General features: G+C 37.7%; 2 protein-coding genes across 3 annotated transcripts; both read left to right on the top strand.

Moving 5' to 3' along the window:
* The first annotated feature begins 4,824 nt into the window (after positions 1-4,824).
* LOC100426388 (caspase-1-like) lies at positions 4,825-44,980 on the top strand. The gene is made up of 12 exons (XM_077964930.1): positions 4,825-7,988; positions 8,146-8,274; positions 8,883-9,041; positions 10,677-10,886; positions 20,444-20,624; positions 21,793-21,855; positions 24,394-24,567; positions 24,996-25,230; positions 27,202-27,311; positions 27,782-27,914; positions 29,118-31,414; positions 42,196-44,980. The coding sequence occupies exons 7-10, from the start codon at positions 24,511-24,513 to the stop codon at positions 27,878-27,880; spliced, it is 501 nt and encodes a 166-aa protein (XP_077821056.1). The 5' UTR covers positions 4,825-7,988; positions 8,146-8,274; positions 8,883-9,041; positions 10,677-10,886; positions 20,444-20,624; positions 21,793-21,855; positions 24,394-24,510; the 3' UTR covers positions 27,881-27,914; positions 29,118-31,414; positions 42,196-44,980.
* A 639-nt stretch (positions 44,981-45,619) lies between these two features.
* CARD16 (caspase recruitment domain family member 16) lies at positions 45,620-50,447 on the top strand. 2 transcript variants are annotated; one of them, XM_015115571.3, is made up of 4 exons: positions 45,620-45,658; positions 46,289-46,555; positions 47,410-47,472; positions 49,240-50,447. In XM_015115571.3, exons 1-3 carry the CDS (start codon positions 45,652-45,654, stop codon positions 47,427-47,429), a joined length of 294 nt encoding a protein of 97 aa, XP_014971057.3. In that variant the 5' UTR covers positions 45,620-45,651; the 3' UTR covers positions 47,430-47,472; positions 49,240-50,447. The 2 variants fall into 2 exon arrangements, with proteins under 2 accessions (XP_014971057.3, XP_014971055.3); XM_015115569.3 differs by lacking the exon at positions 47,410-47,472.
* The last annotated feature ends 1,294 nt before the right edge of the window (positions 50,448-51,741 follow it).

Here is a 51,741-nt window from a genome sequence, read left to right as displayed (position 1 = left end):
CTTTTCTGTACTATCGTGAATGTTTTACTACAACCTAAGACTACATCTGTGATCAATCTTTGCTTCGAGAATATCAAAAAGCAGAAGTGAATTGTCACCCTCAGTAAAAATTAACTATTAAAGCAATCTTAAGCACTTGAAGGAAAGCATTCCAGGGAGTAAGGGGATTCCTTCAGAACACTCTCCAATCAAAGGGTAAGATTACAGGGAGATGTAGAGGGGAGGTGGCATCATGATTCCTCAGCACAGTTTAAACTGTTGCAGGTGCCAGTACTTTTTGTTTTTGCCATTTATTTTGCTGTATTTGTTGCAGTTTTTCTGGTTTAAGATTTTACATCACAAATGGTCCACAGACTTTCTCTTTTTAGGTCCGATTTTCATTTGAACTTCCAGAGGGTAGGGCACAGATGCTCATCACTGAGTGACATTGACAAGTTGTTTCTATCTCTTCCTAGGATATTAAAAGAAGTAGGTTGTATGAATGTCTGTGGGCAAATGTCTGTATGTTTGTTTTTGGGATTTGGCAAAGTTGGAGAGGAGTACTGAAGCTCCATTCTGGTCAAGGTGTCTAGTTCTAAATGTGTTACTCTTCATCCAAAATTTCAAAATCTGAAATCCTCCGATATCTACATTCTTTCCTATTACCTCCCACTTTTTTTAATCAAAAAAAGGCAAGGAAAAGTCCCCAGTAATTGCTAGTTTAAATGTCTTCATTCCATTAAACTGTAAGAGTATCTCCTATTGATATTGATTTTTAAAATATAGTTCCGACTTTTATTTTGCATCAAGGGATACATGTGCAGGTTTGTGAACTAGGTATATTGCATGATACTGTGGATTTATTGACAATTGTTCCTCTCATCCAAGTTGTGAGCATAGTACACAATAGTCAGTTTTTCAACCCTTGACCCTCTACCTCCGTCCTCCCTCTTATTGACCCAGTGTCCATTGTGCCCAGTTGTATGTCTGTGTGTGCCCAATGTGATTATTCTGTTTCTGTGCCCATTAACATTCCCCAAATTCCCCCACACCACACTATGCTTCCCAGCCTCTGGAAATAATTCTTCAACTCTCTGTTTTGTTGAGTTCAAATACTTGAAACTGTAGCTCCCACAAATAAGTTTGATTTGCATTTCTCTAATAATAATGTTGTGCACCTTTTCATATACCTGTTTGGCATTTGTATGTACTCTTTTCAGAAATATCTATTCAGATCTTTTGTCCATTTTTAAATCAGATGATTAAAATTTTCTCCTACAGAATTGTTTGAGCTCCTTATGTATTCTGGTTTGTAATCCCTTGTCAGATGGATAGTTTGCAATTTTTTTTGCTCATTCTGTGGGTTTTTCCTTTACTTTGTTGATTGTTTCCTTTGCTGTGCAGGTTTTTAACTTGATGTAATCCCATTTGTCCATTTTTGCTTTGGTTGGTCATGCTTCTGGAGTGTTGCTCAAAAAAATTTTTGCCCAGTCCAAGAGAGTTTCTCCAATTTTTTGTAAGAGTTCCATAGCTTGAGGTCTTTGATTTAAGTCTTTGATTCATTTTGTTATGATTTTTGTATATGACAAGGAGGTAGGGGGTCTAGGTTCATTCTTTTGCATATGAATATCCAGTTTATTTTCAGTACCATTTATTAAAGAGTCCGTCCTCTTATCAATGTATTTGTGTTCTTAGCACCATTGTCAAAAATGAGTTCACTGTAGATGTATGGATTTATCTCTGGGTTTTGTAATCTGTTCCATTGATTTATGTGTCTGTTTTTATACCAGTACTATGCCATTTTGATAACTACAGCTCTGCAGTGTAATTTAAAGTCAGGTAATGTGATTCTTACAGTTTTGTTCTTTTTCCTCCGGGTACCTTTGGCTATTTTAGATCTTTTGTGTTTCTATATACATTTTGGGATTTCTTTTTATTTTATTATTTCTGTGAAGAATGCCAATGGTATCTTTATAAGGACTGCATTGAATCTATCGATTGCTTTATGTAGTAGAGACATGTTAACAATATTGACTCTTCCAATACATAAACAATTTAAACAACTTTTGCATCCTCTTTAATGTCTTACATTAATGTTTTATAGTTTTCATTGCAAGGGTCTTCTATTTCTTTGGTTGATGTAATTCCTTGGTATTTAATTTTACTTCTAGCTATTGTATATGGAATTATTTTCTTGATTTCTTTTTCAGATTGCTTACCATTGGCATATAGAAATGCTACTAAATTTTGTACATTAATTTTTGTATCTTGCAATGTGTCTGAATTAGTGTATCAGGTTTAAGAGTTTTTTATGGAGTCTTTAGGATTTTTCATATATAAAATCACATAATCTGCAAGCAAGTATAATTTGACTTCTTCCTTTTCAATCTGGATGCAGTTTATTTCTTTATCTTGTCTAATTGCTCTGCCTAGGACTTCCAACAGTATGTCGGACAACAGTGTTGAAAGTGGACATCCTGATCTTAGAGGTGAGGCTTTTAGTTTTTCCCCACTAAGTATAATACTAGCTGTAGATCTGTAGTATATGACTTTTATTATGTTGAAGTATGTTCTTTCTGTACCTGTTTTTTTTTTGAGAATTTTCATGATGAAGGTATTTTGAATTTTATTAAATGCTTTTTCAGCATCAATTGAAATGATTTTATGCTTTTTGTCCTTTCTTCTGTTGATACAATGTATCACATTAATTGATTTACATATGTTGAACAATTCTTGCATCCCTTGGATAAATCTTTCTTGGTCATGATGAATGATCTTTTTAATGTGTTGTTGAATTTGGCCTGCTAGTATTTTGTTATGGATATTTGCATCAATATTCACCAATCATACTGGCCAATATTTTCTTTTTCTTTTTCTTTTCTTTTCTTTTTTTTTTTTTGATGTGCCTTTGTCTGGTTTTGGTATCAGAGTAACGCTGTCCTTATAGAATGAATTTGGAATTATTTCTTCCTCCTCTGTTAGTCTGAGGTTTTTGTTTTGTTTTGTTTTGTTTTTTTCCTCAAATTATTTTAAGTTCTAGTGTACTTGTGTAGGATGTGCAGGTTTGTTACCTAGGTAAATGTTTGGCATGGTGGTTTGCTGCACAGATTAACTAATTATCTAGGTATTAAGCCCAGCATCCATTAGCTATTCTCCTGATTCCCTCCCTTCCCCTGACACCTTCACAGGCCCCAGTGTGTGTCGTTCTCCTCGTTGTGTAAATGTGTTCTCATTGTTCAGCTCCCACTTCAAGTGAGAACATGAGGTGCTTGTTTTTCTGTTCCTGCATTAGTTTGCTGAGGATAATGGGTTCCACCTCCATCCATGTTCCTGTGAAGGACATGATTTCATTTCTTTTTATGGCTGCATAGTATTCCAGCATGATATTCCATGATGTAGCTGCACAGTATCCAATGATGTATATGTACCACCTTTACTTATTCCTATCTATCACTGATGGGCATTTAGATTGATTCCACATCTTTGCTATTGTGAATAGTGCTGCAATGAAGATATGCTACCATGTATCTTTGTAATAGAGTGATTTATGTTCTTTGGGTATGAAAATCTCCAACCTACTTCCCACAGTGCTGAACTAATTCAGGTTTCCACCAATATTGTATAGGCATTGCTTTCTCTTCACAGTGTTGTCAGCATCTGTTATTTTTTGACTTTTATTTTCACAAAAAAAAATAAAAGGAGAAAACATTTCTCAATTTATTCTGTGGGACTGGTGTTACCTTGATATCAGAACTTCGCAATAGCAAAGCCATGGAATCAACCCAAATGCCCATCAACGATAGATTGGATAAGAAAATGTGGTACATATACAGCATCTAATACTATGCAATCATAAAAAAAGGATGAGATCATATCCTCTGCAGATACATGAATTACCTGGTAGCAATTATCCTCAGAAAACTGGCACAGAAACAGAAAACCTAAGACTACATGTCCTCACTTTTATGTGGGAGCTGAACAATGAGAACACATGAACACATGGAGGAGAACAACACACACTGGGACCTGACACGGGGATTTGAAGGGAGGGAGAGCATTAGGAAAAATATCTAATGCATGCTTGGCTTAATAGCTAGGTGATAGTTTGATCTGTTCAGCAAACTACCATGGCACACGTTTGCCTAAGTAACAAACCTCCCCATGCTGCACATTAATCCCAGAAATTAAAAAAAATATATATCTAATAAATTCACACATAAAAATTATCAAAAATTCTAAAAAAATTGAATCCAACAATGTATAAAAATTATTATACATAATAACCAATGATATACTTTTGACGTTTTATTAATAGCCATACTGATTGGTGTGACATGGTGTTTTATGGTGCTTTTGGTTCATTTTTCTCTGATGATTAGTGATGTTGAACATTTTTCCATATATTTTTTACTACTTATATGTCTTCTTTTGATAAATGTCTGTTCATGTCTTTCTCCTACTTTTTAATAGGGTTATTTATTTTTCCTGCTGAGTTGTTTTAGTTACTTATGGGTTCTGGATATTGGACCTTTGTTGGATACATCATTTGTAAATATATTCTCTTTTTCTGTCTTAGCACCATTTAATGAATAGGGAGTCCATTCCCTGTTGCTTATTTTTGTACACATTGTCAAAGAACAGATGACATACAGCTTTATTTCTAAGTTTTTTCATTTTGTCTATTGGTCTATGTGTCTGTTTTTGGACCAATATCACACTGTTTTTGTTGCTATCGCCTTATAGTACAGATTGAAGTCAGGTAACATGATGCCTCCAGCTTTGTTTTTGTTGCTTAGGGAGGTTTTGATTATTCAGGCTCGTCACTGGTTCCATATGAATTTTAGAATTGTTTTTATTTTTCATTCTGTGATCATTTGATAGGAATAACACTGAATCTGTGGATTGCCTTAGGCAGTATGGCCATTTTAATGGTATTGATTCGTTTACTCTGTGAGCATGGAATGTTTTCCCATTTGTTTGTGTCATGTGTGATTTCAGTGTTTTGTAGTTCTCCTTGTAGAGACCTTTTAGATATATTCCTGGGTATTTTCTTTTTATTTTTTGGCTATTTCAATTGAAATGAGTTCTTGATTTGGCTCTCAGCTTCAGCGGTTTTGGTGTACAGAAGTGATACTGAATTTTGTCCATTGGATGACAGTTTAACTTCTTATTTTCCTATTTGAATGTTTTTTATTTCCTTCCGTTTTCTGATCACTCTGGCTAGGAATTCCAGGATTATGTGGAATAGTTGTGTTGAGAGAGGGCATCCTTGTCTTGTGCTGGTTTTCAAAGGGAATGCTTTTGGATGTTTGGCTATGACTTTGTCATAGATGACTCTTATTATTTTGGGGTCTGTTCCTTTTGTTACTTAATTTGTTGAGGGTTTTTATCATAAAAGGATGTTGGATTCTATCAACAGCTTTTCTGTGTCTGCTTTTTTGTTTTAAATCCTGCTTACTTGGTGAATCACATTTATTGACTTGTGTATGTTGAATCAATCTTGCATTATGGGAATGAAGGGCACTGGATTGTGGTGAATTAACTTTTTGATACACTGCTGTATTCGGTTTGCTAGTATCTTGTTGAACAAAATCAAAAACTTTTTGAGTGTTGACATGATATTCAAAGGAAGTGCTTATTGAAGTATTTCAGATTTTAGGATTTGGGATTAGGAATGCTCAACTAGTAATTATAATATAGATATTCCAAAATTCAGAGAAGTCTGAAATCCAAAACATTTTGTGTCCCCAGCATTTTGGAAAAGAGATTCTCTACCCATAGTGTAATAAACAGGGGATACTGAAAGAACACCTTCCTTCTGGTCAGTGCAGAGTATATTGCTCTTCTTTCAAAGTTCTTTGCTTAAACCACTCCTTTTGAGGGTCGGTTCATGTTGATTTCTGAGGTGGTAATAAGATCACAAATGCTCACTTATCGGTGTTTCTTGCTCATTTCAGCAGGGGAATATCTAGATACAGCATGGGCTTTTTCCTTTTTAGAATGTGTATAGCCCCATTGGTGGTATGACACTATAACTTGCATATCTTTTAGTGGAACTTTTTAAAATGTTTGCTTTGTTTCTTTCCCCAGGGGAGCCAAGAATTATCTCTTTATGCTCCTGCTTTTTGAGTCATGTCTGTTCAAAAACATACAGTTCCATAAGCATTCCACTAAGTCTGATATAAAAATGAAAATGTCCTATGTTTTTTACCACACTGGGAAAAAAACAAAAGATGAAACTTAGAGGAGGTAATGGATTTAGAGTCTTTAGACTTGATTCATAAGACCTGAACTGACTAATAGCACCAATTTTTTCCTTCAGAATACCATTTTCAAGGCTTTCTGCTTTAGGAATACAGATATAAATTATAGTAACTACATAACTTTGAAGAATTTAGAACACAGCCAGAGAGGTGGGAAGAAGGAAGACAGTTACGATGATGAGAGCATTATTTGAAAAGGGACATTTGTTCCAAATCCCAGAGTTTATTATTGGCAAATCCATGAAGAGAATCTTCATATTTCTCAACTTTGCTAAGTGTGTTGAGAAATACAAAGTAAATTTTGATTAAACCCTAGATCCCTAATATTTCACAGTCTCCTAACAGTCAACAAATACAAAAGTAATAGCAGATAGAGTATAAGACTCTGAAGAAGCACTACAGTGCATTGAATGCAAAATTATGCACCTGCATTGTGCAGGAGAAAATAGTTTGGGTTTAAATCAGTCACTCAGTGATGTGAAGATTTTGAAGAACTGGAAGAAATACAAATTCAGTTGCAATCATGAGACTTTTCTAATCCTAAACTCAATAAAAGTGAAGGTGAATTTCTGACCTCTTGAAATCCTTCAGCATTGCTCATCATACTGCCATTTTATTACTTATTATTTTTTAAGTTCTGGAATACATGTGCAGGATGTGCAGGTTTGTTACATAAGTAAACATGTGCCATGGTGGTTTGCTGCACAGATCAACCATTACCTATTTACTAAGCCAGGCATTCATTAGCTCTTTTCCCTAATGCTCTCCCCCATCCCCCATCCTCTTTTCTGACCCTGGTGTTTGTTGTTCCCTTCCCTGTGTCCATGTGCTCTCATTGTTCAGCTCCCACTTGCAAGTGAGAACATGCAGTGTTTGGTTTACTCTTCCTGCACTAGTCTGCTGAGGATAATGGCTTCCAGCTTCATCCTTGTCCCTTCAAAGGACATGATCTCATCCTTTTGTATGACTGCATGGTATTACATGGTATATATGTACCACATTTTCTCTATCCAGCCTATCATTGATGGACATTTGAGTTGATTTCATGTTTTTGCTATTGTGAATAGTTCTGCAGTTAGCATATGCATGCATGTAATGTATCTTTATACTAGAATGATTTATATTTCTCTGGGTATATACCCAGTAATGGTATTTCTGTGTCAAATGGTATTCCTGGTTTTAATCTTTGAAGAATCACCTTCCATAAGGGTTGAACTAATTTACATTCCCAGCAACAGTGTCTCCTGAATACAACATATTGAAGGGTCCTGTCTTTTTATCCAGCTTGCCATATTCTGTGTCTTTAATTGGAGCATTTAACCCATTTGCTTTTAAGGGTAATATTGGTATGTGTGAATTTGATCCTGTCATCATGATGTTGGCTGGTTAATTTTGCAGACTTGTTAATGTAGTTGCTTTATAGTGTCATTGGCCTGTGCATTTTAGTGGGTTTTTGTAGTGGCTACAAAACTTTTGTAGTGGTAACAGATATTCCTTTGCATGCCTAGTATGTCCTTCAGGACATCTTGCAAGGCAAGCCTGGTGGTGACAAAATCCCTCAGCATTTGCTTGTCTGAAAAGAATTTTATTCCTCCTTCACGTATGAAGCTTAGTTTGGCCAGATATGAAATTCTGGGTTGGAAATTATTTTCCTTATGAATGTTGACTATTGGTCCCCTGTCTTTTCTGGCTTGTAGGGTTTCTGCTGAGATATCCACTTTTAGTCTGATGGGTTTCCCTTTGAAGGTAACATGGCCTCTCTCTCTGGCTGCCCTTGACATTTTTTCCTTCATTTCAGTGTTGGAGAATCTGATGATTTTGTGTGTTGGGATTGATCTTCTGTGGAGTATCTTACTGGGGTTGTCTGAATTTCATGAATTTGAATGTTGGTCTGTCTTGCTAGGTTGGGGATGTTCTCCTGGATGATATCCTGAAGTATGTTTTTCAACTTGGTTCCAAACTCCCTATCTCTTTCTGGTACTTCAATCAGTCGGAAGTTTGCTCTTTTTACATAGTCCCATAGTTCTGGAAGGTATTGTTCATTGTTTTGTTTTTGTTTTTGTTTTTTTTTTTTTAATTTTTTTTCCTCTAATCTCATCTGCCTGCCTTATTTCAGCAAAATAGTGTTCAGCTCTGATATTCTTTCTTCTGTCTAGTTGATTCGACTATTGATGCTTGTGTTTGCAACATAAAGCTCTCATGCTGTGTTTCTCAGCTCCATTAGGTCGTATGTATTCCTCTCTAAACTGGTTATTCTAAGTAGCAGTTCCTGTAATCTTTTATCATAGTTCTTAGCTTCTTTGCATTGGGTGAGAACATAATCCTTTAGCTCAGCAAAGTTTGTCATTACCCACTTTCTGATACCTACTTCTGTCATTTCATCCATCTCAGCTTCAGCCCTATTCTGTGCCCTTGCTGGAGAGTGTTGAAATCATTTGGGGAGAAAAGGCATTCCAGCTTTTGCAATTTTCAGCAGTTTTGCATTGCTTTTTCATGATCGTTGGAGATTAATCTACCATTAATCTTTAAAGCTGTTGACCTTCATATGGGATTTTTGTAGGGTCTTTTTTGTTGCTGTTGTTATTATTGTTGCTTTCTGTTTTTTGTTTTTCTTGTAACAGTCAGGCCTCTCTTCTGCAGGTCTGCTGCAGTTTGCTGGGGGTCCACTCCAGACACTGTTCACTTGGGTATAACCAATGGAGGCTGCAGAACAGCAAAGATTTCTGCCTGCTCCTTCCTCTGGAAGCTTCGTCCCAGAGGGGTACTGACCTGATGCCAGTTGGAACTCTCCTGCATGAGGTATCTGGCGACCCCTGTTGAAAGGTCTCACCCACTCAGCAGGAAAGAGATCAGGAACCCACTTAAGGAAGCAGTCTGGCTATCCCTTAGCAGAGCTGGAGCACTGTGCTGGGGAATCCCCCTTGTTTGGATCTCTGGGACTCTTCAAAGCCAGCAAGCTAAAAAGATTAAGTTGGCTGAACCTGAGACCACAGCCACCCCTCCCCACAGGTACTCTGTCCCAGGGAAATGAGAACTCTGTCTGTAAACTCCTGGCTGGGGTTGCTGGAATTCCTGCAAGGATGCCTTGCTTGGTGAGGAGGGATGTATCTGGTCCCACCTAAAGAAGCGGTCTGGCCATGATGTGCCACAGTAACTGTGATGGGCTGCGCAGAGTGCTGCCTAGTCCAATCTGCGCAGCCTCCCTAGCACTGGTAGGGGAAAACCGCTGACTAGAGCTGCAGTAACGGCAGTCGCCCCTGCCATAGGAAACTGGATCATCTTTGGCCTACTGCAGGCTGCTATGCTGGCTAGTGGGGATTCTCATCCAGTAGATCTAAGCTTGCAGGCTTCTGTGAGTGGACCCGCAGAGCAAGGCCATTTTGCTCCCTGGCTTCAGCCCCCTTTCTATGAGAGTGGACAGGACTCCTGCCTCACTAGAGTTCTGGGAGCTGCTGGACTATGTAAAAACTCCTGCAGCTCAGTCAGTGCCTTCCCAAACAGCCGCCGACTAGAACAGCAGCCGTGAGTCTGCCCAGTTTTGTGTTGAGACCTAGGGTCCTGATGATGTACACTCATGAGGGGATATCCTGAGCCCTGGATTGCAAAAATCCTGGAAAACATAGTACCCTGGTTGGGTAGCACAGTCCCTCACTGCTTTCCTTGTCTAAAGGAAGGAGGTCCCTTTGTCCCATGTAGCTCCTGGGTGAACTGCCGCCCCACTCTGCTTTTCCTTGCTTTCCTTGGGTTGCACCAACTGCCTAGATAGTCCCAGTGAGAGAACTTGGGTACCTCAGTTTGAAATGCAAAAATCTCTCGCCTTGTGTGTTTCTCTCTGTGGGAGCTGCAGACCGGAGCTGTTTCTACTTGGCCATCCCTTGCCTTTTTCTTTCTTCTTTTACTAATGTTCTTCTGGGCATATCTCTGTTGTATGATCACACATTAATTCTACTACAGCCTGAGACTCCTTCTACAATCAGCTTTCATTCAGGGAATGTCAAAAACCAAAGGTGAACTTTTACCCTCAGTAAAAATTAAATGTTATGGCCATCTTAGGTAGTAAAAGGAAAGCATGCCGGGGAGTAGACCACAGGGTTCTTTCACCACTATCTCCAATAAAAGGTTAAGACCACAGGGAGACAGAGAGGGGAAGACATCGTGACGATTCATCAACACAGTTTAAGCAGGAAATATGAACTATTTGGTTAATTCTTATGAGGAAATGAACAGAGACTTGTTATATTAAACTCCTTCAGTCATTTTGGTTTTATGTGATCAGAGAAAGAAAAGATGAGAGATCAGGAAGAGAAGAGACAGATGGATAGGAGAAGTAGGGAGGCCACAGGAAACAAGGAAAGGAAGCAGACTGAGGTGTCAACCCACAGGACAGTGTTTTATCATTTTCTTTTTGTTTTTTTTTTTTTTTTCTTCCCACAGGAAGAAACTAAATTCTAGTACTTGGATGCCAATTTGCTGAGGACATGGCACTTCCTGATAATCAGCCTGGAATTCCGAGCAGCAGTTTCACAACCTGTAATTACACGTTTCTGCCCTTTGCAATAAGGAAATACACAGTTTCCTTTCATTTTCAAGTCTGAGGCTCTTTTGGACGCTGTAGGAAAGAACATAGGCTGTTACCTATGGCAGGTGATTCCTTTTCTGACTAGGAACTTGGGAGTAGAATCTTAGAAAACACTTGATTTATTGATGTGTAATAAACGCAAGAAAGGAGGTGAGCTGATAGCACGCATGCTGAATTCTTTTCTTACTGGTTTTGTGTAGTTTGAATCACAGTACATGGTGTTAGAGATACTGAAGGAGATCACATGTTTTCCAGATGTCGTCGAGCCAGAAATATGTTAATTCTTTCTTTCAGCTTGTGGTAATCAAAGGGAGAGTAAAGAAAGCCTGAGTAAGTTATTTGTGTGAGACAAGTCTAGAAGTTGCAAAATGCACTCTGAAATCTTTCTCTTGATTCCAAATTAACTGCCCAGATCAGAAACACTCCTCCCAGAATCAGACCTGAAAGCCTCTAAATTGTTAACCTCTTTGCCATCTCTTATTGTGAATTACATTCTTGGTCTGTTTAAAGTGATACATTTTTTACCCTTTCTCTGGTCCTGATACTGACTACTTTAATGTAATAATTCACAGGGAACGATCACATTTGTTTTGTTGTTGTTGTTGTTGGTGGTGTTGTTTTTAAGCAGTCTTGCTCTCTCTAGAACTTAACTCTCCAATCCATTCTGCATACAAATTTCAGGTTTCCTGCCTTATACATTGATGCTGAAAAAGGCTTAGTGATAGAGTTGTGAGTTACTTAGGCATGTAGTATTCCAGCAGGTAATATCGCTTCTTTGGATTCATTCTCCTCATAGGGAAAGGGAGAAATTGGACTAGATCAGTGGATCCTAAACCTTATAACATACTACAGTAATCTGTAGTCATATAAAAATGTCTGATGACTACCCCCTTCCTCACCCTCAATGACTCAATCTTAAATACCCTGCAGACATTTATTGCCATTTGAAAATCTGCAGATAATTTTTATGAAACTGACCTGGCATAGGTTTGTCTGCAGATTAGTGTTGTTAGGAAAGTTGATCATTTAGTTAACTCTCTCTGCTTATCTGCTAGTGATCTATTAACGTAATTAATTTTGCTCAGGAACAGACACTGGCTCCCTATTGCCTTTCTTAAAAAAAAATCTGAACTTTCAGACAAGTTTTTCTACCTTCTGAAACATGTGTATTCATTTTCTCCATTAATTCCTGTAAAGCATGATTTCACCTTCATAACAAAATTACTGCATTTACTTCATTCATATTTCCTTGTTGTTGAGTTTCTTTATTCCTTTGGTTCTCCCTATAGACTAATTCTATCTGGGGTATATGTCTCACCTCACAACATTTAACTTAATCTCTGGAATCAAGGGATCATTAGATAATAGATGAGAAAAATTGAAAGTCACTAGTCAAAAACAAGTCATGGTCTGATAATTATAAACAACCAAGTGTAGTCACCTATTGTTACCTTAAACTCCTGAGGAATTGTATCCTATAATGTGTTTAATCATTACATCACTTTACCTGGAACCAAAACTGTGGTCCTGGTGAGTTTTTTCCTCTAATTCATTCCTTCCATTTTATTATCACTGCAGCTTTCATTCAGTAATTACTATAACAAAAATAATCTATAATAACAGTTTCTTCGAAAACTGCTTACCATATGATAGTTATTTCATGCATTCTCTCTGGTTTAATATTTAAAACCAATCAATACAGTTGTGCTATTATTGCCATATTATAATTGAAGGGGATACTTAGAGAATGCCATCAAAATATGCTTTAGGTCACAAGTCTGTTGAGAGGAGTGATCTCAGCTTGGCATGACTCTCAAACTCCGCCATTACTCTACCTATCTGCAAACATCTTCAAATACTTGCCCTGTCTCTGATCACTCCCACTTCAGTCCTGGCTTCACATTTCTATTCATTCTAAAGCCCAGCTCTCCCAGTTTTGTGGTTATATCAGACATCCTCAAGCCTTTGTGCTTCTTCCCACACTGCTCTCTGCCAGGACACCAGTCCCCAGCTGTCCAAGGGACAAATTCCTACTAGTCCTTCCGATTTCAGTGCCATGCCCTCTTCTCTGGACAGCTATCTTCCACATGAGACACACTTTACTTATGCTTTTATTGAGCATCTGCTCATTATTTACATTCTCATAAAATGTTCCATTTTACTTATTTGCATATTTATCCACTTGACTTCAAGCTTTAAAGTGTACGAACATGGTTCCAAAATGGTACCCCTAATACTAGCATAGTAAGTTTTAAGAATTGATGATCTTTAAATAATCGTGAATGGGGCCGGGCGCTGTGGCTCATGCCTGTAATTCCAGCACTTTGGAAGGGCGAAGTGGGTGGATCACCTGAGGTCAGTCATTCAAGACTAGCCTGGCTAACAAGGTGAAACTGTCTCTACTAAAAATACAAAAAAATTAGCTGGGCATGGTGGCTCATGCCTGTAATCCCAGCTACTCGAGAAGCTGAGGCAGGAGAATTGCTTGAAACCAGAGGCGCAGGTTGCAGTGAGCCGAGATTGTGCCATTGCACCACAGCCTGGGCAACAAGAGTGAAACTCTGACTCGAAAAAAAAAAAAAAAATATATATATATATATATATATTCCTGAATATGTAGGAGAATGAACATGCTTTCCTTCTGCTTGAAACTTCCAATGTGCACGTATCATCTGTTTAATGAAATCAGACTGACCTGGTTTACTGTTAAGAATTTGTAAGTGCCTGATGGGTTCACCTTGCCCACTGCTTAGACAGAGCTGATTTATCAAGACAGGGGAATTGCAATGGCGAAAGAGTAATACACTCACTGACGGCTGTGTGAGTGATCAGAGTTTTATTATTACTTAAATCAGTCTCCCCAAGAATTCAGAAATCAGAATGTTTAAAGATAATTTGGCAGGTAAGGGCTTGGGAAGTAGGGAGTGTTGATTACTCAGGTGGGAGATGGAATCATAGGATGTCAAAGTGAGGTTTTCTTGCTGTCTTCTCTTCCTGGGTGCGATGGCAGCCTTGTTGGGTTAGATTACTCCTCTGGGTGGTGTCAGCTGATCCATTGAGTGCAGTGTTTGAAAAATATCTTAAGAGCTAATCTTAGGGTTCACAATAGTGATATTATCCCCAGGAGCATGTTGGGGAGGTTCAGACTCTAGGAGCCGGAGGTTGCATGACCCTTAAATTGTAATTTTTAATCTTGTAGCTAATTTGTTAGTCCTGCAAATGCAGACTGGAATCCAGGCAAGGAGGGGCTCTTTTCGGGAAAGAGCTGTTATCTATTTTGTTTCCGAGTCAAACCATAAACTGAATTCCTTTCCAGTTAGTATGGCCTATGCCCAGGAATGAACAAAGACAGCTTAAGGGTTAGAAACAAGATGGAGTTGGTTAGGTCTGATTTATTTCACTGTCATAAATTCCTCAGTTGCAATATTGTAAAGGTGGTTTCAATCCCTTCCTTTGGGTTTTATAACAACTTAATCTTAAGATGTAGGCTATGAAGATGGGAAAAGGCTGTCAATTGCGTTGGGTTCTACCTGCTGACAGGGGACGTAGTGGAAATTGGAGTGAACCCCAAGGTGAAAAGACTGGAACAGCTTTGCAACTGTCTGAGTATACTCATGCAGGCCTGGCTGGGCTTCCAAAGCTTGCAATGCAAAAACATTAGTAGTCTCCTCTGTAGGTTTATTACAGTATTTACATGAACAGCCTCCTGTAAGGTAGATAACAAATCGTAGGATGAGGAATACAATTCTCAGTTTTAAAAGGAAAGATTTGAAAGCACTAGTTTGGGGACTTCTAATCCACAAATAATTTAGGATTTATTCCAAACTGTAGGGGGAAAAAAAAACCTCAAGGACAGCTAACAATAGATGTATTATTGGTTTTCTTTCAAAGCATAATTTTTCTCCTTCCAGAACTATTTTTATTAAGAACAAATTATGACAGAAATAATTTGTTTACAAAAATAAGTTTAGTCTTATTGTACTTGACCTGATTATTTGCACAAAGTGCAACAAGAATAATTATTTTTCAGTTAGGCTGTTTTTTGTTTAAATTGGCTTTGATGGAACTCTGTTTCATGAGGAATCTCAGATAAGACTTTTCAAGAGCCAAGCCCAGCTATGCATTTGTACCCTCAAATACCTATGAGTTGGGTAAATTCCTCTCCTCTCAAGGTCCCAAGATAACTTGGAGCTCCTGAACCTGTTAGGAAGTGATATTCTTCACTTACCAAAGGTCAAGAAACTTATACAAGGACTCTGCGTAGACAAGGTATGAGGCCATTTTCCCCAAGGGACTTTTACTGGTTGTATGAGTCAACTTCGATTCTCTAAAGGAAGCATGCCATTCCAGTCAAATTCTTGGTAAAATAACCAATTTCTCCAATTGTGTCCTGTTACAAAAGAAAACAGATTCTTATTGCACTTATGCAATTGACTATTCTGCCATAAATTGTGAATACTTACAAATAGTTCTCAAATTCTGGAGAAATCAGGTAAAGAGAAACAAATATGCTTCAACATTTTTTCACAGGAGCATATTTTACTCACTTGTTAAAAGTTGCAAATAGTTCTAAAGAAATAAGTTATCTTAATTCTGAAAACAAAAGGATTAGCGATGTTTAACACATATGCTCTCCCTGAGAGTCCTAGAAGTTTCATTTTTTCCTCTATCCCAATAACACAATTTTTAAAGTTATCTGATACCTGCTTTCAGAGTCCTATATCTGATTATAAACTGCTTTTTGAAAAGGACCAAAGCAAGACAAAATATCTGTGGATGACAAAAGCCTATAGACACTATTAAAGTTACAATTGACTAGGAATTTGGCTTACTTCTGTGGCATCCAACAATTTTTACATAACAATGATAATTACTGTAATGTACACTAAATAATATCAGAGTTACAAAAATTTACATAAATACACAGACAGAAAACTCTGGACTTGTAAGATTTTTAATTTGCCAGCTTTAAATTGAATTACTGGCTTCAGGGTGGAGCCCTTGGAGGAACAGGGTCATGAAAGCATGCATTTTTTTTTTCTGAGCTAAATAAGCAACCACAGCAGATGAGAAAGACAGATCTCTGAAATTAAGGGTGCCATTTTATACTGGATCTTGGATCCCCCAAAAGGAGGAAAATGTTACCAGATAAGACAGTGTGGTGCTTCTAGCCTGCATTTTGTTGCAAGGCAACCTAAAGCCAATCAGCCCACTTTGAAAGCAGCCCAAGCCCCATGGGAGTCTCACCTCTCAGTCAGGGGTGGGGATTTTCCATATCTTCCAGGTGACCAAGTGCATGTTTCTCTAATCCAAGTGTTTAAAGAGTCAAGTATCCCTCCAAAAATACTCTTAGCCATCCATTGAATATATTTCCTACCTAGTTATTACATACCAAAGCTCTCTCATAATACAAAGTAATTTCTGATACCCCCAAAATTCAAACTGTCAGACAACACAATGCAAAACAGAACAGAGCCTTTGATTTTTGAGAGGGATCTATTTACTTTTAATTTCTGGGGTTTCTGGAAGAAAACAGAGAGGCTTTTTGTTTGTTTGTTTTTTGTTGTTTTTTTTTTTTTCCCAAAACTAGGTCTATGGTACCTCCTCTGTTTTTCCCAACGAATCCCAGGCTACAGAAGTTATTTTAGGGCCTTTCATGTGTGCATTAAAAGTGGCAAGACAAAAAATAGAGAAAAATTATTCAGTTGACTAAGAAGAAAAAACTCCCCCCTCAGATAAGTAGTGATTGTGTTTCTATCACTATACATTAGTTTTTTTCTAATTTAGAACTTTATATAATTGAAATCCCAGGGTATGTGTTCCCTCCTATATGGCTTCATTCACTCATAATGAATGCAGAAGTTTTTTCATCCATGTTATTACATATCTTAGTAATATTTCCCTTTTATGAATGAACAGCATTTCAGTGTATGTGTATAGCACAAATTGTTTACTTATGTTCCTGAATTGGTTATTGAGTTGTTTCCAGTTTTTGACATCTTCATTTTTGAAGGAACAGTGGGCCCTTGCAATCTAGTGGCTCAATGTTATAGCTTCCCAGGACATGAGACTCAAGGCTCACGGTTCTACATCCCCAGATATATGGTCTAATCATGGTTTCTGTGCCCTGGATGCCGCTTTGGCATGCTTCAACTCAGTGGTTCTTGGCTTTATCCAGGGGAGAAAACTTTGTATGAAATCCCTAAAGTTAACAGAGAAAATAAATGAATCAGTAAATAAATTTAAAAGCAAATGAATGGAAGAGAAGGAATGCACAAGCAATTTCTGCTTTCTTCCATGCTGCAAATCCTCCCAGTGGCAAGGAGCACAAGATTGTGCTACAAACGGATTAGGTCATTGCCAAAGTAAAGATAAAAACTTTGATAGATTTTCTCATCCCAGAAAGCTTTGTCATGCCCTTTGTCCTCAATCTCCTGCCACTTCCTCCTAAGTAGTGATTAAATTTTTATCACTATACGTTAGTTATTTCTAACCTAAATTTTATTTAGTTGGAATCACAGTATATGTGCTCCTTTGTGTATGGTTTCTTTCACTCATCATGAAATCATAATCTTTTCATCCATGTCATTGCATATATCACTATTTTTTTATTTTATGACTGAATAGCATTTCAGTGTATGTGTATAGCACAAATTGTTTCCTTTGCTCCTGAATTAGATATCGAGTTATTGTCAGTTTATGACATCTTCATTTTTGAGGAAACAGTGGGCCCTTGCAATCTAGTGGCTCCATATTTAGCTTCCCAGGACAAAAGACTCAAGGCTCACAGTTCTGCATCCACAGATATATGGTCTAGTCATGGTTTCTGTGCCCTAGATGCCACTGTAGATACTTTAACTCAGTGGTTCATGGCTCTGGCTGGGGCAGAAATCATTGTGTGAAATCCTTAAGTTAATAGAGAAAATAAAAGAATCAGTAAACATTTAAAAGTAAATGAACGTAAGAGAAGTGATGCACAGGTAATTTCTGCTTTATTCCATAATACAAATCCTCCCAGTGGCAAGGAGCACAAGATTTTGCTGCAATCGGACTAGGTCATTGACAAAATAAAGATAAAAAGAAATCATGAGAAACCACTTAGATTAAAAGCCACATCATTGTCCTCCTACACAGTGCATTCTACTCTAACCAAACACACTTAACTCTTCACTAAAGAACAGGAAGTAAAACTGGTGACCCACATGTCAAAAGATGGACGTTTTTGTAACTCTGGGTCCTTATTCTCCAAAGATAAAAAGGTAATATCACAAGAAAATTTTTGTTAGAGAAATTGATAAATGTAAAGTACCATCTGCAGTTTTCTATTAGTCCATCTTGCATCAAAGAGGTTCCTAAAATAAATTGGCCACATAGAGCTTATTTCTGGAATAATCAATTGAACATGTGCTTGCAAAGAACAGAGACCTCTTCTGGCCTTCCCTGGCTTCTCTCTATATAGTTTTCATGAGTCCTAAAATATTTTGTCTCCTACTTTTCTAATTAATTTCTTATTTTTCTCATCACTTGCCATATATGTCATTCTGAATGTTCCAGTTACATACTACATACCAGGCTTCATGTTTGTCTTCTCTTCTTGTATGTGAGAGCAAGGGGAAATGACCATGATATGTTTTGACTGAACCCCTGGCTCCTGGAACCATATCGTCCATATACATTTGTTAAGTAAATGACTAGATGCACTGCTTGAGAAGTCTAACAAAAGAAAAACTTAGCTGGATAACCTGCAAATCATTATTCTTGATTTTTTTCTAATGTAAAATATTTGTATTAATTATAGTAATATCACTCATTATCTGCTTACCATTTGCCAGGCAATGTTCCATGCATTTTTTACATTTTCTCTCACTTAATGTTCAAACTGTAAAGGTATGTACTATTAATAAAATCATTTTACAGACAGAAGAACCAATGCATAGGGAAGTTCAATTTCTTGCCCACAAAATGAAGTTTAAAATGCTAAGATCAACATTCTGAGCGCAGAGCCTATGTTCTTGGTCTCTATGATGCAATGTCGCTCAAAAGAAAGCCATTCAGGATCGGTGGGTGGCTCACAACTGTAATCCCAGCACTTTGGGAGGCCAAGGTGGGTGGATCGCTTGAGTCCATGATATCAAAACTAGCCTAGGAAACATAGGGAGACCCTGTCTTTACAAAGATACAAGTATTATCCTGCCATGGTGTCACATGCCTGTGTTCCCAGCTACTTGAGAGGCAGAGCTAAGAGGATCATCTGAGCCTGCAGAGGTGGAGGCTGCTATGAGCCATGCTAGTGCCACTGCACTCCAGCCTGGGCCACAAAATAAAACTCTGTATCAGGAAAAAAAAAGAAAAGAAAAAAAAGAAAAACAAACAGCAGCAACAACAACAAACTCTGAAAAGAAAGGACATTAAGTAACAAAAGCTTTAATTTTTGTGAAAAATGTGTTCATTTCTAAAAGCAAAATTGCTTCACAGGGACATACGTTTCCCATGACTTTCCCCAGACTGTGAAATGGGCCCAGAGAGCAGTGGTTCAAATTCTCTAAAGGTTGTGTTACTTTTCTCCATCAAGTTTTCTAAAGAATGAGAAACTCTTCACTGTGTGAGTTTAATTGTACACATACTTTGTCATTCTTGTCTTATTCTCCAAGCCCCATTCCCCTCCTATCCTGACCTGTTCCAAGGGTTGGTGAAGAAAATTTCCCAAAGATACATTCTCTGATTCTTTCTCTGGGGAAACAATAAAAATAAAAATAAAAAATAAAAAAGGACATGCATATGCATGTGCAGTGATTGTTTCGCAATATGATTACATGCCTTGCCAAAAGGGTATAAAAGGAAGGTAAAAAAGGTGAAACATGCTTTTAGTTTTAGTCCACACAAGAAAAGTAGGAGAGAAAAGTCATGGCCGGTGAGTCTTTTACTGTTCCAAGAACAGATCCCTGGGAAGAAAGAGTTGTGGAAGGCACTAGCTCTTCTGGAAGCCGTAAATAGTATCTGTGGAAGTTTACATGAGCAGAAGTGAGGGAGAGGGAGGAGTGGGAGAAGAGAAGGAACTAGCAGATTCTTGCAGCATTTAGAAAGGAAAGGCAACCCCAGAAAGGAACTGAGACTTTAGGGGTAGCCTGCTGTCATTTCGCAATCTTAATTAAACTCTTACTTACATGTTGAAAGTCTGACAGAGGGTACAGAATTGGCACAGGAGGAGTACTAGCAGCAGTGGTTCCTAAATGAAATGGGCTATATCTGTTTCACTACTTTATTATTCTCAGTTAAATAAACACAGGCAAAGAGGATGATCTCTGCTTTCCAGGGACTAATGTGGAAATGGTAAGCTCAGTCTTCAGGCCACTCCATGCACATGTATGGGACTATTGAGGGAAACAAGTAGGACAGCGATACAGTAAGAAGAGGGATTACCCAATTGTGAGGAGGAGGACATTTCACTGATGAAATCTAAATGAAGTCACTTTCCATTGATGACCTGAGAGGACTATGAGGCTGTTTTCATGATGTGAGAAATCCTTGTGCTCCAAACAAAGTCCCAACGGAAAAGAGAGAGCTGTTTATCCATTCACTGGGTAAAGGTACAATGAATGGCTTACTGGATGAATTATTACAGACAAGAGTGCTGAACCAGGAAGAGGTGGAGGAAGTACAACATGAAAATGCTACAGTTACAGCTCAGGCCCGAGCTTTGCTTGATACCGTTATTCAGAAAGGGACTCTGGCATGCCAAATTCGCATCACATATATTTGTGAAGAAAACAGGTACCTGGCATGGACGCTAGTACTCTCAGCAGGTAAGGATCAGTGACTGACACGCAAGTTCACCTAGGGGCTATCATTATACCTACCTTGTGATGTCTTTACTAATGATGTAAAGTTGCAAAAACTTTCCTATCTCTGCCTTTGGGCCATATTTCTGTAGCAGGGGCCCTATTGCATGTCCCTTGACTCTGCTTCGTTTCTGTTCCTTTGTCCTCAGTGGCCCTCTTCTGTTTAAAGTTGATTTCCTGTTCTGAGTACGTGGTAGCTAATTTCTTGAAGGTCATAAGAACTATCTAAAAAACTTCACACTATATTTTCCACTGTTCCTGGTGAGGCACAATATTAGATTGATTTAGTGTTTTTGAGTCCAGGGTATCCCTGGCACTTATGTAGTTGTGTGACATGAAGCTTTAAGGTCTATAATTAAATACATTTTATAAATTCTCTCCAAAATATTGCCATCCACGAAAAATAAATTATATTTCAGAGATGGCGATACACTCAGAGAATACAATGAATGATTTTAGAAAAGTAAGGATTTCAAGTTGACTCTTTCCTCCAGTTGCCTCCTTGTATTTTCTTTGGAGTGAGATCACCCACTTGCCTGTTACCAGGCTGCAGATCATGCTGTGAGGCCTGGACTGCCTCTTCCTGCAGCCCCCTTAGGGCCTGATGCAGTGCACAGGAAATGAGCTGGCCCATTCTTGTGATCCCTTGGACCTACCACATGGTGAGGATGAGAGTTCTGGTGGACTCCTAGTCACTGGTTTCTGTGACACTTCCTAAAGCCATTTCAGAGGCAGATGTTCTTTGAAAGCAAATGCCTTTTTTTCTAACAGTTAGGGGAGGCTTATACCTGTCTAAGCAGACATGGGAGAAGTTTATGTTTTCATCTATGTGTATTAAATATCACATTTTTCTGGCAATGTCTCTTTCATTTCATACCCCCCAGCACTCTCGATCTCCTGACCTCGTGATCCACCCGCCTCGGCCTCCCAAAGTGCTGGGATTACAGGCGTGAGCCACCGCGCCCAGCCCTTCCCCCCAGCACTCTCTAAATTAAAGAACATCTTGAACATTATTTAATGTCGTTCAGTCAGAGTTCTGGGATGAATCTTTAGTGGGGAGTGTTGTAAGCATTAGGGTAAAGTTTTCCAGAGATGATAAGTGACTATTTCAGTGTCCTTCTTCTTTTTCTAGGTCCGACATCTGGAAATCACCTTACTACACAAGACTCTCAAGCAGTACTGCCTTCCTTCCTAGGTAATGCTGTTTTTAAAGAAAGAACATTATCTGAACACTATCTTCCTTGACATTAATGTTGTAGGATGATCCACAGTTAAAGGGGCTATGGAGAATTCCCATAGCTTGATCATGTAAGTTTCTTTTTGTAATCTATTCTACTTTTGTAGAAACTGTCCCCACAGCTTCACTATGTTTACATTAAAAATTCTGAATCTCTATCTCAAATCTTGAACACCAAATAAGTACCATGCTTCATTATTTAAGCCTCCTGAAATATTCCTTCACATCTCTTAGAGAACCGTTATCTAAACAATATCAGAGCTGAACATGCCATTCTTCCCCACCCTGCTTCTCCTCCAGTTTTGTGTAACTCAGTTGTTGGTGTCACCGTCTCTAGTTGTTCAAAGCAGGAAATTGAAACTCATCTTGGTCCCTTTCATGTCAAGCACCTCCAATACTCAAGCCATGGCCAAGTGTTATGCATTCTTCTCCCAAATTTGGAACCGTGTCTCTGTTTCTACTTCTATTTCATTAAAAAACCCCTATTCATCAAGGGCCCTCTTAAAATTAAAAAAAAATGTATTTTTAAAAGCAATTTGGAAGCTAAGAATGCAAAATTTTTAAATCAAGTTCAGGTATTACTCTATTGAATGTATTAAGGTTGATTAACTCATGAATGTTTTCCTAAATATTTTACAGCATGGGATACTCACTATATAACCAAATACTGTATTTTCACTAAGAAAAATTGCCTCAAAAATAACCCATATATTTCTACTTAGTTTTTTGATATTGTTTTCATTCTTGTTTATGAAGAAACAAAACATTCCTTGTATGAAATTATTATTTTATAGTTTTCTCTAATATATCCATTCTAATTATTTCTTGCCCATGTCACCACACTTCATTCTGCCTTTATTTATCTGATTGTATAACAGTTTCTCAAGCTTGTTTTCAAAATTAAATATTATTTTCTTGAGTTAATGTTTTCTGAAAAACACTACAAATCTAGAAAACTTATTTCTATCTTGAAACAAAGATTACACTAATTTCTTTAACAAGTGCATCACATTGTTGGATGGTGTTGAAACTGTGATGAAATAAAAACCTCAAGGATTTTTCCATATAAACTCTGTGAAAACATTTCCTACTATGTCTGGGCAATGAATGTTTAGTGCTATGAATTCATCTAGTGTGCACCTTGATTTTAGCATTTATCATTCTAGTTGGAATATTTAATAATCTCCTCCTTCCATACGTATGCATAGTAGGAAGAGATCCTGTAGGACAGAACAAATGTTCATTAAAAAATATTCCTAGTGCTTACTACCATGTCTATTAAGTAAATAAATAAAAAGATAATCATAACCCTTAAAATTTTTTGGTAGATTTAATTAAGACCTCCTCTCATTAAATTTTATTCTATGGTTCAAATCTTTTGAAATAAATTTATATTCTAACTATTTTATCTCACACATTTGATTGTTTTCTGAGCATTTTTTCATGCATGGCCTTGAAAAGCTTCCTTTCTAAATTTTTATCTAAAATACTTGTGAAAATACTGATCCTGAAATATGAAAGGAGAGCCCTGTTTTGCACACCTGGAAATATCTGGCTGGAAAGTATTCCATTAGCAGTGAAATTACTCAGTGGTGAAAGATCAGGATTGTCTTCCTAAGAATGCATTTCCACTTTTGTGACTTCATCCTTAGGTGAGGCTGTAAGAAACACAAAGCGAAACAAAGAGGGATGCCAATGTTCATGATGTTCTGTGACTCTTGCAGCTCCTCAGGCAGTGCCAGTGTGGGGCAACCCTGCTATGCCTACATCCTCAGGCTCAGGAAGAAGCGTCAAGCTTTGCTCCCTAGACAAAGCTAAAAGGATATGGAAAGAAAAGTCAACAGAGGTGGCATGCTCAGAACACAAGGATAGAGTGGGGTGAAAGATATACTTGAGGCAATTATGAAATGCAGTGGTTATTAGAGCTGTTATCAATGGAGAATCATACTTCTGCTTTCCTTACATTAAAAAAAAAAAATTCCTGTATCTTAGAATCCCAGGTTTATAGAAAGAGTTTCAAATCGGATCCAATTCCTGCATAATAACATCAACAATGGTAACTATTGAATGGTCACTAAGAGTGGGCAGTGTTCTAAGCATTTGGACATGATAATATATAATGTGTAACCTTAAAATAATCCATCTTAGAGATCTAGAAGCTGAGACATGGGGTTGTTAAATATTTTGCCCAAAGAAAAACAATCAGAAATTGGACAACCAGTTTTATAATTCAGTCATTCTTGCTTTAGAGCTTGTGCATTTTTCAAAATCCCACCTATCAAGAACAATGAAGTCAGTAGCTCACCTGCCATCTGGGCCTTTGCAGTTTCTATGCTTACTCGAAGTTGCACTCAATTCCGTTCCGCATTTTCAATGTATAGTCGATGGGATTTCGTATCCTGATAGGTCTAAGAAAGGGAAAACGGTCATAAACTTACCAGGTGAATATTAAATTACAGAGAATAAGGCTACTCATTCAAACTGCATTTCCTACAGATATGTCCAATAATGGACAAGTGAAGTCGCACACGTCTTGCTCTCATTATCTGCAATGAAGAGTTTGACAGTCTTTCTAAAAGAACAGGAGCTGAGGTTGACATCATCGGCATAACGATGCTGCTGCAAAATCTGGGGTACAAGGTGGATGTGAAAAGAAATCTCACTGCTTCGGTAAGGTCTATTATACCATAGAGACAATGGTCACGCCCTTTGTGTAACTAAACAATATTAGAAAGCTTGGTTGTAGGACCAAGGGATATAATCTTTTGATTATCTAAAATATAAACTTCCCATAGGAGGGTGCTGTATGCTACATGTTCTCTTGAAACATCAGAGTCATTCAGCACGAGCCTGGTTTAACTTAGTGGTGAATTATTTTTTTAACTCAGTAATGCCATGTTCTCTCTACAAGATAACTCTGAATGACTTCCTATGGCACCTACCTTCACCTTTCTCAAAATTAAGACTAAAAGTTTTTTGGCACCCCATTGTTTGTCATGGAATTCCTTAACAAATCCTTAAGTATTCATTTATTGACTTTCCAAGGCGCCATGAGAATTAATCACATAGTCCAAAATCAGCCGTATGGCCTCTTTCAGGAAATGACTACAGAGCTGGCGGCATTTGCTCGCCGCCAAGAGCACAAGACCTCTGACAGCACCTTCCTGGTGTTCATGTCTCATGGTTTTCAGGAAGGCATTTGGGGGAATAAATACTCTGAGCAAGTCCCAGATGTATTACAACTCAATGCAATCTTTAAAATGTTGAATACCAGGAACTGCCCAAGTTTGAAGGACAAACCGAAGGTGATCATCATCCAGGCCTGCCGTGGTGGTGAGTGCTGATGTCTTTGAGAACACCAGATATTCGAATACTGTCCTCATCTGTATGCATCCAGGAATTTTCAGTTTATGTCTGTTTTTTAGTGTCAAAGAACACATATTGTCAGCACTCATCTTGTGGCTTCTGTGAATTGTTTGATGGGTTGGTAGATATTTGTTTCATTTTCAATCCTGAGACTTTGATGCTTGCTTGTTTTTAAAATTTGTTTGAGGGTTAGAAGAAATAAGAATTGTAGAAAAGATTGTTACTTGGATGTATGTGTCTGTGTGCATGTGAATTAATGATAGAGCAGATACATTGACAAATATGATTGAACAGGGCTAAGAGGAGAACATTTTCTTCTCAGCCATTGGTAGTAGTAACAAACCAAATTTGTCTTTTCAGAGAACCATGGTGTGGTGTTGGTAAAGATTCAGTATGAGCCTCCAAAAATATATCTTCACCAAGATATATTTTGAGGATGATGCTATTAAGAAAGCTCAGATAGAGAAGGATTTTATTGCTTTCTGCTCTTCAACATCAGGTAACAGGTTTCTTCTAGACGTAATATCTTGGTGGGGGTTACCGATACAAAAACTAACAACCACCCACTAGAGGCTAGATAGCTGTTCGAAACTTTAGATAAAATTTTTGAACACAAACTATAGCTTTGTTCCAAGTTATACACACAATTTCCTTTATCCACAGAGAGCAAGTAAGCATATCTTTTTATTAAGTTGGTAATTCATGAGCTCCTCTATGTTGCAAAATATTTTAGAAATGTGAGCAATAACAGAGAATTAAATGGAAGTCGATCTGTGCTGTAATACATTAGAATCTGACTCTGCATAGAAAAGGTCCACCATGTTGAGACCATTCAATGGACCAATTGGGCCAGACATCAAGTATTCATAGGCGAAGGGTAGGAGCAGGGTTCAGAAAGTAGAACAGCAAACAAGGTACTTTGGGCCCCTAAATTAAAGTGGGTTTTACCTAGAAGCATGAAGTATATAAAACAGAATATATATGCATTATTTTAAGGTATGCTTTGCAGTAAGAATCTTGATCTTATTGATTGATCTAGTCATTTACTACTTTGTAAACTACCTCCACTAGTTCCTCCCTGGACTTTCCTTGAATTGCTCACTAATACATATGAACATAAATATAATTTTTCTATGGATTAAATAAATTGATATATGTGAAATATTGCACATGACACAGAATGAAGTACACATTAAGAACTGGTATTATTTAAAATGTTTTTATTTTATAACTTAATTCTGTTACTTTTCTTAACAAAGTTTAAATAAAAATCACTTGAATGCTTTCAGCCATCTTGAATGGCAGTTTTCTGAGAGCACTCACATTCTCTTGGTCGCCTCTGGCCCAAAGGCCCTGCATCTGCTCAAGTAGTTAAATTTTCTAAAATATTTTGTACACTGAGATATCTTCTATCAGAAGAAGCTTGGTTCTATATTGTTTTGAACATGTCCTGATGCAGACCTCAATAATACTTTTTCAATGATCAAAAACAATGAGACACACACAAAAAACATACATTTCCAGCCTGAGTACATATAGTAGAATTTCACATTAGACTTAACTGTTCTTTAATATTCTTTGGTCCCAGCATTCCACATGACATTCACAGTTCTCTATATAGCTCTGTATATAGCTCTTCTCCAAATCCCAATTCCTTTCCTTTACCCCATTCTGCATTTTTCTAACTCTCTAGTAAGTTTACAACTGTTTGAACTCAGGGACTATGCCACGTTAATACCTGCACCATATACTGTACTATAGAGAATCAGTAAAAATATACTCACTGCACCTCAAAAGCATTCACTAAAAATTACAATGAAGTGTATGGAAAATAGATGAATTCCACAACATGCCTCACCTGGAGCAGAAGCACTAGGGTTTCTTCTCTTTCTTCAGGCAAGATCTAGTCTTGAGATTTGAAATGTGCTTTATCAACAGATAGTGTTTCTTGGAGACATCCCACAAAGGGCTCTGTTTTTATTATGAGACTCATTGAACATTTGCAAGAATATGCCTGTTCCTGTGATGTGGAAGAAATTTTCTGCAAGGTAGGGCTCTAGCGGATGCTATTTTCACTCTACTTCCCTGAATGCTTGGCTATTGCAATTGGAAGCACAGAAAGCAGGTCCAGACATGTTTATCTTCCAATAATATCCTTATTTCCAAAACAGTTTTACAGTTCTTTGCAGAGCGAACAAGCTGGGAGCCAGATCCAATCTGTTAAGACTCATAGCATCAATAAAACAAAGATTTAGTTTCACCTTCCTCCTGCCCTGCAGAGACAAATGAGTGGACTCTAATTTGCCTGTGTCCCTCATGGCTATTAGATCCAACCACAGATTTAAAAAGTCCCAAGGAGGGTCATTCAATGCTTAGATAAGCACATGGCTATACTTGTTGCAGATACAAGTACTTTTAGTTTTCGTCACTTATTTTGCTATATATGTTGCAGTCTTTTTGGCATGAGTCATCAAACTTTTCAGAAAAACAGGTCTCCAGATTTTCCTTTCTCTTTTAGGTTCAACTTTCATTTGAGCAGCCAGATGATAAAGCACAGATGCCCAGCACTGAAAGAGTGACTTCGACAAGACGTTTCTACTTCTTCCCAGGACATTAAAATAAGGAAGCTGTATGCATGTCTGTGTGCAGGTATGTTGGGAGTGTGGGAAGATTGAGGAAAGTGTACTGAAAGTCCATTTTAGTCAGGAACTCTGGGTCTACAGGTGTAGAATTTTTAATACAAATATTTGAAATTTGAAATCCTCTAAAATCCAAAACTGTGTGAGCGCCCATATGATATTCAAAGGAAATGCTATAGAATCATTTCAGATTTTAGGTTTTTGGATTAAGGATGCTAAACCAGTTAGTATAATGCAGATATTCCAAATATACAAAAATATCTGTAATTTGAAATACTTCTGGTAGCATGCATTTTGGATAAGGGATCATCAATTCATGATATAATATACAGAAAATACTGAAGTAATGCCTTTCTTCTTGTCAGTGTAGAGCATGTTGCTCTTCTCCCAAAGTTTTTCTTTTAGACCCTTGAGGGTCAGCTGATACTGACCTAGAAGTGGGCATAAGTCTATGAAGGCTGACTTTTAGATGTTTCTCGTCTTCACCTCAGCAGGGTAATGTTTTAAAATAGCATGTGGCCTTTCCTTTTAAAATTTTGTATGTTCCCATTGGTGGTATAACTTTATAACTTACATTTCTTTTTTTTTTTTTTTTTTTTTTTTTTTTTTTTTTTTTTTGAGATGGAGTCTGTCTCTGTCTGCCCAGGATGGAGTGCAGTGGCCGGATCTCAGCTCACTGTAAGCTCCGCCTCCCGGGTTTACGCCATTCTCCTGCCTCAGCCTCCCGAGTAGCTGGGACTACAGGCGCCCGCCACCTCGCCCAGCTAGTTTTTTGTATTTTTTTAGTAGAGACGGGGTTTCACCGTGTTAGCCGGGATAGTCTCGATCTCCTGACCTCGTGATCCGCCCGTCTCGGCCTCCCAAAGTGCTGGGATTACAGGCTTGAGCCATCGCGCCCGGCCTATAACTTACATTTCTTTTAGCAAAATTCTCTTTCATGTTTTTCTTTTTCCTGGAGGAAACCAAGAGTTTCTTCATTCTGTAATGGATTTTGGAATTATGTCTTTTTCATAATAATCTTTTTCAACATTTTAATAAATCTGGTATAAAAATAAAAATGCGTCATCAGTTTTCTTCCACACTGGAGAAATGAGGTTGGAAATCAGAGGGAATGTTGAATTTAGAATGTTAGACTTCACTTATGAGACCTGAACTGGCGATTGGCACCATTTTTTCATTCAAAAAACCATTTTCTGTGCTTTCTGCTTTACGGGTGCAGATACAAATTACCATAGATACCCGACTTCAAAAAAGTTAGAGCTCATCAGGAGAGATGGGGAGAAGACAGACAGTTACGACAGCGACTGTGCAGTTTAATAAGGAACTTTTCTCAAATCCCACAGTTTACTACTGCATATTTCTACCCTTTGTTAAGGAACAGAACCTGCATATTTCTACCCTTTGTTAAGGTATTTAAGAGAGAGAAAGTAAATTTTGAATTGACTCTAGACCCTCAGTAGTTCACGGACTCCTTGAAAAGGTAAGACGGCCATCAAAAATAAAAGCACTTGGCAGATGGTGCATGACACCCTGAAGAAACTCTAGGATGCATGGTGTGCACAGTGAAATCCCTGCATGGTGCAGAGAAAACGAGTTTGGGGTGAAATCATTCACTCAGGGATGTTAAGATTTAGGGAGGATTGGAAGAACTACCGTTTCACTTGCAAATATGAGCCTTTTCTAATCTCTAACCTATTAAATCAAAGTGAATATTTGACCTTTTAAAAACCATCATAGTTGAACAAATTACAGTTTCTTTTTCTTTTTTTTTTTTTTTTTGCCTTTTATTAACTGTTGGTCTGGGCATGTGTTTTCTGTGTTCTCATGCATCTTCTACTATAACCTGAGACTACATCTGTGATCAATCTTTGCTCAGAGAATATCAACAAGCAGAAGTGAATTGTCAACCTCAGTAGAAATTAACTGTTAAGGCTCTCTTAGGCAGTGGAAGGAAAGCATCCCTGGGAGTAAAGAGATTCCTTCAGAAAGATCTCCAATCAAAGGGTAAGATGACAGGGAGATGTGGAGGGGAAGACACCATCTTAATTCCTCAGCATAGTTTAAACAGAAAATACATTTATTGAATAGATGATCATTTCCTCATTTCTTTTTTGTTGTTGTTTCTGGCTTTGTTAAATATCAGTTGGTTACAGGTATGTTATATTCTTTTGGAGTTCTCTATTCTGTTCCATTGGTCTATGTTTCTGTTTTTTGTACCACTACCATGCTGTGGGGTTACTGTAGACTTGAGTAGCTTGAAGTCCAGGAATGTGGTGACTGCATCTTTGTGAAAAGCAGTTTGGAGATTTACCAAAGAACTAAAAACAGAACTACCATGTGATCAAGCAATCTCATTACTGGCTAAATTCCCAAAGAAAAATGTACTGTACTATCAATAAGACACATGCTTTCAGATGTTTGTTATAGCACTATCCACCACAGCAAAATCATAGAATCAACCCAGGTACCCATCAGTAGTGGATTGGATAAAAAAAAATTGAATTGTGTTACATATCTGCCAAGTACATAGACATATAAATGCAAATCTTGTTCTTTGCAGCAACATGGATGCAACTGGAGCCCTAAGCATTACCCTAAGCAAAACCAATTTTCACACTACTTGCAGGCCAACTGTCTTATACACAGAAGCTGAAAAAGCCTAAGAGTTGGAGTCCTGAGCTACTTAGACATTTAGTATTCCAGCAGGGCATATTGCTGCTTTGGCTTCATTCTTCTCATTGGAAAAAGAAAAAGTTGGAATAGACAGAAACACAGAAACAGAAAACCAAGTACCACATGATCTGACCTATAAGTGGTAGCAAAATAGTAGGCATACATGGACATAAAGATGGAAATAATAGACACAGGGAGCTACTAGAGGAAGGAGTGAAGGAGGAGTGCAAGAGCTGAAAAACTACATACTGGGTGCTATTCTCACTACCTAGGTGAAGAGTTAAATCATACCCCAAACCTCAGCATCACATAATATACTCTTTTAACACACCGGCATGTGTATCCCTGAATCTAAAAAAAACAATGGAAATGAAAAAAACAAACAATGAAATATAAACTATTTGGTTAATTCTTATGGGAAAATGCAAGGAGCCTAGTTAAATTTTACTCATTCAGGACATGTGTTTTAGAAAAGCTGAGATAGAAAAGCCAACTGATCAGGAGAAGAAAAGGATGAATAGAAGAAGGTTTGGGGGCCATGAAAAGAGAAAAGAAAAGGGGAAACCAGGCTGAGGTGTCAACCCACTGAAAGATGTTTTGTCATTTGCACTTTTTTCCCCCAAGGGAAGAAACTAGAATTCAGGACTAGAAAAGCCAATTTGCTGACTACAGGACACTTCCAGCCAATGAACCTGGAAGTTCTGAGCAGCAGCTTTACAATCCGTAATTACATGCCCCCTCTCTGCCCAACAATAAGGAAATACCTCGTGACTTCTATTTCTGGGTCTGAGGCACTTTCCGGTGCTGTGCGGAGAGACAGAGGCTGTTAACTACGGCTGGTGAGTCAGAGATCTTTTTCTGACTAGAAGCTGGGGAGTTAAGTCTTAGAAAGCCCTTGATTTATTGCGTGTGTGACAGGCAGACATACCAAAAGGGAAGTGAGCCAATAAGGTGTATGTTGAATCTTTGTCTTCTTGGTTGTGCACAGTTGGAATCACTGGACCTTGTGTAGAGACACTGAAGGAGAGTATGTTCTCTAGATGTTTTCAAGTCAGAAAAAAGTTAATTCCTTTCTTTCAGCTTCCAGTAATCAAAGAGAGAGTAAAGAAAGAGTAAGTTATTTGTGTGAGAAAACTCCAGAAGTTTCTAAATGCACTCTGAAATCTTCTCTGCTTCCTCTTGATTTCAAATTCTGCTTCCTGGTTACATCAGGCATCCTCAAGCCTTTGTGCTCCAGATCACAAACCTTCTTCCCAGAATCAGATCTGATAGCCTTTGTGTTCTCAAGGTGTTGCTGTCTCTTGTCTGGAATTATATTTTTGGTGTGATTAAAGTGATTCCATTTATTCCCACCTTTCTATGTAGCCCTGGTACAAACAACTCTAATTTCTTGTTTTGTTATCATAGATTTTTTAACTGGCCTCCCACACTCCAAAACTCAGCCCTCAAAACCAATTTTCACACTACTTGCAGGCCAACTGTCTTATACACAGAAGCTGAAAAAGCCTAAGAGTTGGAGTCCTGAGCTACTTAGACATTTGGTATTCCAGCAGGGCATACTGCTTCTTTGGCTTCATTCTCCTCATTGGAAAAAGAAAAAGTTGGAATAGATCTGTGGTTTTCAAACCTCATAACATATGGGAATAATCCATAGACATATAAAGAAATCAGGTGACTACCCTTTTCTGACCCTGAATAGCTCAATCTTGAATAGACTATAGAAATTTATTAACTTTTAAAGATGTGCAGATAACTCTTATGAAACTAGTTTGGCATTGGTTTTTCTGCAGGTTAACATTATCAGGAAAGTTGATCAGTTAACTCTCACTTCTCACATGCTAGGGATCTATTAATGTAATTTTTTTTACTCAGGAACATTCAATGGCTCCCTATTGCCTTTTTAAAAATATATAAACTTTCAGATAGGTGTTTCTATCTTTCAAAATATACTTACATTTTTCCAGTAATCCTTCTAAGGCATAATTTCAGGTTCCTAAGAAAAAAAGCAAATGTTTACTATATTTACTTCGCCCATATTTTTTTCCTTATTCCTTTGATTCTCCCTGTAGTTTAATTATCTCAGGGTTTATCTCTTAACTCGCAACATTCAACTTAATCTCCTAAAATGCAGGAGTTGATTTTTTAAAATTTCTCTTCTTTATGATGCTAATAAAGCATTTATCCAGGGAGGAGTAAGTCATATTCATAGCCATGGATATCTTTTTGGCTGGGAAGGCTGACTTCACTAGCCACTGGGCTGGAGTCAGGAGATCATTAGATAATACTTAGGAGAAATCAAAAGGCACTAATAAAAAAAAAACAAGTAAAATGATTCAATAATTATAAACAATGATGTGCAGTTGGTCTTTGTTAACTAAAACTTCTGAAAAACAGTATCCTATATATAACATCTAAGGGCATTTCACCACTTTGTCTGGGACCAAAACTGTGGTCTTGATAAATTTTGTCCTCTAAATTATTCCATTCATTTTTATTATCCTGAGAACTTCAATTCAGTGATTATTACAATAACAAAATATTATCCGTAACAACTTTAAAAAGATACTGTATGACAGGTATTTCATAAACTCTCTCTGAATGAATACTTGAAACCAGTCAATTAAGTTTTTGCTATTATTTCCATTTATAGTTGAAGAAGATATCTAGAAAAGGATTACAAATTTTTCTTTTGGTCAAATGTCTTTTGAGAAGAGTGAATCTAACCTGACTCTCAGACTCAACACTCTAACTTTAAGTCAGTGTTCTACAAACCTCTTCAAACGGTGGCTTTGTCTCTGATCACTCCCACTTCATTACACACTGCATACTTCCACTTACAGTAGTATTCTTTCTAAAGCACAGCTCCGCTAGCTTCCTGGTTACATCAGGCACCATCAGGCCTTTGTGCTTCTTCCTGCAATGCTCCCTGCTGGGACACCAGCCCCCAGTTTTCGAAGGGGAAAATTCTTACTAGCCCTTCAAGTCTTAGTGCCAAGCCCTCCGTCGTCTGGACAGCTATCTTCCACCTGAGACACACTTTGCTCATGCTTTTCTTAAGCATCTGCTCCATTTAAATTCTTATTTTTTTACAATTTTACTTATATGTATATCTATCTTTCCACTTGACTCTAAGCTTGAATGTGTAGGCACATGTTTCCAAAATGGTACCGCCACCACTAGCATAGTACCTTTCACAAACTAATGCTCACTAAGTATTTCTGAATAAATAGGAGAATGAATGTGTCTTCTCTTTGCTTGAAACTTTCAATGTGTGCTTACTGCCTGTTAAAAGAAATCAGACTTGCTTAGTTTTTATTAAGTATTCTTCAAGAGTGGGGCCATACTTAAATTTTATTCATTTGTTTCTACATTCACTCAGCTAGTGATTCAGTAGATAATTATTAGACTTCTCTTGAAGGCCAGAAGTAATGTAGGCCTAGTTTATGGCCACCTGTCCTCACAGAGCATAAAATCTAATGGTGTATGCTGAGAAGTAGGCCGAAAATCACAATTAAAGGTAAAAAAGTATGCTACCCTAAAGAGAAACAAGGTCACCTAAGGGCATGTACCTCTGACACTGTCTCCTTCCAGAGACTCAGAGAAGACTGCATGAAAAAGTGCCATCTGATCTTAGACTTGAAGGATAAACAGAAAGCAGTAGGAAAACAGGAAGGAATGAGAAGGTGGGGGCTAGAAATAGAGATCCCTAAGTAGGGGATTCCTAGAAATTAAATAAAGGGCGGAATATTTAGAATGTAATGAGCAAGGTGGGGACCGTATCAGAAGATGAGGCTGAATAAGAAGGCCTAGGTTAGAATAAGCCATTTCCAGAGAGATTCCTATTTCATTAGACAACAGGTAAGACTCAAAATGAAATTTTTGTCTAAACTCCTGATTTCCACATTTTTTTGTGTTGTACTGCCTGGCTAATAGACACTCTCTCTGGGCAGCAATCTGCACTATAATTTTTTTTTTTTTTTTTTTTTTTTTTTTTTTGAGATGGAGTCTTGCTCTGTCGTCCAGGCTGGAGTGCAGTGGCATGATCTCTGCTCACTGCAAGCTCTGCCTCCCAGGTTCACGCCATTCTCCTGCCTCAGGCTCCCGAGTAGCTGGGACTACAGGCACCCACCACCATGCCCGGCTAATTTTTTGTATTTTTGGTAGAGATGGGGCTTCACCATGTTAGCCAGGATGATCTCGATCTGCTGACTCCGTGATCTGCCCTCCTCGGCCTCCCAAAGTGCTGGGATTACAGGCATGAGCCACTGCACCCAGCCAAAATTATCTTGTTTCTCTCTTTTTGAAGTTGATATTTTTTAAATAGTATAAATATAATCATAATATGGAAGGCAAACAACCTCTGCTATATTCATTCTTACTGGAGCCAATGACATCTCTCAGTTTTTATGAAATTTGATTTGAACCTGAATATAAGAAATGTTTAAGTAGATGCAGAAGAAAAAGAATAAAAAAGGGAGTAGGAATTATTCCAGTTTCCTTAAGATTCTTGAGTAATCATTCCAGATATGTCCTGGTTCTGGCTCTGGGCTCTAGAGAGAGGAAGGCAGTGTCTTTTGATAGAGGTTAGGGAGGATGGTAGCTACATGAGGTTCTAAAAAACAAAATTGTGAGGCATATGGAGATTGAAAAGAGACTCGGGTAATCAAAGTGACTTCAACTCCATCTCCTGCAGATAGATCCAATAAAAAAAGAAAGGGCCGCAGACACCTGGCTCTCATTATATGCAATACAAAGTTTGATCATCTGACTCCAAGGAATGGGGCTCACTTTGACATCATGGGCATGAAGGAGCTATTTCAGGACCTGGGCTACCTCTGCCCCATACCTGATATTAGATATGTGATTATATGTGTAATTAACTTAGCTACAGAGTTTTATCAGTGAGGAGAGTTAATCCTAGCAACTTTGTATTATAGTAAGAACTATATGACATGATATATGTAGAAAACTAACCATAGTTCTGTTCATACTTAAATTGCTCAATAAAGATAATGACAAGAATGATAGTGGTGATGATAATGATACAAATTTGTTGACCATGAAATAGGAGGAGCCAGGGACTTGACTGTAAGTATTATTTGGAAAGTATTTCCAAAAGTAGAAGTAAGGGAGTGGGGAAGGGAGATGAAAGGAAGATAATATTCCTTAAAAATGCAATAATGAATTCATCACTGCTCTGAGAAACTGGGTTCCAATCTTTCTTCAGGACCCTCTACAATTACGTAGATTCTACCTTACTAGAAGATGGGGAATTAGAGACATTCATCAACTGACTAATGCCATTCATTGGTTGAAATTAGCCCCCAGGAGCAGGTCCTCCCTCTCCCAAAATTCTGGACCCACATCTGCACGGCTAAACAGCCCTCAGTCCTTTGATGAACATCTCCCATCTTCAAAGCAGAAAGAACCTGAGGCACAGTAGCTTGATGTGTGAAAACAACCACATGAGGGGGAGTCCCCACTGTAGCAGCACTAAAGTCAGGCAGGCTGAAGTGGTGTGTCATGTAATGACAATGATTTTTCTCAGTTCCATCGTGAAAATTAACATCACATACTACATTGTTTATGAAACTTATGTTGCATTATTTATCCCTTAAATTTCCTTTCCTTTCTTAATAAATATCATTGTTGCATCCTTTTACCCTCCCTTCTCCCTTGAAATAGATGCATTTACTCACTGTTTTGAAATCCTTGTGGAAAAATGCTGTTGCTTTTCCTTATGAAAAATTTTCTCTTATGTAACTGAGATAATAGGTAACATTACATTTGTGCTGTTCAATAGATACTATTGGTTTTCAGACATTAAATTTAATCCAACAGTTTCTCCAAGGCAAGTAGTTGACAGATAGGGAAATGAGACTCAAAGTGAATTATCATACAAATCATTACATCAGTGTAAATTGGTGAGGCTAATAATAATTTTTAATGACAACATTAAGAAGATCTACTGACTCCACAGTCTGACCTCAGGTCTCCCAGACAGAGGCCACAAATACAAACACCATATAGGCTTGACAGAGAACATACATCAAGTTAATCAGGTTAGGTGAACACAGGAAAAATCAGAAGGCATCATGAATGCATCATCATGGACTCAGTACCAGGCAACTCTTTCCATGTTGAAATTCAAGCAACAGAGGTCTGGAATCCAATTCTTTATTTGAAATCTTACAATTTTTCACCTCTGATAATTCAGTGTCAAGGTAAATCACATCTGAGAGAGCCAAGGAAATATCACTGGGCTCATGACGGATTCTGTGGGTCATCAGTTTTTACTTCTGTTCTAGCACGTGCGGTTGTTTTTCCATTATCAGATTATAGATCCATGAGGTGCGATTTCTCCTCATTCCATTGGTGAAGTCATCAATCTCTCTGAGAATCTGTTTTCTCATCTGCAAAATGGAACTAATAATACCTGCATTCATTTCCTAGGGCTGCCTGTTTAATCACCACAAACAGGAAGGTTAACGTGGAAATGCATTCTCTCACAGTTCTGGAGGCGAGAAATCTGAAATCACGGTGTCAGTAGAGTAGGGTCATGGCTGCCATCCTCACTACTGGTTGCCTCAATCCATCTTGGTGTTCCTTGCTTGCAGCTACATCACTCTATTCTCTGCTTTTATCATTATATTGCTGCCTTCCCTCTGTGAGTCTGTGTCTTTATATGTTGCTCTTCCTCTCTGTCTTTGCTCCAGAGCCTCTTTTCTTTGGTATAAACATGAGTTGTTCTGGATGATGGCCCTACACTAATCCAAACTAAGCACATTGTAATGGATTATATTTGCAAGGACCCTATTTCCTAATAAGAGCACATTCTGAATTACAGAGGGGGTAGGCCTTCAATATGTTTTTATGGGACACAATTCAACTCATCACAATGCTGAACTCAGAGGGCTCTTAGAAAGCAGTTATTCTTTAAACTTATTCTATTACAGATATGTTGTGCTTCTTCAATCAGTGGACACATAATTTTCCCCATGTTTGAAAAATTTGCTTTAAATATTTTGTCTTTTCTATTCTTTCTCATCTGTCTTTCTGGTAATTTGATCAGCTATATCTCAGAATTTCTCATTCCATCCTTCCTACCTCTGAAGTCTTCTCAAATTTTTCAGCCTTTCATTTCTGTTTTTATTTTGCAATCTAGATAAATTAATATTAACCCATAAACAACAAGGATCTGAAGCGCTTTGGTCTGCTTGTATGTGCATTTTATATAAATAAACATTTGGAAAAATTTAGGGGATTTGCTACAATTTGAAGAAAATCACAAATCATCTATACTAGAAATACAGAAAAATTAAGTTAGGTATGTAAAAAATGCACAAAATTTATGTACATGTTAGTCTATTTTATCATTTACTACTATATTATAAAATATACACAAATCTATTACAGAAAGCTAAAGTTTATCAAACTTTATGCACTCATAGATAATACATAGTACCACTTGGAATGAGAGAAATGTAAACAAATATAAAGATGCAGTATTATATCCTAACTGCACAAAATTAACCATGCATACTGCACTCTTGTATTTTCATAGCCATTTCCTGTTGCTATTTCAGTGAACTCAAGTTTTGTATCTGCTTAAAATGCCATGTGACACTCGTTATCCCTACATCAGCAGTTTGTATCTCCTGTAAATTTCATATTGCTATAAAAAGCAATATTCTTGGGTTTTTAATGTACTTTTCATTGCATTTACTGCAATACCATAGTTCTTGAATAACAGCAGGGGGTCCATACAACATGCCAATACTGCTGGTGTAATGTTCCCAAGAAGCAATGTCATGACATTACAAGAAAAAGTAGAATTGTTTGATATGTACTGTAGTTGAGGTCTGGATTTGTCACTGCTCACCATTTCAAGATAAATGAATATAAAATGAGGACCAATGTAAAAAAATAAAAGGAGATAATAAAGCTAACCCTGCACTGTCTGCCAGAGCCAAAACCTTGCACTATTGTGAAACAATTTTTAATATTGTTTTGAAATTGAAGCATGTATGTGGTGGCAGAATTTTCACAGATGAGAGAGAATAGAAAAGAAAGGTATATTTATAGACTCTAATATGATTCCAGAAAAAATGAAGTCATTGTATACAACTTAAAGCAAAAGAAAGGGGAAGGATGCAAAGGTGGATGCTTTAATGATAGTCAAGGATGGTTTGATAATTTAAAGCACTTTTGCATTAAAAATGTCAAGATATCAGGAGATGCAGCTTTTGGTTATCAAGAGGCAGCAGATTAGTTCCCAGAAACTATTAAGAAAATCATTGAAGAGAAACTATACTACCAGAACAGGTTTTGAATACAGATGACTGTTCTAGTCCAGGAAAAAAAAAAAAAAAAAAAAAAAAGATGCCAAAAAGGCCATTTATTAGTAAGAAATAGAAGCAAGCACCAAGATTTAAAACAGAAAAGGACAAGCTAATTCTACTGTTTTGTGGAAATGCAGTCGGGTTTATCATCAGGACTGCTCTGAGCTATAAAGCTACTAATCCCTGAGCCTGGAACAGAAATGGTAAACACCAGTTGCCAGTGTTTTGGTTGGACAAGAATGCCTGTGCAATGGGAGCACTTTTTCTCTATTGATTCCATTGATGCTTTGTCCTTGAAGTCAGGAAATATTTTGCCAATAAGGGACTGGCATTCATGATTCTTTTGATGTTGGACAATGCCCCTCGCTACCCAAAACCTCACGAGTTCAATATGCAAAAGATCAAAGTGGTCTACTCACCACTATATGAAACATCTCTAATTCAGCCTCTGAATCAGGGGGTAAGAAGGAGCTTTAATGCTCATTACACACGTTACTCTGTGAAAAGATTTGTGAATGCCAAGAAGAGACCATCGATAGAAATCACATCACGAAAGTCTGGAAGGGCTACACCACTGAAAATGACATCACTGATATTAAAAAATTAAAAGCCGTGATTTTGGGTGCAGTGGTATGGGCCTATGATCCCAGTTACTAAAGAGGCTGAGGTGGGAGGATAGCTTCAGTCCAGGAGCTTAAGGCCAACCTAGGCAACATAACATGCCCCCCATAAATTTCTGCTAGAGAAAACTGTTTCCAGAAGTTGTCCATGACTTCACCAGGGTTTATGAAAAAGCCAATCAAGAAAATAATGAAAGAGATTGTGGATATTGCAAAAAAACGTGAATAACTTTAAGATATGGATCTTATACAAATTCAAGAGTGAATTGCACATTAGAGAAATTAACAGAAGAGAACTTGATAGAGATGTGTGCTTCTGAACCAGTTCCAAATGATGAGGAAGAAGATGTAGAAGCAGCAGTGCCAGAGCACAAATTGGCATTATAGTTTGGCAGAAAGATTCTGATTATTCAAAGCAGCTTTTGACCTGTTTTACAGCAAAGACCGTTCTATGATATGAGCACTGAAACTAAGGAAATGATGAAAGACAGATTCGTACTGTCTGGAAAACATTTTAGGGAAATGGAAAAGCAAAAATGTTAGACAGAAATAACTATGCATTTCCACAAAGATACACGCAGTTTGCCTGCTTCTCTTCTATCCTGTTCCACCTCTTCTTCTTCCGCCTCTGCCACCCATGAGACTGCAAGACTAAGCCATCGCTTCCTCCTTCTCTTCAGCTTACTCAATGTGAAGATGATGAGGATGAAGACCTTATGATGATCCACTCTCACTGAGTCAATAGTAGATATATTTTCTCTTCCTCATGATTTTCTTAACAACTTTTTTTACTTTAGATTACTTTATATTACAATATATCACACATGTAAATTAGAAAATATTTGTTAATCAGTGGTTTTTGTTACTAGTAAGGCTTCCCTTCAATAGCAGGCCATTAAAAGTTAAGTTTGGGGGGAGTCAAAAGTTATACGCAGATTTTTTTTTCTTTTTTGAGACAGAGTCTTGCTTTGTTGCCCAGGCTGGAGTGCAGTGGTGCAATCTCTGCTCACTGCAAGCTCCGCCTCCCGGGTTCACACCTTTCTCCTGCCTGAGCCTCCCAAGCATTTGGGACTACAGTCACCTGCCAACATGACTGCCTAATTTTTTTGTATTTTTAGTAGAGACGGGGTTTCACCGTCTTAGCCAGGATGGTCTCGATTTCCTGACCTCGTGATCCGCCCGCCTCAGCCTCCCAAAGTGCTGGGATTACAGGTGTGAGCCACCGCGCCCGGTCGCAGATTTGCAACTGTATATGCGGGTCAGCACCTCTAAGTATTTCATTGTTGAAAGGTCAACTGTACATCTCTGTATCTTCCACCTTATATACATTTTCGCAGATTTGTGTGTCTGCCTTTTAATCTGTCCATTATTAAATATAACTAATTTTTGTATTTATACATGCTCTATTTTTATTGTTTCTCAAATTATTGCTTATTGTAGAATAATTACTTTTTGCTCCCTTTACTTACATCCTTCTATATTTGATATAGAATGATTTCATTCTACATTTGATATTTGATTGGTCCAACATCTCAATGTCCTTCAAGATCTAAATTTACAGTCTCTTTTTTCCTGCTGATATGTTCTTATGGTGGCTTGCTTTCTAGTGTATTTTTATACTTCATCTCTCAGTCTAGTTTTTATTTTGAGTGGATTGAAGGAGAAGAATGGCTTCTGTTTCTGCTGCTAGGCAACACACCACATCCAAGACCATGTCTATCCCTCCTTAGATATTTGAGTCTATCTGGCTCCAAGATGAGACTTTCTAACTTGTAGAGGTTCCATGGTTCCATTATTTTCTATCCTGTTGCTATAGAAATCTGATACAAGGAGACCACACCCCTTCTGGCCACCTTCCTGTCCGTGCAAGCTTTTTACTGCTTCATCCTAGTTCCTTCCTACTCTTGTGCAAATTCTTTCTATAGTCAGCACCAACTCCCAGACATTCTTATCCCTTCTCCTGTCCCCAACACTCAGTCCACTCATGACCCAGCTCCTGGTTCATGTGGGACCAAAATTGCCTCCAAGAACATGTCCTATTAAATTCTGGATGTGGTGGTGCATGGAGTCTCAAGGGGGAGGCTCAGGATGAGATTTTGATTTCATAATCTGAGGTTATTCCAAGTACCAATATTTTTAAATGGTTTGACTGGTGGAACCAATATAGATGAAGTATCTATTACAGGGCCTGGGCCTTGTGAAGCACTCAATATGAAATAGTTACTTTACAAGCATGTTAACATGACTCTCCTACCTAGGAAGCTGCAATGGTTTCCCATTGCCCATCTCATCAGTTTAAATACCTTAGTGAGGCTGTTATAAATTATCATTGTCCAGATGCATTTAACTCAGAATTTATTTCCCACTGACACAAACAAGCACCTTTTATCTGCTTATCTACTTCAGATTTCCCAGCGGAGTGCCCAGCTGAAGAGCAGCACATCATATAGAGCAAGTAATGAGTGAGGTGGTGGGCTGGCTTCTCACCCAGTTCTTCAACTTGTGCTTACCAAGGCATTAAAACGATTTTTTTACCTGATCTTCTTACCATAAAATTAAATTAATGCTTATTCAACATACTGAAGTAAAGCATATGAAAAATTTAGAAGTACTTAACCAAAAAGTACATTTTTACATGACCTTGCTTCTGCTCTATAGGTTACGACTACCATAAATGAGAGGTACTGTGGCATGATCTCTACACCTGCCATTGCATCCTAGAAGGTAAGAATGATTAGGAGGTCCCTTCTATACATGAGAACACAGCGGCTGAGAGATGTTAAATAACTTGTCCAAAATCTAATAGCTCATAAACAGAAGTTAATCTCAGAACTATTAGATATCCAAGTCCACACTGATAAGCTGTGCAGAAAAGAGGAAGGTTTTAGATAAAGAAAACACAAAACAACATGTTATAGTTGATCAGTGCTCTAAGTTGTATCAATCAAAATGTGCTGATAGTCCAAAAATATAAATAAGAAGAGGAGTTAGGTAAGATGAAAGAGTATATGATGTTCTAAGGTTTGGAAATGGGACGGCCAAAACCCAAGCACAGGAATTTTCTGTCTTCCGTGGCAGAGATTCTTATAGTATCTACTCTGTCATTTAAAATAATATTGTTTCACACACTTCACACTGATAGAAGGATTTTAAATCAATATGCACATTTTAAATATTACTTATAGTAGAATTGCTACGTTCGTTTATTTTAAGATAATTTTCCTTATGTAATGCTATTTTCTGGATACATATTTCAGTCAATAAATTGGTTCCTGTAAGTTATCTCCCCTCTGTCTAACTATTGCCATCCAATGTGGGTGGCGGGTAATTACAGTTCAGTCACTGTAAGAGGTGATTCCTCTTACCAGAACTATGACTAATTTGTGGAGGCTTGAGTGTGTCCTGAAATCAAGAAATAAAATCAAGAAAATCAAGAAAACCAAGAAAAAAAAATTTTTTTCCAAATCAGTCTATTATTACTACCACTGACCTTTTTCATTTCAAATTTTAATGTTATTTTAGTATAATTTACATCAAAGAAAATGTACCCCTTTTAAGAATATAAATTGATTATTAATTATATGAGGATATTTAGTATAATATCCCATTTAATAGACAAAGCAATATTGTCACCTCAAAAAGTTTTGTCATGCCCTTTGTTCTCAATTTCCTTCCATTTCCTCCTCTGATAAGTAGTGATTGAATTTCTACAACTATACATTAGTTTTTTCTAATCTAGAACTTTATATAATTGGAATCACAGGGTATGTTTTCCTTCCTATATGGCTTCTTTCACTCATAAAGAAAGTATAAGTTTTCCATCCATGTTATTGCATATATTAGTAATTTTTCCCTTTTATGACTGAATAGTATTTCAGTGTATGTGTCTAGCACAAATTGTTTACTTATGCTCCCAAATTGGATATTGAGTTGTTTCCAGTTTTTGACATCTTTCTTTTTGAGGAAATAGGGGGCCTTGCACTCTCATGGCTCAATGTTTACATTCCCAGGAAACTAGACTCAAGGTTCATGATTCTACATCCCCATATATATGGTCTAATCATTGTTTCTGTGTCCTGGATGTCACTTTGGCGTGCTTCAACTCAGTGGTTCTTGGCTCTGACTGGTGGGGAGAAACCCTCGTGTGAAACCCTTAAGTAGCAGAGAAAACAAATGAGTCAGTATATAAATTTAAAAGTAAATAAACTAAAGAGAAGTGGTACACAGACAATGTCTGCTTTCTTCCGTGTTACAATTCCTTCCAGTGGCAAGGAGCCCAAGATTTTGTTGCAATCAGATTAGGTCATTGGCAGAGTAAAGATACAAACACCATGAAGAACACCTTAGATTAAAAGCCACGTCATTGTCTTCCTACACAGTCGGTTCTACTTAACCAATGACATTTAAGTCTTAGCCTAGAGCACAGGAAGTAAAACTGGTAGTCCACATGTCAAACCATAAATATTTTTGTAAATCTGGTCGTTATCCTCCAAAGATAATAACATAACAGCCCAAGAAAATTTTCGGCAAAAAAAATGATGAATGAAATGTACCGTGTGCATTTTGCTATTCCATCTTCCATCAAGTTTATTCATGAAATAAATTAGCCACATTGAGTTTATTTCTGGGATAATCAATTGAGCATGTACTGATAAAGGCAGGGACCTCTTCTGGCCTTCCCTGGCTACCTCTGTGTACAATTTTCATGAGTCCTGCAATACTTCATCTCCCACTTCTCCAATTAATTTCTTATTCTTCTCATTGCTTGGCATATTTTATCATTCTAAATATTCCAGTTACATATTACATACCAGGTTTCATGTTTATCTTTCCCTCTTGAATGTGAGAGCAAGGGGAAAAGGATCATAATATGTTTTGACTGAACCCCTGAAACCGAGAACCATGTTGTCCACATATATTTGCTAAATGAATGACTGGAGGCACTGCGTGAGGATTCTAACAAAAGATAAACTTAGCTAGATAATCTGCAAATAATAATCCTTGATTATTTTTCTAAACTGAAATATTTGTATTAATTATAGTAATATCCCTCATTATCTGCTTACCATTTGCCTGGCAATATTCCATTCATTTTTCACATTTTATCTCAATGCTGCTCAAAACTGTGTAGATATGTATATGTACTATTAACAATATTATTTTACAGATAGAGGAACCAATGTATAAAGAATTTCAATATCTTGCCCAGGAAGGTGAGTTTAACATGTTAGGTTCGACATTCTGAGTTCAGAGTCTATGCTTTGGGCCTCTATGATGCAATGTCCTTCAAAAGAAAGACATCCAAGATGAGTGAGTGACTCATGGCTCATGCCTGTAATCCCTGCTCTTTGGAAGGCCAAGATGGGTGGATCGCTTGAGTGCTGGAATTCAAAATCAGCCAAGGAAACATAGGGAGAGTCCATCTCAACAAAAAATACAAAAATTAACCAGCCCTGATGGCACTTGCCTGTAGTTTTTAACTACTCAGGAAACTGAAGTGGGAGAATCATCCTAGCCTAGGGAGGTAGCGGCTGCAGTGAGCCATGGGCATGCCACTGTACTCCAGTCTGGGCAACAGAGTGACACTATGTATGAGAAAACAAAACAAAACAAAAAGCCATCAGGAAAGGAAGAACATTAAATAAGAAAGACTTTAATTTTGGTGAAAAATGTTTACATTTCTTAAAGCAAAATTGCTTCACCGGAACATATATTTCCCACAAGCTTTCCCCAAAGCTGTGAGATGCGGCCAAGGGAACAGTAGTTCACATTCTGCAAAGGTTGTGTTAATTTTCTTCCGTCAAGTTTTCGAATGAACGGGAAACTCTTCACTGTGTGAATTTAACTGTACACATACTTTCTCAATCCTGTCTTAATCTCTAAGCCCCATTCTCCTCCTACCCTGATCTACCCAGGGGCTGGTGAAAAAAAATTCCCATTGATACACTCTCTGATGCAGGCTACAATTCTGATTCTTTCTCTGGGAAGAAAAATAAAGATATGCATATGCATGTGCAGTGGGTGTTTTCCAGTATGTGCACACACCCTGCCAAAAAGGAAGGCGAAGCATACTTTCAGTTTCAGCCCACACAAGAAGGGCAGGAGAGAAGAGCCATGGCCGGTGAGTCTTTTACTGTTCCAAGAACAGGTCGCTGGGAAGAAAGAGTTTTGGAAGGTGCTGGCTCTTCTGGAAGCCATAATTAGTATTTGTGGAAGTTTAGGTGAGCAGAAATGAGGAAAAGAGGGGAGAGGGAGGAGAGGGAGGAGAGAAGGAACTAGAAGATTCTTGCAGCCTTTAGAAAGGAAAGGCAAGCCCAGAAAGGAACTGAGGCTTTAGGGGCAGCCTGCTGTCATTTTACAATCTTAATTAAACTTTTACATGTTGAAAGTCTGTGCCAGAATTGGCACAGGAGGAGCACTAGCAGCAGTGGTTCCTAAATGAAATGGGCTATTTCTGCTTCATTACTTTATTATTCAGAGTTAAATAAACAAGGGACATAAGAGGATGATCTTCACTTTCCAGGGACTAATGTGAAAATGGTAAACTCAGTCTTCAGGCCACTCCATGCACACGTATGGAGACTATTGAGGGAAACAAGTAGGGCAGCGATATAGTAAGAAGATGGATTACCCAACTGTGAGGAGGGGGACATTTCACTGATGAAATCTAAATGAGGTCACTTTCTGTTGATTATGTGAGAGGAATATGAGGCTGTTTTCATGAAGTGAGAAATCCTTGTGCTCCAAACAGACAAGGTCCTGAAGGAGAAGAGAAAGCTGTTTATCCATTCCATGGGTGAAGGTACAATAAATGGTTTACTGGATGAATTATTACAGACAAGGGTGCTGAACCAGGAAGAGATGGAGAAAATAAAACGTGAAAATCCTACAGTTATGGATAAGACCCGAGCTGTGATTGACTCTGTTATTCGCAAAGGGGCACAGGCATCCCAAATTTTCATTACATACATTTGTGAAGAAGACAGGTATCTGGCAGGGACACTGGGACTTTCAGCAGGTAAGGGTCAGTGACTCACACTCAAGTTCACCTACGGCCTGTCTTCATGCCTAACATTTGATTTCTTTACTAGTCATATTAACCTGCAGGATATCTTCTTATCTCTGCCTTTCGGTCATATTTCTGTAGCAGGGGCCCTATCGCATGTCCCTTGACTCTCCTTTGATTCTTTTCCTTCAGCCTCAGTGGTCCTCTTCTGATTAAAGTTCATTTTCTGTTCTAAGTACGCGGTAGCTAATTTCCTAAAGGTCATGAGAACTATCTAAAAAGCTTCATACTATATGTTCCAGTGTTCCTGGCAAGGCACAATATTTATTGATTGATTTATTATTTTGTGTCCAGCGTGTCCCTAGGCACTTACGTAGTTGTTTGACATCAGCTTTAGGGTCTGTATTCAAGTACTTTTTATAAATTCTTTTCAAAATTTTGCCCTCTGAGAAGAATAAAGTATATTTAAGTGATGATGATACATTCAGGGAATACATTCAATGATTACAGAAAAGTGAAGATTTCAACCGGACCCTTTCATCCCATTGCCCCCTTGCATTTTCTTTTGAGTGAGATCACCCACTTGCCTGTTACCAGGCTGCAGATCATACTGGGAGGCCTGGACTTCCACCACCTGCAGCCCTCCTGAGGCCTGATACAGTGCTCAGGAAATGAGCTTGTCCATTCTTATAATCCCTTGGACCTACAACATGGTGAGGATCGGAGCTTTGGTGCCCTTGAACATCATTTACTGTCATTTAGTCAGGGTTGTGGGAGGAATTTGTAGTGAGGAGTGGCTTACGCATTGCTGTAAAGTTTTCCAGAGATGATAAGTGGCTGTTTCAATGTTCTTCATCTTTTTATAGGTCCGATACCTGGAAATTAGCTTAGTACACAAGACTCCCAAGGAGTACTTTCTTTCTTCCCAGGTAATGTTGTTTTTAAATGAAGAGCATTCTTGAACCCCATCTTCCTTAACATTAATTCAGTAGAATGAGCTGTGCTTGAAGGGGCTATGGAGAATTCCCACAGATTTATCAGATAATTTTCTTTTTTGATCCATTCTGTTTTTGCAGAAGCTGTTTCCAAAGCTTTACTACTCATATTTATACTAACAAATTCTGAATTTGTATCTCAAATTCTGATTACCCAAATAAGTACCAAACTACATTATTTAAGCCTACTGAAATATTCCCCAACATCTCCCAAAGACACCTTTATCTAAACAATTTCAGAGTTGAACATGCCATTCTTCCCCACCCTGCTTCTCTTCCAGTTTTGTGTAACTTGGTTTTTGATGCCACCATCACCGGTTGTTCAAACCAGGAACCTGAAACTCATCTTGGCTCCTTTCCTCTCGTGCACCTCCAATATTCAAGCCATGGCCAAGTTTTATGCATTCTTCTCTCAAATTTGAAAATTTCTCTCCATTCTTACTTCTATTATTTTATTAAAGAACTCTTATTCCTTACGTGCCCCCCTTAAAATAAAAGAAACTTACATTTGAAAGCAATTTAGAGGCTAGAAATGCACATTTTTGTCAAGTTCAGATACTACTCTACTGAATTTATTAAGGATGATTACCTGATGAATGTTTTCCTAAATGTTTCACAGCATGGGATACTCACTAAATAACCAAGTACTGTATTCTCAAAAATAACTCAAATGCTTTTCTTCAGTTTTTTTCTATTGCTTTCACAAATCTTTACAAAGAAATCAAACGTTTCTTCTACTAAATTATTATTTTATAGTTTTCTCCAACATAATCATTCTAATTAGTTCTTCTCCATGTCCACACACTTCATGCTGCCTTTGTTTGTCTGATTGCATAGCAGTTTTTCAAATTTGTTTGCAAAATTAAATATTATTATTTTGCCTTAATAGTTTCTAAAAGATCCTCTGGATATCTAGAACACTCAGTTCTATCTTGAAATGAAGATGACATTAATTTCTTTAACAAGTGCATCACACATTGTCAGACTGTGTTGATCTTGTGATGAAGTAAAAGCCTCAAAGATTTTCTCACATAAACTCTGTGAAAACATTTCCTCGTAGATTTGTGCAAGCAATGTTTAGTGCTATGAATCCATCTAGAGCACACCATGATTTTAGCATTCATCATTCTATTTTATATTTGTTCTAGTTTATGTATTCAATATTCTTGTCCTCCCATATGTATACATTGTAGGAGGAGATGCTGAAGGACAGGAAAAAGGATCATTAAAAAAATATTCCCTGTGTTTACCACTATGTCTATTAGGTAAATAAATAAAAGGATAAACACGTCTTTTAAAAATTAATTAATGCTAATTAAGATTTGTTTCCATTAAATTTTATCCTAGGGTTTGAATGTTTTGAAAATAAATCATATTTTAACAGTTTTATATTACGGATTGACTGTTTCCTGAGTGCTTTATCATGCATGGCCTTGAAAAGCCTTCTCTCTATGTTTTTATCTAAAATGCTTGTAGAAATACTTATCCTCCAATATGAAAGTAGATACTCCCTGTAATGCATACCTAGAAATCTCTGGCTTGAAATGTGCTCCATTAGCAGCAAACACACTCAACTGTGTTAATGATTAGATTAGGATTGTCCTCTAGGAATATATTTCCTCTTTTGTAGCTTCATCCAGAGGTGAAACTATAAGAACAAAGAGGGATACCACTGTTCATGATGTTCCTTGTCTCTTGCAGCTCCTCAGGCAGTGCAGGACAACCCAGCTATGTCCACATCCTCAAGCCCAGAAGGCAGCATCAAGCTTTGCTTTCTAGAAGAACCTCAAAGGATATGGAAACAAAAGTCACAGAGGTGCCATGTTCAGAATACAATAATAAAGTAGAGTGAAAGATATACTTCAGGCAGTTCTGAAATTCAGTGGCTTTTTCTTAGAAGCAATTTTATTGAGTGGTTCTGGAGAATCATACTTCTGCTCCCCTTGCATAAAGGATTTCTATATCCTAGAATCCCAGGTTTATGTAAAGAGTTGCAAAGTGGAACTCATAAATTATCGTAGTCTTCACCCTGTCTGTCTCTTGGAATTTATTTCCCACTGACACAAATGTCATTTATTTCCCAATGACACAAACAAGCCATTTTGTCTGCTTGTATAATCCAGATTTTCCAGTGTAGTGCCCAGTTGGAAAGAAGCACATCACACTGAACAAGTATTGAAGTGGACTCTGGCTTCTCACCCAATTCTCCAACTTGTGCTTACCAAGAATTGGAGTCAGTTTTTTCTCTTTGTTCCTATTCATAAAATGAAATTACTGTTTATTTAACATATTAAAATGAAGCATAAAAAAATTTAGAAGCACTTTACCAAAAAGTGCATTTTAACGTCACCTTGCTTCTGGGCTATAGCTTATGACTACTATACATGAGCGGTATAATGGCATGCTCTCTACACCTGGCATTGCATCTTAGAAGGTAAGAATGATTATGAGGCCCCTTCTATATACGAGAACACAGAGGATGGGAGATGTTAAATAACTTGTCTAAGATCTACACCTCACAAATAGAAGTTGACCCTAGGGCTATTAGATGCCAAAGTCCACACTGAAAAGCTGGGCAGAAAGAGGAGGTTTTTAGACAAAGAAAAAATAGAATAACATGTAATAGTTGATTAGTGCTGTAAGTTATATTACACAAAATGCGCTGATAGTCCAAAAACATAACTAAGAAGAGTTGGATAAACTGAAAGGGTCCATGAACTTCTAAGGCTTGGAAATGGAATGGCCAAAACCCAAGCACAGGAATTTTCTGTCTTCTATGTCAGAGATTTGTATAGTACCTACTCTGTCATTTAAAATGATATTGTTGCACAGACTTCACACTAAGATTTTATAACATTATGCACATTTAAAATACTACTTCTAATAAAATTGCTACATTCATTTATTTTGAGATGATTTTACCTTTGTAATTATATTTTCAAGTACATATTTAAGTCAACAATTCGGTTCCTCTAAATTATATCCACTCTGTATACAATTCCCTATCCAACTTGGGTGGTTGGTAATTACAACTCAGGCACTATAAAAACCACTTCCTCTTACCAAAATTTTTACAGATTTGTGGAGTGTGTCCAGCCAGAAATCAAGAAAAAAAAAATCTATTATTACAACCACTGACCATTTTTGCTTCAAAATTTTAATGTTATTTTTGCATAATTTATGTCAAAGAAAATGTACCCCCTTTAAGAATACAATTTCTTTGTTAAAGACACATGAATATTCTAGTATAATAACATCCCAATGAACAGGCAAACCGATTTTGTCACCCCAGAAAGTTTTGTCATGCCCATTATTCTCAATCTCCTTCCACTTCCTCCTCAGATAAGTAGTGACTGAATTTCTATCACTATACGTTAGTTTTTCCTAATCTAGAACTTTACATAATTGGGATCACAGGGTATGTGTTCCTTCCTCTATGGCTTCTTTCACTCATAATTGAAACATTTTTTTCATCCATGTTATTGCATATATTAGTAATTTTCCCTTTTATGACTGAATAGCATTTCAGTGCATGTGCGTAGCACAAATTGTTATTTTATGCTCCTGAATTGGATATTGATTTGTTTCCAGTTTTTGACATCTTCATTTTTGAGGAAACAGTGGGGCCTTGGGATCCAGTGGCTCAATGTTTAGCTTTCCAGGACATGAGACTCAAGGCTCATGGCTCTACATTCCCAGATACATGGTCTAGTCATGGCTTCTGTTTCCGGAATGTCACTTTGGCATGCTTCAACTCAGTGGTTCATGGCTCTGGCTGGGGGAGAAACCCTTAGGTGAAATACTTTAGTTAATAGAGAAAAAAAATGAATCATTTAAAAGTAAATGTTTGGAAGATAAGTAATACACAGGCAATTTCTGCTTTCTTCCATGCTACAAATCATCCCAGTGGCAAGGAGCACAAGTTTGTGCTGCCATCTGATTAAGTCATTAGCAAAGTAAAGATATAACACCATGAGAGGTTGGGTATAGTGGGTCATACCTATAATCCCAGCACTTTGGGAGGCTGAGGTGGGCAGATTACGTGGTCAGGAGTTCGAGACCAGTCTGGTGAACATAGTGAAACCCCGTCTCTAGTAAAAATACAAAAAATTAGACAGGTGTGGTGGTGTGTGCCTGTAATCCCAGCTACTTGGGAGGCTGAGGCAGGAGAATCACATGAACCTGGGAGGCAGAGATGGCACC

This window comes from Macaca mulatta, chromosome 14, assembly GCF_049350105.2.
Source record: "Macaca mulatta isolate MMU2019108-1 chromosome 14, T2T-MMU8v2.0, whole genome shotgun sequence".
Lineage (NCBI taxonomy): Eukaryota > Metazoa > Chordata > Mammalia > Primates > Cercopithecidae > Macaca > Macaca mulatta.
Note: the sequence above shows the minus strand (reverse complement) of the source record. Positions and strands in the feature narration are given on the sequence as shown.

Bases quoted from the DNA above. Each gene is read 5' to 3' on its own strand.
- LOC100426388 (XM_077964930.1), top strand. From the start codon at position 24,511: ATGCTGCTGCAAAATCTGGGGTACAAGGTGGATGTGAAAAGAAATCTC. The intron at 24,568-24,995 runs GTAAGGTCTATT...GGCCTCTTTCAG, and splicing joins AAAGAAATCTCACTGCTTCG to GAAATGACTACAGAGCTGGC. The intron at 25,231-27,201 runs GTGAGTGCTGAT...CTTTATCAACAG, and splicing joins CATCCAGGCCTGCCGTGGTG to ATAGTGTTTCTTGGAGACAT.
- CARD16 (XM_015115569.3), top strand. The intron at 46,556-49,239 runs GTAAGGGTCAGT...TGTCTCTTGCAG, and splicing joins GACACTGGGACTTTCAGCAG to CTCCTCAGGCAGTGCAGGAC.